General features: G+C 43.1%; 2 protein-coding genes across 2 annotated transcripts; one reads left to right on the top strand and one right to left on the bottom strand.

Annotated features, from left to right (window-relative positions):
* The first annotated feature begins 2,627 nt into the window (after positions 1–2,627).
* On the top strand, positions 2,628–3,873 carry LORICRIN (loricrin cornified envelope precursor protein). Its single transcript, XM_034935805.3, has one exon. The coding sequence runs from the start codon at positions 2,664–2,666 to the stop codon at positions 3,642–3,644; it is 981 nt and encodes a 326-aa protein (XP_034791696.3). The 5' UTR covers positions 2,628–2,663; the 3' UTR covers positions 3,645–3,873.
* A 33,229-nt stretch (positions 3,874–37,102) lies between these two features.
* Positions 37,103–53,376, bottom strand: PGLYRP3 (peptidoglycan recognition protein 3). Its single transcript, XM_003817188.5, has 8 exons — positions 53,067–53,376; positions 51,035–51,130; positions 47,458–47,659; positions 45,340–45,458; positions 44,246–44,398; positions 42,798–42,996; positions 39,493–39,611; positions 37,103–38,505 (listed from the first exon to the last, which is right to left on the bottom strand). The coding sequence occupies exons 2-8, from the start codon at positions 51,087–51,089 to the stop codon at positions 38,327–38,329; spliced, it is 1,026 nt and encodes a 341-aa protein (XP_003817236.1). The 5' UTR covers positions 51,090–51,130; positions 53,067–53,376; the 3' UTR covers positions 37,103–38,326.
* Positions 53,377–71,936: the final 18,560 nt, after the last annotated feature.

Genomic DNA, 71,936 nt, shown 5'->3' with positions numbered 1-71,936 from the left:
CCTGGGTTTATGCTGTCCAAACTGAAACTAGTGCCACAAGTTTCTGATGGCCACAGTCTAATCAGGATCATCTGGATCATTAAAAGTGCACTATAATTAAGAATTTATTATTGGAGCTGTCATTTCAAAACATAACTGGGCAGAACAAAGTTTGACTGTGGTATCTTAAACAATACCAATTGACTTCCGGTTATGAAAGAAGCAGCATCCTGTTCTGCATGCGCAGAGGTGATGCTACTGGTCCAGAGTCAACAAGAAAGTTTTGAGTTATTCTCCTAGGAGAAGAATTGGACTTGCCCAATCCCTCCATGGACTCCTTTCTGGCCTTGGTATCCAAGGGAAGGCCAGGTTGGAAGTAAGGATGTGCTGTTATATGAGAAAACAACAAAAAAGACAGCATCACCTTCTACACTTAACATAACTATTCTCCCTTCACATGCCTGTGAAATAGGTACTACTATTTTTATTTGATAGACAAGGTAACTGAGGGTCAAAAAGCTTGATCATTCCACAGTCAATAAGTACTTACTGAGTGCCTCCCATGTGCAGGCACTGCACTAAGAGCTATGACTCTGCCCAAGGTGACACAGCTGGCAAGTAGCAAAGGGAGCATCCAATCTGTCACCTAATCTCAAGTCTATCCCATTCAATGACTGCCCCTCAGGCTAAGGTCAGTGTTTTGCCACACAACACCACAGGACAACAGAGCCAAAGAGCCTTTGTGGGATCACATGGTCCATCTCTTTAGTTTGCTCTGCTGCAAGGAAAGTCAGTATTGATTACCCTTCTCAGACTGTCTCAAATGCCTGCTGTCTCTGGGGACGAATCAAAGTAGCTTCCCACGTCACATTAGTTACAGCACTGTCTATGGTGTGCAGTCCAGAGCTGGGTGCTGGGGACTCATGCCTCCAGTGGGCAGGACAGAAACACCCCGGCAAAACACACATGAAATCCTGGGAGATAAACTTTTGCAAAGGAGTAACGGGTTCTAAAGTTTTGAGGATTTTTAGAGTAGCAGGACCAGAAGTCAAACAGTAGGATTTAGAAGGTCCTACTCCTTGGATAAAGCACTGAGATCTTCAGTTTGACTCTCTTAGGGCACCTCAAGACTCTGGGACCTATTCCTCAAGCACAGCCCTGTGGTCACCTGGTATGCGTCCTGTGCCAGAGGTTTTGGAAACAATGTCTGCCATCCACTCTGACTGGGTGACCCCACTGATGAGCCTGCCACACTGTTGCATCAGAGAAGGGGCCAGTCACACACCAGGCTGCCCATCTCAAGAATGCCAAAACCTTCATGAATGGGCCATCCTGTGCCTGCAATCACAGGGAGGTGGGGCCGACAGCCACGGGTCACGTAACTGAGGCCAAACACAAGAAGCTGGCCTGGATCAATGAGTCAGGGAGAGCTCTATATATAACCTCAGGAGATCAGTGCTCCTCACATTGCCAGCATCTTCTCTCCTCACTCACCCTTCCTGGTGCTTTGGGTAAGTGTGGGTTCTACTGACTCTCTCATTTTCCCAGCTGGTCTTGCCCAGGCCTGACTAGATTAGATGGACCAGGGCCTCTTTCCCCTTTGGGAGCTATAGGACCTCTGCCTTCCCAAAAGCACTCACATATAGAGGGCGGTCAGGAAAGGAGCAGGGGATGAGCTGCTGCCATGCAGATGGTGTTTCTGGTCTTCTGGCCAGAATGTAAACTCCACAAAGACAAGACTATCTCCTGCCTCTCTGGCACCCGCATAGGGGCAGGCATGGTGCCCCGGGCACAGAAGGACTCTGCAGAGGCTGTCCAAGGCAGCCTGTGCACAGGCTGAGCAGACCTTGTGAACCTGTCAGGAGGAGAGCCTGAGCCACTCTCAAGAGAGTAGGGAGAATGATCCAAAAAAGTTGCAGATGGGAGGGATTTGAGGTGCTACAGAAATCCAATTGCTGCTTTACAGAGTTAGAAGTTCTGAGAGGGAAATACAACTTCCTACTAGTCAAAGTCCCTTCTACCAAACTTGGACTTGAGAAAATCATGGAAGAGATGGCTAATAGCTTCTGGTCGGGGATGTTGGTCCAAAGGACCACCAGGGTCCTTCCCCTGTTTCCAGGCAGGGCCACAGCAGAGCCTGTCTTTTCTAGTGACTAGCCCTTGGTTCATGGCCTAGCTCAGTGGGACAGACCAAGAGTTTGAACTAAGAGCTTCTGCAGAGGATGGAGTGCAACAGCCCTCAATAGAATGAAGTCCAACAAACCTCTCTCTGTTGTGCTGGGAATGGGTAAAATCTCCTATCCTAGGTAGAGGTTTGTGGTAGTTTTCTATTTGCACTCAGAGAATCAGTGTTGAGATTGGAAGAGGCCTGAAAGATGAAGTGTTCAAACCCTTTCATTTAACAGGAAATGAGAAAGAGGTGAGCGTGTGGGTGATCTGCCCTCAAATCACACAACAGTGGTCAGAGGCAGAGCTGGGAGAAAGAATGGGCACTACTAACTGGGCTGTTTAAAGCATAATGAAGGCTTTCTGCAGGGGAATGAGGAACTCAACTTTTCCAAAAGCAGCAATCATAAGAAACCCCGCTGAGGGCTCTCCGGGCACCTGAAGGAGCCCTGGGAGGATGGCGATGTTGCTATGGATGCAGCTGACTCCGTAAGTATCCTCTTGCAGCTGGTCCAGCGATGCTCTCTTCTCCCCTTCCAGGCTCTCCTTCCTTCTCAGACAAGATGTCTTATCAGAAAAAGCAGCCCACCCCTCAACCCCCAGTGGACTGCGTGAAGACCTCTGGCGGCGGTGGCGGTGGCGGCGGCGGCAGCGGCGGTGGTGGCTGCGGCTTCTTCGGCGGCGGTGGTTACTCTGGCGGCGGCTGCGGCGGGGGCTCCTCCGGGGGCGGGGGCGGGGGCGGCATTGGAGGCTGCGGAGGGGGCTCCGGTGGGAGCATCAAGTACTCCGGAGGCGGGGGCTCCTCCGGCGGGGGCTCTGGCTGTTTCTCCAGCGGTGGGGGCGGCTCCGGCTGCTTTTCCTCCGGTGGCGGCGGCTCCGGCTGCGGCGGCGGCTCCTCCGGGGGCGGCTCCGGCTGCTTCTCCAGCGGTGGGGACGGCTCCTCCGGGGGCGGCTCCGGCTGCTTCTCCTCCGGCGGCGGCGGCTTCTCGGGCCAGGCGGTCCAGTGCCAGAGCTACGGAGGCGTCTCTAGCGGCGGCTCCTCCGGGGGCGGCTCCGGCTGCTTCTCCAGCGGCGGGGGCGGCGGCTCTGTCTGCGGCTACTCCGGCGGCGGCTCTGGCGGCGGCTACTCCGGCGGCGGCTCTGGCTGCGGCGGAGGCTCCTCTGGCGGCGGCGGCTCCGGCTACGTCTCCTCGCAGCAGGTCACTCAGACCTCGTGCACGCCCCAGCCGAGTTACGGAGGGGGATCGTCCGGCGGCGGCGGCAGCGGCGGAAGCGGCTGCTTCTCCAGCGGCGGGGGTGGCGGGAGCTCCGGCTGCGGCGGCGGCTCCTCCGGGACTGGCAGCGGCTGCATCATCAGTGGCGGGGACTCCGTCTGCGGAGGTGGTTCCTCTGGAGGCGGCGGCGGCGGCTCCTCCGTGGGTGGCTCCGGGAGTGGCAAGGGCGTCCCGATTTGCCACCAGACCCAGCAGAAGCAGGCGCCTACCTGGCCGTCCAAATAGATCCCCCAGGGTACCACGGAGGCGAAGGAGTTGGAGGTGTTTTCCAGGGGCACCGATGGGCTTAGAGCTCTCATGATGCTACCCGAGGTTTGCAAATCCTTCATGTCTTAACCTACCTGGAAGAAGCCATTGAGCTCTCCGGCTGCATCTAGTTCTGCTGTTTAGCCTCTTTGGTTTCTGTACAACTACCTCCCAACCCCAGTGCCTCAGTCAATAAATTTGCAAATTCATGAGAATCTTTAGGTCTCCAAGAGTATTTGTAGTGTTCAAGTTCATCCATTCCATTCCATTCTTCTCCTTTCCTGCATTCGCTCATTCACACTTACATTCATTTTACAAATACACGGACTCCATTGGCGGAAAGGTGAGTGGATAGATGGGAGTCACCAGGAGAGGGAGGAATGGCTGGCAAACGACGGTCAAACATATGAACATTCTAGTGTACGGCTTAAAATCATGACGTGATCCCAAAACACAAAGATCCTGAGGAGAGACTTCAGTAAACACCTCCCTGTGGATTGAGTAGCTACTGTGGGTCTCCTTACTGAACTCTGTTTTTTAAAGACAGGCTGCCCTGGAAAGACGCTGTTTCTCACAGTCCAGAGCCAATTGTGCAAGGTCTGAAAGCTGGGTGGCTGCACATTAGGAGCACCAGCTCATGCTACTCAGACTCACGGAGAAATAAAAAGCATATCAGATGTTTACGGGCCCCTAGGGTGAGCAAGACCACTTTAGTAGGTACCCGTAGGGAGAGGAGGTAGTAGGGGAGCTGTTTCCTGCTCTCTCACTCTCTCTCTTTTTTTTTTTTTTTTTAATTTCAATCAGCTTTCTCGGGTTGAATGTTTCCTGCTCTCTTGAAGGAACTTTACCTAATTAGGAAGATGCAGCATACATATACGAGATGTAAAAGCTCAGCACCAGAAAGAGGTCATGGAAAACACAAGAGCTTCCAATTAACAAGGAAGAAGCGACAGTTGCTCCAAGGGATGTATTAATTGCAGAGCCCGCAAAAGAGATGTAGAACATCAGCCTGGCCAGGGACTTTCCAGGTTCTGTTTCATATCCTGATTTTACCAGCTCTAGTTAAATGCCAATTTACTGATTTACTCAAGAAAATCTCCTGCTACGTCAAAAAGCCAAAGTACCCTTCCTACTCAATCACTGCTGGGGGAAAAAAAAAAGTCTTCCTCCTCAACTCTTCCATTTAGGATCACTACCATGCATCATTTTACATCGGTAATTCATGGAGATCAGAATAAATAGCAGTCTTAAAGATCCAGGAGCCCAACCACTGCATTACTTTTATGTTTTTTAACAAATGAAAGTCAGACTTTCAGTTCTGGACAAAATGAAGTAGATGTATTTCTTACTATCGCTCTTGTGAAGTAGAACTAAAATCTCTGGGCATAATATATAAAACAAACATAAGAAGACTTTGAAAGCTGGGTGGCTGCACGTTAGCAGCACCAGCTTATGCCGTAAACATCTGATATGCTTATTATTTCTCCGGTGAGTCTGGAGAGGACAAGGCAGAGTAGCTGGAGTCCTCAGAACTAAAGGACTGACAGTGGTAAGTTTCCTGGGTTTTCTTTTTGCCTCCTGTGTTTCCCAGATTGGGCACTAGAAAATCTGCAACCAAGATTCTGGCAGGTGCAGACAAAAAAATTGCACCAAGAAAATTCTCTTGCTTTAAATAAAAGACCAGGAAAGGGGTAGTCTAGTAAAACAGAAACCTTTCTGACAATATTTGCCCTACTTCAACCAAACACCATGGGGAAAAAAATGAACAAGAATCCTGGACTTCCACCATAGTAAGGAGACCACATGGGCTTACTCAGAAGGTGCTACACTCTCCATAACCTCACTAGTGTGGTTTTAGCAGAAGTCTGCTATAATAGAAAATTTAAACAAGATCTGAAGTCTCTTAACATAATGCCCAAAGTGTCCAGCACACAATAAAAATCACTCATCATACCAAGAACCAGAAAAAAATCCCAACTTGAATGATAAAAGAACCATTCGACAGATAACCAACAGTGAAATGACACAGATTTTGAGATTATGTTAGGGATTTTTTTGTTGTTGTTTTGAGACAGTCTCACTCTGTCTCCCAGACTGGAGTGCAGTGGCCCAGTCTCAGCTCACTGCAACCTCCACCTCCAGGGTTCAAGCAATTCTTATGCCTCAGCCTCCTGAGTAGCTGGGACTACAGGCGTGTGCCACCACATCCGGCTAATTTGTGTTGTTTGTTGGTTGGTTTGTTTGTTTCTTTGTTTTCAGTATAGACAGAGTTTCGCCGTATTGGCCAGGCTGCTCTTGAATTCCTGGCCTGAAGTGATCTGCCCGCCTTGGCCTCCCAAAGTGCTGGGATTACAGACGTAATCGCCTCCACTCCTGGCCTTATCTGTTAGGGATTTTAAAGAAGACATTATAAAAATGGTTCAATAAGAAATTACAAACACACTTGAAACAATGAGAAAATAGAAAACCTTGGCAAATAAACAGAAGATATAAAAAGAGCCAAGTGGAAATTTTAGAACTAAAAATATAATAACCCATTATATAGTTAAATTTTAGAACTGGAAAATAAAAAACTCACTAGATAGGCACAATAGCAGAATGGAGATGACAGAGTAAAGAATCAATATCCTTCCACCTTCCACTATTTTACCCCTCCAGAGAATACAGCAACAGGCACTGTCTTAGAAGCAGAGAGCAGCCCTCCACAAATAATTAAACTTGGTGCCTTGATCTTGGCCTCAAAACTATGAGAAATAAATTCCCAGCCTCAAAAACTATGAGAAACAAGTTCTTTCTCAAAAATAGATCAATAGAAATTATTCCATCTCGACAACAGAGAAAATAGACTGAGAAAAAAAAAAACAGAGCCTTAATAAACTTTGGGACAACAAAAGTGTTAGCATTCGTGTCATCAGAGTCCCAGAAGGAGAGGAGAAAGGGTGTGATCCTGAAAAATTGTAGAAATAATGGCTCAGAATTACCCAAATTTGGTGAAAGTAATTAACCTACAAATTCAAGAAGATGAGTGAAACTCAAACAGGATAATCCCAAAGAAATCCACAATAAGAAATATCATAATCAAACATCTGAAAGCTAAAGACAAAAAATCTTGAAGAAGAAAATTTTGAAAGCAAATCTTGAAAGTAGAGAAAACTGACATATCATCTATAGGGGAACTATTATTTGAATGACAGCAGATTTCTTGTCAGAAACCAAGAAGGCCAGGAAAAAGTGTCACCACATCTTTCAAGTGCTAAATAAGAAGAATTCTGTCAACCTAGAATTCCATATCCAGTGAAAATGTCCTTCAGAGATGAAGGTAAAACAAAGATAGTTTCATATGAAAGAAAAATATGGAAATGTGATGCCAGTATACCCATCCTAAAAATGTGGCTAATGGGAGTTTTTCAAACAAAAAAGAAATGATAGAAACCAACGTGAAACATCAGGAATAAAGGAAGAACAGTGTGAAGTCTAAAACTATAGGACAGTATCTTTTTCCTCCTGAGTTTTTTAAAATTATATTTGATAGTTGAAGCAATAACCATAACATTGATATGGTTATTAACATATGTATAGAAAATGTTTAAGACAGTTATATCAGAAATCAAGAAGTAAAGGGACTTAAATGGAAGTAAGGTCTGCAATTCACTTAAAATAATAAAATGTCCATACCAATAGACGATGATAAATTATGCATATACAATGCAATACCCACAGCAGCCACTAAAAAATCTGTATACATACAAACAGATCCACTCAAAAACACTATAGATAAATCAGAATAAAATTTTTCTAATGAGTGTACATTTTTATTATAGTATAGCATACATATATACAAGGGCACAAATTATAAGTGACAGCTCAGTTAACTTTTACCAAGTGAACTCATCCCAATAACTGAACCTCAGAAGCTTTCTTTATTCCCTTCCCAGTCATTAGCTCCCTTGAAGATACCATTAGATTAATTATGCTAGGTTTTGAAGATTATATAAATATAACCTTACATGTGTCATTTTTAGAATTTATTTTCAATTAAAAGATAAAAATTATACATATTTTTGTGTAAAACGTGTTTTAAAATGTATACATTGTGGAATGGCTAAATCGAACTAATTAACATATGAATTACCTCACCCACTTATAATTTTTTATGGTGAGAACACCTAAAATCTACTCTCTCAGCAATTTTCAAGAATACGATTCATTGTCTTTAACCATAATCACTATATTGTAAAATAGGTTTCTTGAACTTATTCTGCCTATCTAACTGAAATTTTGTGTCCTTTGACCAGCATCTCCCCAGTGCTTCCCTTCCCCACCTCCAGCTCCTGGTAACCACCATTCTACTCTCTTTTCCTATGAGTTCAACTTTTTTAGATTCCATATCCAAGTGAGATCATGTGGTATTTGTCTTTCCATACCTGGCTTATTTCCCTTAACATAATATCCTCCAGCTGCATTTGTGTTGTCCCAAATAACAGGATTTTCTTCTTTTTAAGGTATTTTCTTTACTCATTCATCTCTTCATATACACTAGGTTGCTCACATATATTGGCTATTCTGAATAATGCCTCAGTGAACATTAAGAGTGCAGATACCTCCTCAACATACTGGTTTGTTTTCTTTGGATATATACCCAGTAATAGGATACCTGGACCATATGGTACTTGTATTTCTAACTTTTTGAGGAATGTCTATAGTGTTTTCCATATGCTATGCTGTGTTAATGTATACTCTCATCAACAATGTGCAGGGATTCCCTTTTTTCCACATCCTCTCCAACACTTGTGTCTCATCTTTTTTTGATAACTGTTCTAATAGGTGTGAGGTTGCTATGGTTTGAATATGTCCCCTCCAAAATTCTGGTGTTGAAACTTAATGGCAAATGTGATAGTACTAAGTGGTAGGGACTCTAAGAAGTGATTAGGCCATGAGGGCTCCTCCCTGGAATGGGATTAAGGCACTTATAAAAAGGCTTTCCACAGCATTCTCCACACTTACCCTTCCACCTTCCACCATTTTACCCCTCCAGAGAATACAGCAACAGAAACTGTCTTAGAAGCAGGGAGCAGCCCTCACCAAATAATCAAACCTGTTGGTGCTTTGATCTTGGCCTCAAAACTACGATAAATAAATTCCCAGCCTCAAAAACTATGAGAAATAAATTTGTGTTCTTGATAAATTACTCAGTTTCAGGTATTTTGTTATAACAGCACAAATGAACTAAGACAGAGCTGATATGTCATTGTTACTTAAATTTGCATTTCTCTGATGATTAATGAATGATTTTGAACATTTTTGTATACCCGTTGATCATTTGTATGTCTTCTTTTGAGAAATTTATATTCAAATCCTTTGCTCGTTTTTTAATTGGGTTTTTTTTATTCCTATTGGGTTGTTTGAATTCCTTATACATTTTGGATATTAACCACTTACCAGATGTATGGTTTGAAAATATTTTCTCCATTCTTTAGGTTGTCTCTTCACTCTGTTGATTGTTGCCTTGGCTCTACAGAAGTTTTTGGTTTGATATAAGCCCATTTGTCTATTTTGCTTTTGTTGTCTGTGCTTTGGGGTTCAACATCCAAAAAATCATTGCCTAGACCAGTGTCATGGAGCTTTTCTTCTGTTTTCTTCCAGTAGTTTTACAGTTTCATGCCTTACATTTAAGTCTTTCATCAATTTTGAGTTGATTTTTGCATATGATATAAGATAGGGGTCTAATTTCCTTCTTCCACATGTGGATATCCAGCTGTGCCAACAATTATAGAAGAGACTGTCCTTTCCCCATTGCACGTTCTCAGCATATTTGTCAAAAACTGATTGACTGTAAATGTGTGGATTTATTCTCTTTCCTTAATCTATGTGTTTTTTCAATTTTGATGCCTTTTATTTCTTTCTCTTGCATAATTGCACTGGCCAAGACATCTAGTACTATGTTGAATAGAAGTGGCAAAAGTGAGCATCCTTGTCAGAGGCAAAGCTGGTAACTTTTCGCCATTGAGTATAATGTTAGCTGTGGGTTTGTCATCAATAACCTTTATTGTGCTGAGGTACATTCTTTCTATATCTGATCTTCTGAGAGTTTTTATCAGAAAATATGTTGAATTTCATCAAATGTTTTTTCTACATCTATTGGGGGTGATTCATATGGTTTTTGTCCTTCATTCTGTTCATATGGTGCATCACATTTACAGATCTGCATTTTTAAACCACCCTTTCATTCACAAAACAAGTCCCACTTCATCATAGTGAATGATCCTTTCAATGTGCTTTTTTTTTTTTTTTTTTGAGATGGAATCTCACTCCGTTGCCCAGGCTGGAGTGTGGTGGTGTGATCTTGACTCACTGCAACCTCCACCTCCCTGCTTCAAGCAATTCCCCTGCCTCAGCCTCCCTAGTAGCTGGGATTACGGGTGCACGCCACCATGCCCTGCTAATTTTTTTTTCTTTTTTTTTTTTTGTATTTTTAGTAGAGACAGGGTTTCACCATGTTGGCCAGACTGGTCATGAATTCCTGACCTCAGGCAATCCACCCGACTCGGCCTCCCAAAGTGCTGGGATTACAGGCGTGAGCCACCACACTCGGCCCTTTTGAACTCAGTGTACTAATAACTTTGTTGAAGATTTTTACATCTGTGTTCATCAGGGACACTGGGTTCTAATTTTCTTTTCTTGTAGTGTTCTGTCTGACTTTGATTTCAGGGTAATTCTAGCCTCATAAAATGAGTTTGAAAGTATTCCCTTGTCTTTCATTTTTGGAAGAGCTTGGAAAGGATTGATATTAGTTCTTTAAATGTTTGGTAGAATTGAGCAGTGAAGCCATTGGATCCTGGGATTTTCTTTGATGGAAGACTTTTTATTACTAATTTAATCTCCCTACTAGTTATTGATCTGTTCAGATTTTATATTTCTTTGGGATTCAGTTCGATAGCTTGAATATTTCTAGGAATTTGTTCATTTCTTCCAGGCTATCCAATTTATTGGTATGTAATAATTATTCATAGTAGTCTCTTAGGATCCTTTGTATTTCTCTTGTATCAGTTGTAATGTCTCCTCTTTCATTTCTGATTCTATTTATTTGAGTATTCTCTTTTTTTCCTAAGTAGTCCAGCTAAAGGTTTGTTGATTTTATCTTTTCAAAAAACCAACTCAAGGTTTGTTGATCTTTTCCACTGTTTTTTTTCCCTCTACTGCATTTATTTCTGCTATTATCTTTATTATTTCCATTCTTCTGCTAACTTTGGACTTATTTTATTCTTGTTTTCCTAGTTCCCTGAGATGTTATTTTAAGTTGTTTATTCAGGACCTTTATTCCTTTTTGATGTAGGCATTTATTGCTGTAAACTTCACTCAGAGATACTTGTGCTGTTCCCTTTATGTCTGGATATGTTGTGTGTCTATTTTTGCTTGTCTCAAGATATTTTGTAATTTCCCTTTTAAGTTTTTCATTGACCCATTGATTGTTCAGCAGGGTGTTGTATAATTTCCATGTATTTGTAAATTTTCCAAAATTCTTCTTGTTATTGATTCCTTGTTTCATACCATTAAGGTCAGAAAAGATGCTTGATATGATTTTAATCTTCTTATTTGTTAAGACTTGTCTTGTTGTCTAACATATGATCTATCCTGTAGAATGTTCTGTGTGTGCTTAAGAAGAATGTGCATTCTTTGCCATTTGGTGGAATGTTCTGTATATGTCTGTTAGGTTCGTTCAGTCTAGAATGTAGTTTAAGTACAATGTTTTCTTATTGATTTTCTGTGTAGATTATCTGTCCATTACTAGAAGTGGGATATTGAAGTCACCTGCTGTTATTGTATTATAATCTATCTTTCCTTTCAGGTGTATTAATATTTGCCTTATATATTTAGGTGCTCCAATGTTGGTTGCATAAACATTTACAATTGTTATATTCTCTTGATTCATTGACTCCTTTGTCATTATACAATGACCTCCTTTGCCTTGCTTTACAGTTTTTTACTTAGAGCCTATTTTATCTGATGTAAATATAACTACTCCTGCCATCTTTTGTGTTTCATTTGCATGGAATATTTTTTGTTATCCCTTCACTTTCAGTCTATATGTGTTCTTACAGGTGAAATGAGTCTCTTATAGGCAGCAATAGATGGATCTTGATTTTTTAATCCATTCGGTCACTACATGTTTTTTGATTGAGAATTTAATCCCTTTACATTCAAGGAAGCATTGATAGGTAAAGACGACTGTCATTTTTTAAATTGTTTTCTGGTTTTATTGTAGATCCTTTGTTCTTTTCTTCCTCTCTTACTGTCTTCCTTTGTCATTAAGTGATTTTCTCTAGAGGTTTGCATTGATTTCTTACTTTTATCTTTTGTTTATCTACTATAGGTTTTTGTTTTGTGGGTTACCATGAGGCTTACAAAAACATCTTATAGTTATAACTGGTTATTTTAAACAGATAACAACTATGATCACATAAAAATAACTTTATGCTTTTACTTCACCCCTCCCCCATACATTTTAATATTTTTCATTTTAAATTTTTGATGTCACGATTTACATCTTTTTGTACTGTATATCCCTTAACAAATTATTGTAGCTATTATTATTTTTAATAGCTTAGTCTTTTAACTTTCATACTAAAGATATAAGGAATTTACACATCACCATTACAGTATTAAAGCATTTTAAATTTGACTATATAATACTTTTACCCTGTGAGTTTTATATTTTCTATGTTTTTGTGTTGCTAACCAGTGTCCTTTTCTTTCATCTTAAAGAATTCCCTTTAGCATTTCTTGTAATATAGGTCTGGTGGTGATGAACTCTCTTGGCTTTTGTTTGTCTGAGAAAGTCTTTATCTACCCTTCATTTCTGAAGGGCAGATGTGCTGGGTACAGTATTCTACATTGATTGTTTTGTTTTGTTTTGTTTTGTTTTGTTTTTCCTTCAGCACTGTGAATATATTATCCCACTCTCTCCAGGCCTGTAAGGCCTCTGCAGAGAAATCCACTGTTATCCTTACTGGAGCTCCTTTTATGTTACTTTCTTCTATTCTTTTGCTGCTTTCAGGATTCTCTCTTTGTCCTTGATTTTTGACAGTTTGATTACAATATGCCTTAGTTAGTCTTGTTTGGATTGAATCTGACTGGAGACATCTGACTTTCCTGTACTTGGATATTTATATCTCCATCCAAATTTGTAAAGTTTTTTGCTATTTGTTTAAATAAGCTTTCTATGCACTTTGTCTTTCTCTCTCCTTCACAAACTCTTACAACTTGAATATTTTTCTTTAGATACTGCCTCATAAATTCCATACGCTTTCTTCATTCCTTTTCAATCCTTTTTCTCTTTTCACCTCTGAGTAAATATTTTCAAATAACCTGTCTTTGAGTTCACAGATTCTTTCTTCTGCTTGATTGACTATGCTGCTGATGCTATTTCATTTTTCATTTAATTCATCATCTTTCTTCAGCTCCAGAATTTCTGTTTGTTTTTCTTTTTACTTAATTTTAATATCTCTTTTAAATTATTCATTTTTTAATAATGTATAATCTTCCTTGTTTCATCAAATTATTTCTCTCTATTTTCTTGAAGTTTCCTGAGCGTCCTTAAAACAATTATTTTGATTTATTTCTCAGACAGTTTGTATATCTCCATTTCTTTGAGGTCAGCTGGTGGGTAATAACTATGTTTTTTTGGTGGTGTTATGTCTCCTTGGTTTTTCACATATCTTGTCTTATGTTGATGTCTGTGCATTTGAAAAAGCAGAGACTTGTTCAAATCTTTGAAGACTGGTTTTACCTGGGAAATCCCTTCAACAGTCAGTCTATCCACAGATTTTGGGCAGGCCATCTGGTATAGTCTAAAGGCAGGCTTGCTGCTGGAATCCTTGAACAGGTGGCCTGGTGTCTGGGTTCATGAGGTTGGGTCTGTAACTTGGATCCTCTGGAGTGGATTTGTTGATTGGGTCTGTGGTGATGGGCCTGGAGCCTGAATCTGTGGGGGCCAGCCTGAGACCTGAGTCCACAGGGTCTGACCTGGCACTGGAATGGGCCTTGAATCTGAATCTCCAAGGGCTGGCCAAATCTGAGATGGGCCTGGTGCATGGGTCCACTGGGATAGGGCTGTAGCCTGAGTCCCTAGGGGCAAATCTTGGTCTGGGTCCACAGGGGCTGGCCTGGAGTGTGGGTCTGCAGAGGTGGTCTTGGAGCCTCAGTTCATGGGATCCAGCCTGACACCAGGATCTACTAAGTGGGCCTGGACCATGGGTCTGCTAGAGCAGGCCTGGACTTTGAGTCCTCTGGAGCCTGGAACCACAAGGACCAGCCTCGAGCCTGGGGCCAGCCTGGTACTAGGGCCAGCATAGAGCCTGGGTCTGTGGAGGCAGATCTGGAGCCTAGGATTGTGGGTAATGCCCTGGTGCTTAGAGCCACAGGAACTGGCCTGGAGCCTGGGGACTTAGGGGTCAACCTGGGACCTAGGTACACAGGGGAAGTCCTGAAGCTTGGGTGTGTTGGGGTCAGTCCACCACTGTGGTCTAGTGGGACAGGCCTGTACCATGGTCCTTCTGGAACAAGCCTGGACGTTGGTTCTACTGGAGCATAGGGCCATAGGAGCTGGCCTGGAGGGTGAGGCCATGAGGACTGGCCTATCATTGGGCATATCTGGAGCCTGTGTCCATGGATGGCCTCCTGGTGTTTGAGGCAAGGAATGCCAACCTGGTGCTGGGGTGGGCCTAAAGCCTGGGGTCACAGGTACTGGCTGAGTGCCAGGTGAGCCTCGATCCTGTCTGTTATGGCCAGTCTGGAGGCTAGGTCTGCATACGCCAGTCTAATGACTAGGGCTGCAGGGCTGGCCTTACCTAAGGGCAGGCCTGGAGCTTGATTCTGGGAGGGCTGACTTGGTGCTGGGGTGGGGGTCAAAGCCCAGGGATGCTGAGGCCTACCTGGCCCTGGGGTGATATGGAGCCTAGGGCTACTGGGGTCAGCCTGGCACTGGGGCAAGCCCAAAGACTGTGTTTGCTTGGCAGGCCTGGAGCCTGAATGTGCAGTGTCTTGTCTAGCACTGGGACAGGCTTCGAGATTCAGTCCACAATTACCATCCTATAGTCTGGGGCTTCTTTGGTACTGGGTTTTACTGGGGTGGGCCTGGTTTACGGGTCCAGGGAAACGTCTGGCACTCACTTTCCTGGAGTGCAGTGGTGCGATCTCAGCTCACTGCAACTTTTGCCTCCCAGATTCAAGCGATTCTTCTGCCTCAGCCTCCTGAGTAGCTGGGATTACAGGTGCCTGCCACCATGCCCGGCTAATTTTTGTGTTTTTAGTACAGATGGGGTTTCACCATGTTGGCCAGGCCAGTCTCAAACTCCTGACCTCAGGTTATCCGCCCTCCTTGTCCTCTCAAAGTACTAGGATTACAGGCGTGAGCCACTGCACCCAGCCAACATTTTCTTAATAAAATCATTTACACACAAACCTGTGGCTCAAGTCTACTTCTCTATGGGAACAAAAGCTAAGACACTACTTCAGTTTTCTATTGTGTTTGAGTTCAGGCCAATCCTCCCTCTTTTTGGTAGAGGCTTTTTTTTTTTTAATTCAAGACTTGTTTTGGATATAAGGCCACCGTTCATCAAGAACCTCACATCCCTCCTGGGATGATAAAAGACCTTTTGTCTTTTCTAGCAAGTCCTTTCTGGTATAAAGACCACTGTCCTTCTGGTTTGAGTACTCTGGTTTCTACAGAATTTACCTTCTGTCTCTGAGGCATGTCTTTGCTGGTGAATTTACTTTTGTTTTTTCTGCACACCTAATTTAATATTTTGTTTGATCTGCATGTCTGGTTTAAAATTTTTGTGAACACTCTTATCTTAATTTGGTTATGTGCATCTGTAAATGATTCGGCTTTTTTTCCCTTGCTTGTTTCTAAAAATTTTCTAAGAGCAAAAATAAACATTCTAAATGTTGGATACAGAATTATTAACTAAACGCCACTAGAGCCGTCACCACCACTAAAACACTGATCTAAACTCCTGATGTTCTTTGATGGTACTTGTGGGATTTTCTTTGCTGTCTAGAAATTCATGAGAAATGGAATGGGATTTTCAAATATTAAGACATGCCAGGTTTTCTGGGACTCCGGCTGGCTACATATTACTGGCTCAGAGTAAAATGGCCATTATTCAAAATTTCTTTAAAAAAAATTAAACCCTGCAGCTATAGAGTTAACATGTAGAGACTTTTAAATTCTCTATGTCTCTAGGTTTTTTGTTTTGTTTTGTTTTGTTTTCTGCCTACTTGGAATCTGCTGACTTTTCTGCTGGAGTTGAGAGAAAACTTTCTGCTTATGACATTCCAGACAAGATTTTTAAAGTGCTCTTTAGAAGCTTTCAGATGAATAGCTTTACAAATTATAACAGTTTCATGGTAACTAACAATCTAGATCTCTTTTGAAATGTAAATTTATAACAGGGTGATGGTCCCAATGTGACTGACATTGTCAGCCATAATTCTGGTTGTTCTCTTAAAATGCTGTATGGGATAGAAATAACTAAATTTCTTTTTTAATTTTGAACTTCCATCAGATTTTTAACCATGGCTATTTCAAGTTTTTGTTACCCACAGTTATTGCTTTGATTTTTCTCTAAAAGCATTTTCAATTGACTACATTTTAAAATTGCTTTTCATGGAAAAGACTCTAACAGGTAGTCTTGAACACGGATTTCTGATAACTTTAAGATCAATGAAATAAATAAAATGTTTTCAAAACTCAAATGAAGAAACTAATGGGTTTATGAAACTGCTAAATAAGATAAAGCAGAACAAAATTAATTGCATAAGATTGAATAACTGATGAAGATAATGTTTTTATAACTTTTACTTGAAATGTTATTGATTCCTTACTTACATGTTTTGTTTTACGGATTTCAGAAAATTTTCCTTTTAAGCTATCCATATGTTATAACAATTTGGTAAAGTATATTTTGTGAACAAAGGTGAAAATATTCGCTTTTTCTCCCTACTTAATTCCTCCAAAATTTAGAAACTATTCTTACTATGTTTTTAGCAATACGGTTATTTACATAAGCTCAATAAGAATCTGTTCTGTATTTATAACAGGATACAATTGGAAACATTGATTATATTACCAAGGCTTTGACTAAAATATCATCTTTGGGAATGTGCATGAAATGCCTGGCTTCAAAGGTTTATAGCCTTACAGTGAATGAGTAAAAATTGTCACTTCCTAGCAGGCCCAAGAAACTTAAGTCCAGCTCTGTTGCCCAGGCTGGAGTGCAGTGGCATGATCTCAGCTCACTGCAACCTCCACCTCCCAGGCTCAAACAATTCTCCTACCTCAGCCTCCCAAGTAGCTGGGACTACAGATGTGCATGCCACCACACTCGCACCACCATCCCCGGCTAATTTTTGTGTTTTTATTAGAGACGGGATTTCACTACATTGGCCAGGCTGACCTCAAGTGATCCGCCTGCCTCAGCCTCCCAAAGTACTGGGATTACAGGCGTGAGCCATTGCACCTGGCCAAGACTGTAGATAATATTCAAAGTCTGCCTTGATTTCACTTCCTAGCCTCAAAAGATTTTTTTTAATGTGGGATGTTCTATGTGATTAGTGTATAGAGAAAAATTTATATTTCTAAAGAAAAGCTATAATATACCTGTTATTACACTGTAGTTTTGTACATTCTTTTTGTGTTCTTATTATCCATCTAAAGACTAGACTAGATCCTGAATTCTTCTAGATTTCTCCAATCCAACTTTCCTCCACGGAATTACTAAAAATGATAACTTTTCTGTTTCTAAAGCCCTATCAGCGGAAACTAGATGAATTTTAAGAAACAAGTCTTATGCCTGACGTATAAGCCACCCAAAAAGTTCACAAAACCACCCGATGTCATAACTAGAGACATTCAAACTGCAAGCCAGTACGAGAAGTTGATGTTTTCACTCTGTAGATAGCTTTTCCGAGGACATCTGAACAAGACTCTGTATCTTAATGAGACTCTAACCCCTCTTAATGCTACCTTTTTCACTTGGCAAGATAATTATCATTTGATTTATTCTTTCAGTTGATTATATTTAAGCCTAGAATCATGGCTCAAAACCATTATGCAAACTGAGATTGTCATATTAACATTGATTTTATTTGGGTATTTTCCCTTTTTAAACTTTGTGTCTGCTACGTGTTAAATTTTTGCAGAAGTACAACTCTTAACAGAATAATGCTGCTCCAGCCCTTTGAGATGACAGCAAAAGACTACAAAACAGATGAAATTGAACTTAATAATGGATTCCAGGTAGACTTAGCCTGAGGGCCACTCCCTTCAGAACTCCCTTGTTGCTCAAATGTGGCTTAAAAAGTTTTGATACTGACTTCTAGCCACCATTCACTCCTTCCAATATGGGATGATATCAGTAATCCAGGACAGGCTTTTTTGGCACCAATGGACATCAAAAGCTAACTACAGGATGACTAATTAGTGGCGCTTTTGGGGAAAGATCTTGATAAAAATAAAAATTAAAAATCCCTAACAAACAGAGTCAGGGAAGCCCCTAAAGAGAAGGTTCTCATGCATAAATGCCTGATAACAAAAACAATCATGAAAGACTGCAAAAACCAGGACTTGTACAAAGGCCATTGCAACCTTATACAAAAAATACTTCTGCTGAGGACATCTGCCCAGCCTTGGACTGGCATCACCCTTATTATTAATCCCTGAAGCCAAGGATAACGATCTGAAAACAATTATGTAATCATCCTCATTTTTTCTTTGAAAACCTTTGTCTTCCTTTACTTCCCTGAATACACACACATATTTTCATTGCAATGCCCTATTCCCAAATAAATATTATTTTCTTTTAGAAAGCCTCTCTGCAGCTGTTATTTAGGTTGACAGAGGACAATGGCAGCTAGCAAGGCCTATCTTGACTAATTCAACTTCCAACCAACAGCATAGAGGAAGATGTCCAAACTCATATGGGGAAAAAGTTAAAATTTCTACAATAGAGGAAAGTATGGATATATTAACAACCCTATACTAATTGGCATATACACTGCAGTGGACTGAATTATGTCCCCCTCAAGATTCATATGTTGACACCCTAACCACTACTTTGATTGTATTTGGAGATGAAGGCTTTGGGAGGTAATTAGGGTTAGATGAGGTCATGAGGATGGTACCCTGATCTGACGGGATTACTGCTCTGATAAGAAGAAACACCAGAACTTGATCTTGCCTGCTGTCTCTCTCTCTCTCTCTCTTTCTCTCAATACAGTGAGAAGGCAGCCATCTGCAAACCAGAAAGAGGGCCCCTCACCAGAACCCAATCATGCTGGCTCCCTGATCTCGGACTGTCTATCCTCCAGAACTGTAAGAAAATAGATATCTGCTGTTAGAGCAACCTGTCTATGGTATTTTGTTATGGCAAACGAGCAGACTAATACATGGACTTTGTGATTACTTAGCAAATAACTAGCATAAATTTGATAAATGAACAAATAAAAGACTTCCCTGAATTATGTGGCCAGACCTATGAAAAGCAGCACTCAACAGTTCCCTTCAAAGCTGTTCCCTCTGTTGCTAAAGAAAGCATTTGGAGGTGGTGAGTTCCTTGTTAAATAACATGGAAAATCCTTTGGTGGATGGCAGTTAAATAGGAGGTAGAAGTAAGTATGTGGCAATGTCTTTATTAAAAATTTTTTTTAATTGTCAGATCTACCAAAGAGCCAGTGTGATATGCCAGAAACAGCCCAAGACGTGGAGTAAAAGAACTGGGTTGGGGACCCAGGGTCTCCAAGGTTTAACCTTGAACAGATCATCCAACCTATCTGAGCCTCCATAAAATGAAAGTAGTAAAGCCCACATCACACAGCCACTGTGGAGCTCACAGCTACAAATCCCTGTCTAGATGAATGGAAGTCGTTGTTGCTTCATAGTCTCAAACTATCTGAAAGTCTCTGATGCAGTGTTCAGGTGCCACCTGCATACCACACGTGGCCAAAGGCAGACTTCACCTGCTCCCTGCTGGTGAACAGCAGCACTGCACCTCGTGTCTGACACTGGAGCCTCTGCAACCTGAAAGTTTGCTGTTCCCTTCCACTCTAGCTGGTATTTGTCTTACTCAGTTGCAGTGTTGAACTGGTAGCCTTGTGGGTATTCATTATTTTCTGACAGGGGCTCCCTGGGTTTAGTCATAATTTCCACACACAAAAAAGGGATAGAATGTCCCTGTATCCCTCATGGACATTAGCAGCAAATAAATAGCCTGGGCTAGAGGAAAGTGCCCTGGCTTTAAAGTCAGACAGGCTTGAGTTTGCAGACCCTATCCCATGCCCTTAGCAATTAGGCCACCTTGGGCTCCCCGCTGGCATTCATTGAGAGTTGTCACCTTTCTTAAGTTACTTAGTCTTCTAAGAAAATACCAAAATATTAAGAGAAGCAAAACAAACAATTCATATGACTTCAAAGATTGTAACTCCATCACTGTGGAAACAGAGTTTCCTACAGCAACCATCTTATAGATACAGATGAAGAAACTCAGGTTCAGAGAGATTAGCCAGTCTACCCAAGGACACTAAGTTTATGTTTGTTTCTATCTTTATTATTGCTTATTTTAACTGAGGTCATCACCTTAAACTTGACGAAAAGCCCATTATGGTAGAGGAAGAATGGGGAGATGCAGAGAGAAGGGGTGGAGGACAAAACTAGGAAGTCATTTTCCACAGAAAAAGGCAATTCTGCTTCAAGGAGCCCCCAGCAGAGATTCCCAGTTTCCTTCTGGGGTCTAATTCGGCATGAACTGCCCCTCCTCCACCCCACCAGCCCCCAGAATGATCATCCAAGCAGTTTCCATCTGAAGGTATCCTCTTTCCCTTATTCATGATGAAATTCATCTCTCATTTTCTCAAGCTGTTAAGCTACTGACACAAACTATTAAGCAACTACCACATTCAAGAGATGGGCGAGACCCTGAAGACACAGATGAATGGCATGTTAATTTGATTGATCATTGGAGATGTGTTACAAAATCTAGGCTTGCAGATTATACTAAGCTTTCCTTGGCAGAGAAAATCCAAGCCGACAGGAAGCGCTGTGGGGAGAGCATGCTGCGTCTGGTTTGAATCTTGTCTCTGACTGCCCCTCATTACTCTCCTCTTTGGGTTTTTTCCTCCACCTGCTTGGCATGTCAAAATTTTCCAGAACTCTGTCCTTTTCTCTTTTTCCTCTACCTTTCCACAGATTATCTCATCATCATCTTCGTTTTAATTTCCAGTATATTGATAATGCTTAATGTAGCTGAAAGGCCCTGGCCCTTCCAGAGCCTAAGCTCCAGTGGAGAAACAAACAAATAAACCAATAATATCATTAGTTCATTAACCATCTCCCAAAGTGTTTATTGATCACGTAGGGGCTGGGAGAGCATCTCAGAATAAGACAGAATCTCAGCCTCCACAAAGCTTACAACCTCTTGAGTGATGAAGAGAAGTAAGACAAAATTTTAGCACAGCATGAAAAGCAAGAGTTATCAGGGTCTCTCATTAGGGACCTCTGCCTTGGAGGACTGAGAACGAATAAACAGAAGACGTGATGTTTGTGCTGGGGTTTTGGGAACCATTAGGTTATCAGGCAGAGAAGCACATTCAGAGGCACTGATCTAAGAAAAGGTTCTGGTGTATTAGAGAAACAGGTGTTCTGGTTGAGTCCGAGAGAACAACGGGGACAGGGAAAGGAGTGGATGCATCAATGATGCTGGTGAAGGGCCTGGTGCGTCAAAACAAAAAGTTTCTATTTTAACCCACGGTTAATAGGAACACAAGGGCCTGACAAGTCAAATGTGTTTTGTGTTTGATTGATTGTTTTGTTACAGAAATATTACAACATAAGTGGTATGAAAAATGAAAAGCCAATAGTGTGACTAATGAAGCAGCTGGGTGAGAACAATAAGAACATTAACTCAGGCCATGGCATGGAAAGAAAGGGAGGGACTAGAGTCAGGAAACATTTCTGAGCTCAAAATCATAAGGCTGGCAACTAATTGGTTGTAAATAATTGATAATATATATATTAAGGACTATTATGCTCTTGGTTGCTGTTAAGCATTTCATCTATATTATCTCATAATAATCTGCATTGTCTTCACGATGGCCTTATAGGTTATGAACTTATACATCCCATTTTGCAGATCTGGAAACAGAGGCTTTGATTTGGCCCCAATTCCATCCACATCCAAAGTATAAGTGCTGAGGCGGTAACTGCCTCCCACACTGGATGTGAATGAAGAGGAAGGGGGAAAGGTGACATGGAGTTTTCCAGCTTGGAAAAGGCTGTTGGAGAAAGGAGACACATTCACTGCTGGACTTGTGAGAGATGAGATGTCCACTGCAGATCCCATTGCACATATGGGCCTGAAGCTCAGAGAAGGATCTTGGCTGGACTCATAGAATTAAGCATCATCAATATATTGGAAATTAAAACTATGATGATGATGAGATGATCTGTGGAAAGGTAGAGGAAAAAGAGAAAAGGACAGAGTTCCAGAAAATTTTGACATGCCAAGCAGGTGGAGGAAAAAACCTAAAGAGGAGAGTAATAAGGGGCAGTCAGAGATAAGATTCAGTTCTGCTCTGATATTAGTTATTTCTTGCCTTCTGCTAGCTTTTGAATGTGTCTGCTCTTGCTTCTCTAGTTCTTTTAATTGTGATATTAGGGTATCAATTTTAGATCTTTCCTGCTTTCTCTTGTGGGCATTTGGTGCTATAAATTTCCCTCTACACACTGCTTTGAATATGTTCCAGAGATTCTGGTATGTTGTGTCTTTGTTCTCGTTGGTTTCAAAGAACATCTTTATTTCTGCCTTCATTTTGTTATGTACCCAGTAGTCATTCAGGAGCGGGTTGTTCAGTTTCCATGTAGTTGAGCGGTTTTGAGTGAGTTTCTTAATCCTGAGTTCTAGTTTGATTGCACTGTGGTCTGAGAGACAGTTTGTTATAATTTCTGTTCTTTTACATTTGCTGGGGAGTGCTTTACTTCCAACTATGTGGTCAATTTGGAATAGGTATGGTGTGGTGCTGAAAAGAATGTATATTCTGTTGATTTGGGGTGGAGAGTTCTGTAGATGTCTATTAGGTCCACTTGGTGCAGAGCTGAGTTCAGTTCCTGGATATCCTTGTTAACTTTCTGTCCCGTCGGTTTGTCTAATGTTGACAGTGGGGTGTTTAAGTCTCCCATTATTGTTGTGTGGGAGTCTAAGTCTCTTTGTAGGTCTCTAAGGACTTGCTTTATGAATCTGGGTGCTCCTGTATTGGGTGCATGTATATTTAGGATAGTTAGCTCTTCTTGTTGAATTGATCCCTTTATCATTATGTAATGGCCTTCTTTGTCTCTTTTGATCTTTGTTGGTTTAAAGTCTGTTTTATCAGAGACTAGGATTGCAACCCCTGCCTTTTTTTGTTTTCCATTTGCTTGGTAGAGCTTCCTCCGTCCCTTTATTTTGAGCCTATCTGTGCAGAGACAAGATTCAAACCAGAAGCAGCATGCTCTCCCCACAGCGCTTCCTGTTGGCTTGGATTTTCTCTGTCAAGGAAAGCTTAGTATAATCTGCAAGCTTAGATTTTGTAACACAACTGCAATGATCAATCAAATTAACAAAAAACTTATCTGACTTGTCACCCCCTTGATGGGACTCAACTACCCCCAAGACAACATTTTTTTTTTTTTTTTTGAGACATTGTCTCGCTCTGTCGCCCAGGCTGGAGTGCAGTGGGGCAAACTCGGCTCACAGCAACCTCTGCCTCACGGATCCAAGTGATTCTCCTGTCTCAGCCTCCCAAGTAGCTGGGACTACAGGCGCACGCCACCAGGCCCAGCTAATTTTTTTTATTTTTGGTAGAGACAGGGTTTCACCATATTGGTCAGGCTGATCTCAAACTCCTGACCTCAGGTGATCCACCCACCTCGGCCTCCAAAAGTGCTGGGATTACAGGTGGGAGCCACCATGCCTGGCCCCAGGAAAAAATTTTAATGAAAACATTGAAATTCTGCCAGTCTAGGGCTGACCTCTCAGAAATGTCCTTTTTTACACTTCTCTTTGCAGAAGAGCTTTTATTTCTGTACTTAGAACAAACCCCTGCAAATAAGAAAACAGTTTTCCCCAGTGCCATACAGAATGCTGTCAAAATGTGTTTCAAAGTCCCGACAAGTCACATTTGCATATTTACTCCTTCAGAATGCTCAGATAAATGAAGCAGACTGGCTTTTTTTCACAGAAACCCTTTTGCTCTCCACAGCCATGCCAATCACCAATCACACGTCTCAGCTATGGGACTGTCTAGATCAGCCATGCCCAATAAGAGTATAATGTGAGCCACCAATGACAGCCTCAGAAACACAGAGGTACAGATTGGAAAGGAAGAAATAGAACTGCCTCTGTTCACAAATGATAGGATTGTCTATGAAGAAAATCTCAAAGAACTGACCAAAACAATACCTGGAACTAATAAGTACAACAAACAAAAGTCAATTGCTCTCCTATATACCAGTAATGAACAGTTGAAATGTGAAAGTTCGAATAATACAATTTACAATAGTACCAAAAACAATAAAATACTTAGGTATAAATCTAACTAAAGGCTGGGTGTGGTAGCTCACACCTATAATCCCAGCACTTTGGGATGTCAAGGCTGGAGGATCGCTTGAGCCCAGGAGTTTCAGATCAGCCTGGGCAACATAGCGAGACCCCACCTCTACAAAAAAAAAAAGTAAATAAATAAATAAAAATTGAACTAAAGAGGTACAGGATTTATATGCAGAAAACTACAAAAGTCTGATGAAATAAAGAAAATCTAAATAAATGGAGAGATATATTCTGTGTTCAGAGATTAGAAGACACAGTGCTGTTAAGATGTCAACTCACCCAAATTAATCTATAGATTTAACGCAATCCCAATCAAAATCCTAGCAAGGTATTTTATAGATCTTGACAGAATGATACTAAAATTTATATGGAAAGGCAAAAGACCTAGAATAACACAGTACTGCAGGAGACAAACAAAGTTCGAAGACTCACATCACCTGATTTCAAGACTTACTATAAAGCTATAATAATAAATACTGTGTGGTATTGGTGAAAGAATAGACATATATATCAATGGAGAGCCCACTGTGCCTTAGTCAACTTACCTTTAACAAAGGAACAAGGAAAAGGAGTCATTTTAAGAAATTGTGCTAAAATCATTGGGTGACCTATTTGAAAAAACTGAACCTAGACATAGACTTTACGCCTTTCACAAAAATGAACAAAAATGATCATAGACGTAAATGTAAAATGTAAAACTATACAGCGTCTAGAAGAAAACATAGGAAGAAATCTAGGTAACCTTGGGTATGATAATGAGTTCTGAAATACAACACCAAAAGCACAATTCATGAAAGAAAAATTAATAAATTGGACTTCATTAAAATTAATAACTTCTGCTCTGTACGTGGTAACGTTAAGAGAATGAAAAGACAAGCCATAGACTGGGAAAAATATTTGTAAAACACAATCTAATAAAGCACTTATATCCAAAATATGCAAAGATCTTTTAACACTCAACAATAAAAAAACAAACAACTTAATTACAAAACAGACAAAACATTTAAGCAGACATCTCACCAAATAAGAAATGCAGATGGCAAATAAACATATGAAAAGATGCTAAATATAATTTGTCATTAGAGAATTGCAAATTAAAATAACAATGAGATATTATTATACATCTATGAGAATGGTCAGGATCCAGAAAACTGATAATACCAAATGCTGCTAAGGATGCGGAGCAACAGGAACTATCATTTGTTACTAGTGAATACAAAATGGTATAGCTCCTTGGGGAGATAGTTTGGAAGTTTTTTACAAAGTTAAACCTAGTCTTAGCACATGATCCAGTAATCATACTTCTAAGAATCTACCCAACTGATTTGAGAACTTAGGTCCACAAAAATGTGCATGCAAATATTTATAACATTTGTGCCATTGACTAAAGGTGGTGCCATTTTCATCACATCATATCAAAGGGTACACACTATCACCATGACATCACTATTGGGTTGACCTTGATCATCTGGCAATGTAGCATTAGTCAGGTTTCTCCACTGTAAAGTTACTTTTATTCCCCCTTTGCACATGGCACTCTTTGGATGGAAGTCACATGTGCAATCCATACTTAAGGAGTGGGGAGTTATGTTCTACTTTCTTCAGGACAGAGGATCTACATAAATTATTTGCAATACTTTTTTCTCTTCTCTTCCATTTATTTATTTATTCAATTATTTGTTTATATTGGTATGGAGTCATGGATGTTTATTTTATGCTCTAGGTTATAATCCAATACTAATTCATTTATGTTCTTGTTCAAATTGTTTGATTTTGGCTGTTAAGAACTCTTTCAGTTGGCTCCCGTATTTTTTTATTTACCCCACCATTTTACTATTACTATTTTTGAGTAGTGCCTTACTTACTGGTACTATAAGAGGTTCCAAGCTTATATTGTATATTTCTTCCCAATCCTAGAGTCAGCCATTTCTCCAAGAAGCTTTGGTTTATTTCTTAGAGAATGGTATTAGAAACCAAGATCTGGCTACTAGGTGTGCTCATTGCTATCTCTGCACTCTTTCTCCCAAAAGCCCATAACCCCATTCTCATCATGAGAAAAATTAGACAAATCCCAATTGAGGGACATTTTACAAAATGCCTGACCAGTAATCCTCAACATTGTCAAAGTCATCAAAAACAAAGGATGTCCCAGAAGCTGTCACAGCCAGGAGGAGCCTAAGAAGACATGACGACAAAATACCTGGTGACATCACTCAGGGAAAGCAAATGGAGAGGATCCTCATGATGGGGGAGGGAAAGGAGTCCTTAAGGAAAACAATGAAAAGACAAGAAGAAAGAAATCTGGAGGGTGTATTGCCACCAGAGCCACAGAAAATGAAAGGTTTCAAAAATATGTAAGAAAATAATCAGGTGTGTCAGATACAGTTAAGACTGTAAGAAGAGGAGTGAGTGACAACTGCCCCCTTGGACTTGGCTTTACGACGTCCTTAGGAAACCAAGTAAGAGCAATTTCAGTGGAGCAGCGCCAAGTGGGGGTAAGGGCATAAGTGTGGTGCAGAGTAAATGAGACGTGAGAAAGAGAATCATCTTTCTAGAGATGTGAGTGAGAAGAATAAAGAAGAGATTAGAAAGTAACTAGAGAGAGCAGTGGAGTTAAAACAGATTTATTTTTGTTGTTGTTTTGTCCAAATTGTTTCAGGATGAAAGAATCTTGAGTATCTTTATAAACTGTGAGTATGAAGAGAGAGAGTATGTGAAGATGCATTCAATATATTCATTCTACAAATTTTTTTTGATTCTTACTATGTACAAGAACTAGAAAACAAAACAGCTGAAAATCCCTACCCTCCACAGAGCTGACATTCTAGTTGGGGGAGATAAACAAGATAAATGGGTAAATACATTGTATGAAAGAGGGTGCAATAAAGCAAAGAAAGGAGACAGTGCTGGCAGGAAGGGGTGTTGCAGTTGTGGGGGGGGTGACCAGGAAAATCCTCATTGAGAAAGTGGCACTTGAGTAAAAGCCTGAAGGATATGAGAGAGAGGGCTATGTGAGTATCTGAGGGAAAAGCACTGCAGGCAGAGGGAACAGCAAAGCTAAGACCCTGAGGCAGAAGCCTGCCTGGGATGGTCAAGGAACACCAAAGAGGCCAGTGAGGCTGGAGCAGTGTGAGAAAGAAGAGTAGAATGTGTGGTCAGAGGCAAAATGAGAAGCTGGATCATGTAGGACCTTTTAGGTCTTGGTAACAACCTTGGCTCTTACTGCGAGTGACATGGGGAGCCATCAGAGGGTCTTGAGCAGAGGAAAGACAGGATCTGACATGGATTTTAACCAGATCTCTCTGTCTTATGTGTTGAGAATAGACTTAAGGGCTGAAGGACATCAGAATCAGAGGGACCGATTAAGAGGCTATTGCAGCACTTCAGGTAAAGGTGACTTGAACCAGAGTGGTAGCAAGAGAGGGGCTGAGAAGTGGCTGAAATAATATATTTTTAAGGCAGAGCCAGCCAGATGAGGAGAATGGGAGGAAAGAAGAAGTCAGTGGTGACCCAAGGTTTTTGTCATTTGGCTACAGATCATGAAGCTCCATGCAGGCTCCATAGCATGAATCAAGCATAAGAGTCCTTCCATGTGTCACCCTTGGCTTACTATATGAACACCACACTGTTACCAACATGCCTGGTTCAGTATTAGGGTGGTGTGCCCAAAGTTCACTTGGAGAGCTAAGGGCAGGCTCAGGGTCAGTTGGCCACAATACCAGGCCTGAGAGTGGAAGTGCCATTTACTGAGTTGTCCTGAGAGTGGAAGTGCCGCTTACTGAGCTGAGGAAGACTGTGGTAGGAGAGCTTTTGAGGCAAGATCAAGAGTTTGGCTTTGGCCATGAATTAGATGTTCTATGACACACACACATTGAGAGATAAGTACATGGCAGAATTTGAACCTGTATTAAAGAAAAATGTGGTCGGGTGCAGTGGCTCACGCCTATAATCGCAGCACTTTGGGAGGCCGAGGTGGGCAGTTCACCTGAGCTCAGGAGATCGAGACCAGCCTGATCAACAATGTGAAACCCCATCTCTACTAAAAATACAAAAATTAGCCAGGCGTGGTGGTGGGCACCTGTAATCCCAGCTATTCAGGAGGCTGAGGCAGGAGAATCGCTTGAACCTGGGAGACAGAGGTTGCAGTGAGCTAAGATTGCACCACTGCACTCCAGCCTGGGAGACAGAGAGAGACTCTGTCTCAAAAAAAAAAAAAAAAAAAAGTTTCCACTGTAAATATAAATTTAGGAGGTAAAAGTGATGAGTTTAAAAAGAGAGCTCAAGGAATGTGAACAGGATGGGATGGAAGGAAGGAGTGAAAAGTTGACCCTCTGAAGCTGATGTCAAGGAAGCTTTGGGAATGTGGTTGCAAGAACATTTGCAAGGTTGCAAGAAGTGGACAGAGATCCTGCCAGATGGCCTCAATTTTCTCTGCTGAGTGGTAGGGGGTTGGGAAGGAAGCTTGGGGAAAGAGGTAAAATGTGGGCATGAATATACATGAGGACAGTGCTAGCAGGAGACTAGACAGGTAGGAGACTAGTCCCAAGGCAGTGCTGGGGCCCCAGCCTGGAGGCAGGGGAGGCTTAGTTCCTCTGACCTCCAACTCTTGGGACAGACAGCCTCACCACTCTGGCCCCTGGTGTGCCAAGAGCAGTTTTGTGGCCAGAAGTACCAGGGTGCCAACCACCCCCACCCCCTACCCGTGTAGCAAGCAACTGTCCCAGCAGGTTTGTATCTCCAGCCATTCTCTCTCCCTTTCTGTGCCTGTACCTGCTGGGTCCCCTGCCTCCTCATTAGGCGGGTCTGGGCAATGGCTCAGCTAAGGGCGCTCCCACTCCACACCCACCAGGGCTGGCCCAGCCCCAGCCCTGACCATGGAGCCAGCTCACCTGCACCACCTACTGGCGAGGCAGGGCAGGACTCCAGCGCCCTTCTGCTGCTATTCCCTAAACCCCCTTCCACACCAACAGCTGCTGGGACTTAGGGCTCACACTAGGACTCTTAGACTCCAAAGCATTTCAGACGTGGAAAATGCCCAGGTCACCAGTTGCAACCCCAGTTTTACAAAAGAAGATACTGAAGCTATTAGTTCATTCCACAAATATTTATGGAGCTACCACTACGTGCTGGTGTATCTGGCATCACTCAGGAGCTAGGGACGCACTGGGGAGGTCCTGCCCTCATAAATGGAACAGGCCAGTGAGGAAGACAGATATAAAATAAATAGCCACAGAATTAAAGATAAGCTTTAAATCGCGCAACGTTGGAAAGGGAGAAGTTTATGAATGAATTTATGGCTGGCAGAAGGCGGGCTCCTCTCTGAAGACATGACCTTAAGACTGGAAACTGAAGGTTGAATATAAATTGGCCAGAAAAAGAAATGAAGGTGGGAGAAACATTCTAGACAGAGGAAACAGTATATGAGAAGGCCCTGATGTCCACAGCCTATGAACAGAAGGCCCTGTCAACAATGGGGCTCCGGAGCTCTGGGGCTCCGACTCACCTCATGAGGAGAAGAGCCCGTGAGGCACACATCTGTTGTCTGGTGGGTCCCTCCCTCCCTCATCCCCCTCATCTCTAAATGAAAGCCCTCCTAAGGGAAGGCAATATTGCTTGCTCTTACTTTAGTCAGTTTGAACATATGTATTTTATCCTTCAACTTCATAATATTGTGAGTTCTTCCTCTCTTTCCTTTAGATAGCAACCCAGAGAATTTCATTGTTGCCCAAATTTGACAGAATAGCAAACCAAGAAGGTTGATCAAGTATCCTTGGCTTCATTGAAACTAGCATCTAAACCAAGACTCCCTGTGCTTTTAAACAGCAACACACCTTTAACTTCCTTAAACACCAGAAGGCTATGCATCATGAAGCTCCATGCAGGCTCCACAGCACGAATCAAGCATTAGAGTCCTTCCACGTGTCACCCTTGGCTTACTATATGAATACCACACTGTTACCAACATGCCTGGTTCAGTATTAGGGTGGTGTGCCCAAAGTTCACTTGGAGGGCTAAGGGCCAGCTCATGGTCACTTGGCCACAATACCATAAAATGCACCCCTGAAATATGAACCTCATCACATGTGTGTAAAAAGACTAAGAGAAGAAAGGCAAGTAAGAATGGAGTTAAGGGATATTCTTGCCTTTCAGGGAAAGTCAATAATGAAAATTCCAGATTTGGGATCCATAAGAATATTGGTGATAAATGAAATGATTGTGGGCGTTCAATAAGGAAAATGGACTAATGAATAATAATGAGCACTGGTGTTGGTACCCCACACACACACAAACACATACATCAGCCATGATTCCTCTTTCCCTCAGCAGTCACAGAATTACCACGATTGGATGATAGATAGTACCTGTCAGTGCTCTTGTGGGTGACAATGAACAGAAGCAGAGACTTGTGGCTAATGGATTACCATCGGCCTGGAGGTAGATCTCTGCAAAACCTACACGAGGCTATGGTGGTGCGGAGAAACAGACACTACCTAAGTTGAGTCTGTTATTCATGTATAAAGTGGGGGGGATAATAGTGCCCTCCTCACAAGGTTCTCGTGAAGGTCAAATGGAGTGATCTATGCAAAAGTTCCTGATACTCATTGCCCAATACATGTGGATACTTGGGGCATGGGTGATAACGAAGGATTTGAATAAAAATGCTGGGCCGGGGTAATCCCAACACTTTGGGAGGCCAAGGTGGGTGGAGCCCTTGAGCCCAGGAGACCAAGGAGCACTTCAAGACCTGCCTGGGCAACATGGTGAAACCTTGTCTTTACGAAAAATACAAAAATTAGCCAAGCATGGTGGTGCACACCTATAGTCCCAGCTAATCAGGAGGCTGAGGTGGGAGAATGGCTCAAGCCCTGGAGGTCAAGGCTGCAGTGAGCTGAGACCGTGCCACTGCACTCCAGCCTGGGTGACAGAGTGAGACCCTGTCTCAAAAAAAAAAAAAAAAAACCTGAAGATAAAGACGTGAGCAATGACACATAGAGGATGACAACATCAAAATTCAAAAAGATTTCAACAGATTTGAACAAAAGGGAACACCACTAATACGACACTAAATCAAGACAAACCAGAGTCCTGCAGTTAGGTTGAAAAACAGGCCTGGTGAAGGCAGGAAGGGATGAGAGGTGGGTTAATAGCAATCATCATGAAGTGGAGGCTGATGGCATGATGCGGTGGCCAGAGAGGTAAAGCAATCTTGGGCTGCATTGCTATGGCCAGGGTTGTTATTACCACATGAATTCAGAGCTACAGCATTTACAGAGGGTTTCACATGTACCACCTATTAATTGAAGAATGTTGTTAGATCAAGGGAAGTGATTGCTCCAATGAACCCTGAGTCAGAGGATCCCTGGAATTTTGTCTTCTGCCAGTCACCAAATGTAAAAGGAATATAAGTAACCAAACAGCCAGTGTGATATGGGCAAAGGAACAAAAACTCAGCTCAGCATTGACATGCACTAGCTATGTGACCTTAAGGAAATGACTTAATCTCTCCAAGCTGAGCCTCAGTTTTCTCAATAGAACGGCAGTTCCTGCCCTGTAGAACTGTCTTGAGGATTAGATGAAATCCCATATACCATGTGCCTACCACAGAGTCTGCAAGCAGAAAAGACAATCAATTGCCATTAGGCCCGCAGCCCCCTCAGTTATCCACTTATGGGTATCTGCTCTGTAGTTCTGCTGGAACCTGGTTTCATTTCAAGTCAGTTTCCTTCTCACCCCTTAGTCATTACACACTGGGCCCTTCCCCCATCCTCACCCCAGTCAGAGCTGAGTGGGGACAGACCCAGACAAAGCCACTCTACTTGCCCCCTTCCCCGAGACATGCCACTGGACCATCACAGCACATGTTCCCCAGACCTGAGGCTCAGCATGTCCAAAATGCTGACGGAGCACCTGCTACACACCAGGACTAGGTACGTAGTATGAGTGTGCTAAATGGGTTCCTGCTTTCACAGAGCTTATAATCTAGTGGGAAATTCAGATGATTAAAACATGTATACAGACAGAGAGAGAAAAACACATAAATAAGTAATTATAAGTGAACATAGTAGAGGGAAATCCTAATTTGGGGACCTCAAGAGCTAGGCTCTTAGATGAAGTGGCACATGAGCTGAGCACTGGAGAGAGAGGAGGAAACTCCCCAGCTCCCCTCCCAGGCAGGCAGCTGCTTAACTTTTGGGTACCAGAGGGCTCTCAGCCACTCTGAGAGGGAGCCCCAGCTCCCCACCCATGGGGTGACATTTCTTACTCCAGCCGACCATGGAAAGTTCCCAAGAGGTCCCTGCCACACGTCCTGGGAGCTCCACCCCTGCCCACCAGTCCTTCCACCTAATAACACCTTCCCCTCTTGCAGGGCCAGGCTCTAATTAACGCCCCGCCTGACGGAACCTGCTGGGCCAGAAACACACTGGGTGTGCTCAGTCTGGCTCCCAAATGCATACCTTCCCCAGAGCCACCCTGCCCCTGGCCTTCTGACCCTCTCCTCCCACTCCCAGCACCCCCGCAGCCCTGGGGCAGGGTGTGGAGATGATTTTCAGGGCGCAGCGAGGAGATAATTTGTGGGTGTCTACTGTACTGAGACTCAGACCCACTTCCCCCACTAATCCTTTCACACTGCCATATTCTAGATGTTGGTGAAAGAGAAGAGAAAGAATAAAGACAGGCACGAACAGGAGCAGAAGGGCAGACAGACAGAAAATGAGGAGCATGAAGAAACAGGCAGGGGGGCAGCGTGAGAGAAAAGAAGAGGCCGAGAGGGAGGGGAGGGAGGCACAGACACACACAAGACACAATGTTGGAAAGAAAAAAGCCCACAACGTGAAGAGGAAGAGCCCAGAAGCATGGGGAAGGGTGGCAGGAAGCTCAGGAAGAAAGGTTTTCCTAAGTCAGCCAGTCGGAAGAAAGCCACCGCCAGGGGAGCAGCTGCAGTCGCGTTTCCCGCCCACCACACCCCACCACACCCACCACCCACAGCCCCAGAGGCTGCATCCACGACAGTGAGGGGTCACAGGAGCCTCCACAGGGGCGGGGTTGGAGGGCATTGGTGCTGGAGAAGATAGGATGTCTCCCCCAAATCTCACCAGCAGAGGGGAAGCCGCCAGAGGGTAAGGGGGAAGGATGGCCGGGCATTAAGAGGGAGTTCCCTGTGAGAAATCTGCGGAGGCTCAGCAGTGGAGACACTGGGATTTTCCGCTCTGCGACAAGAGTCTGAGACCAGCTGAGGGAGACACTGCCTCTGCCCAACCCATCCTGGCTTTCCTCCTACAGACGCTTAGGTGGCCCCAGCAGTGTGCCAGGCCCTGTACTGGCCCAGGAGACGGAGCGAGGGGAGCAGGTGCAGCCCTCGGGGAGTCCAAGCCGGCAGGGAGAAGGCACGCGGGCAGCAAAGAGGCACTACGAGGCCGGGGCCGAGTCCATGGGTGCTTGCGGTGGGAGACGCCATTTCTAGTTTGGAGAAGCAGGTTCTGGAAGAGCAAGCCTTTGAAAAGCAGCTAAAAAAAAAAAAAAGTGGGATTGGAGAGGTCAAGAGAGGGGAAGTTGTGCAGGCAAAGGCAGGAACATGTGAAAGCCCAGCGTGTGAGACTGCAAGTGACCCGCACGGGCTTGTTCTGTGGGAAAGAGATTATGGAGGCCCTAACCGACATACTCGTGTGTTGTTAGTTGACTCAGTGGGGAAGGAGAGGCCACACCATGATTTTAGCAGAGGGGTGATAGGAATCATGCCGTGCCTCAACCTCAGAACCTGGGTGCTCCTTCCTCTACTTAACTCATGGGGCGACTTGAACAGGTCATCTACCTCCTTCCGGTTCAGTGTTCCGTGAAACAGGAGGCTTTAACCAGATTGATATTCACTATGCTGGAACCAAAGAAAACTTTGGAGTCTTTTTTTCCCAGCTTATAATCATGGACAACCACTGAGTCGATGAGCTCTGGGCCCTTCCCACCCTGACAATGCCGGGGGCCATGAAGGGGCTGTGCCCCCTCCTTCACCGTGGGCTGCTTCAAACCTGCCCCACCCACTTGCAGGCCTGCCTGGCTCCTCCCTGCTCATCACCAGGTCTGGGAACAATCTGCACCAATTTTCCCCAGGCAGCTGCGGTTGATGCCCACAAAGGCACATCCTTCCTGCCACAGTCAAACAGGAGTAACAGATAGCAACAATCACACGCCTCACCCGATGCCAGTGGAATGGTTCTTCAATGCTGAGCACGAGTTCTCAGACCCTTACACCTGATCATTCATTTAACCCTCGCGATAATCCTCTGAGGGGGGTGTTAGTATTGCCCCTCACTCTAAATGATTAAGGGGAAGCTGGGAAGAATTTCTCTATAAAAGAACACAGGAGAAGCAAACTGCCTGGAATAAGCTGCCTTGAATTTGCCTTGAAAGAGCGTTTGCTGGCTGGGCACAGTGGCTCACGCTGTAACCCCAGCACTTTGGGAGGCCGAGGCAGGTGGATCACAAGGTCAAGAGATCAAGACCATCCTGGCCAACATAGTGAAACCTCGTCTCTACTAGAAATACAAAAATTAGCCAGGCGTGGTGGCAGGCGCCTATAGTCCCAGCTACTCAGGAGGCTCAGACAGGAGAATTGCTTGAACCCAGGAGGTGGAGGTTGCAGTGAGCCGAGATAGTGCCACTGCACTACAGCCTGGGCAACAGAGCAAGACTGTGTCTCAAGAAAACAGGAAGGAAGGAAGGAAGGAAGGAAGGAAGGAAGGAAGGAAGGAAGGAAGGAAGGAAGGAAGGAAGGAAGGAAGGGGCATTTGCCGGTTGAGTGCTCTGATTTTACTTAGTATGTTTAAGATCAATAAAAGTTGATAATTTGGGAAAAACAATAATCCAGACCATGCAGTATTTTTTCTTGAGACAGAGTCTTGCTCTGCCACCCAGGCTGGAGTGCAGTGGCACTATCTCGGTTCACTGCAACCTCCACCTCCCGGGTTCAAGCAATTCTCCTGTCTCAGCCCCACGAGTAGCTGGGACTACAAGCACCTGCCACCACACCTGGCTAATTTTTGTTTTTTTAGTAGAGACGGAGTTTCACCTTGTTGGTCAGGCTGGTCTTGAATTCCTAACTTCAGGTGATCCACCCGCCTTGGCTTCCCACAGTGCTGGCACTGCAGGCATGAGCCACCGCGCCCAGCCAATATTGTTGTTTTGAGGCCTTCATGAGTGCTGATGGAGTTGGGGAGTCTACAGTCTCTTCCAAAGTTCATAAGGGATGGGGGTTGGGGAGGGAGGTCAATGAGTCCCTAAGGCCTGGGAATGGTGTTTAAATCAAAAAGAGGAGACCCTCTATTTTGGAGGATTATAAGGAAGGCCAAGAATTATAAGGATACCTTCTTCATGAAACCATTTCTCAGCATCTCAGTCTACCCCTTTGGCTACTTCCTGCATGAGGGGATGTTAAACTCACCCCTGCTGGGGAAGGTTCCTCTGGGAAGCCTGTGCCCACACCCCACCCCTCCACCAGAAGGGGGCTAGCAGGAGTGTCACTTCTTACTGCAGGAGGAAGACCTTTCACTACAGGAGTTCTACTGGAGCCACCTTCCTCTGATTGTATAAATGGAGCAAGAGTTCTGAGTCTCCCTGGGCTTATGTGACCCTCTAGACAAACCATTCTTCCCCTGCTTACATAACCAGGATGCCATAGGGCAAATGACAAATGGACAGAATCAATCTAATGAGATCGGAGGGACCGTTTTGAAAGCACAGAGCTGTATACGGATTAGGCTGTTAAAGCCTGCTTTGTAAGAGACATGAAACACTGGAAGCAAAGACACAGCATCAGTACTCAAAACATGTACAGGGGGAAGAAAGCCCATGTTTCTGGCACCCCTTCTTCCTCCTTCCCTCTTTAAACCAAAAATAAAGCTCTAATCCCCACAACTGACTGACGAACCTCCATCTTGGCCAAGGGTATTCCAAAGGAAACCTGAAAATCTAGTTCAGGCCATGTTGGGAAGTGGGGTCAGACATGGCTCATTATACCCTTCTCCCTTAGGGATTCAGGCACAACTGACCAGCATTAACCTTAAAACAGAGATCTTAAGACTGACCAAACAGACTGTTGCTATAAGATATCAACATGACAATTAGCAGACCCTGAAAGAAATTGAAGTATTTTACCCCAAACTATATTTATTTGACATATTTTGAAATGGCCCTGTAAAGCTGTCTCTTGTGGGGAAAATTCCCATTCTGTAGAGAATTCCCTTCCCTCTCCAGGTCTTTTCCCTGATCCAGGAGAGAATTGACTAAGAGTCTGGCTCCTTTTAGGTCTGGTAAGAGCTCTGCAGCCTGCTACCTGGAGGTTTCATATGCATGATAAACCGTGGTCTCCACAATCCCCATCTTAACCCAGACATTCCTTTCTATTGGTTGGAGGTCTTTAGATAATAACTCTTTCAACCAATTGCCAATCAGAAAATCTTTGAATTCACTTATGACTTGGACGCCCTCCCCGCCACCCACCCACCTCCTGCTTGGAGTTGTCCCACCTTTCCAGCGAAACCAATATACATCTTACATGTATCGATTGATGTCTCATGTCTCCCTAAAATATATAAAACCAAACTGTAGCCTGACCACGTTGGGTACATGTTCTCAGGATCTACTGGGGCTGTGCCACAGGCCGTGATCACTAATATTTGGCTTAGAATAAATCTCTTCAAATATTTTACACAGTTTGACTCTTTGTCAACACCTTCCCTTGTTTCCAGATCAAAACCCGTGAAAACAAGAGCCAGCTCACGTGCCTCCAGTAAACAGCAGTACGTCATCATGCCCCCATCTGAAGAAAAGGAGCTTCCCTCTGGGCAAGAGGAGCCCAGGTAGGGAGGGCTACAGAGCACCAGGGCTCTGGGCTCTCTCTCAGCCCAACACCCAGTGGGACCCAGACAGGCAAGGGCAAGTGGCAGGCATTGGGCAGCTTGTGTGGACACAGCCCTGGCCTGACCCAGAGAAGCACATGCTCCCTGCCTTCAGGGTGCTCTTGGGGGACATGGACGCGAGACCCTAACAATACAGCCACCATTACAGACAGACGACCAGAGCCAGCTCTGAGCCTTGGACTGGGAGGGAACAGGAACAGAGAGAATGCTGGTGGGATGGGGACACTATCCAGGAAGGCTGCCTCAGAGGGGAAGTTCCGAAGCAAACTGGCAAGGTGAACAGGGACCTGAGTCCACTCATTCATTTATTCATCCATTTCTTTAACAAACATCTGTAGAACCTATTAAACTCCAAACACTGCTGAGGAACTGAGGATAGAGATGAATAAAATAGAATTCCTCCCTTGGAGAAACTTACAACCCAGAGGAGAGGACAGACATATCTATAAATCATATCTATAAATAATTACAGCCCTTAAGTAAGGGCTGCATCCAAATATGTACCAGTCCATGTGTGAGCAGAGAGGAGGGGTGGGCACACTGACCTAGGTCATGGGTGAGGGATGAAGGGTGGGGGCTTCCAGGCAGAAAACAGGGAAGTCTCACCAGGCAGAGGGGGGGAGAGGGAGAGAGAGAGAGAGAGAGAGAGTGAGAAAGCAAGAAAGAAGGTGAAAGGAAGGAAGGAAGGAAGGAAGGAAGGAAAGAAAGAAAGAAAGAAAGAAAGAAAGAAAGAAAGAAAGAAAGAAAGAAAGAAAGAAAGAAAGAGAAAGGAAGCAAAGAAAGAAAGAAGAGGAGACAGGGGTTGGGGGGAGAGAGAGAGAAATGCCACAAGGACCAGCCCATTGTCTCGCCTGACTGAGGAGGTAGGTGCCCAGGGGAGAGGTAGGTAAAGAGAGGGGAAGTCTAAACTCAGACCAATAGGGCTGTGAATGCCCAGCTGTGAGGTTTGGGGGCTCCTGGAGGATGTTGGCAGGAAAGGACATGACCATTCAAACCTGAGAAAGGATGGGCTGGCAGGGGAGGGGGACACAAGGTGCTGAGCCAGCTTGGCTGGTGAGGGTTGGAGAGACCCGGCAGGGGAGGGAGGGCAGTCTCAAAGGGAGTGGGGCCTCCTTCAGTGCTTGAAATGAGGCCAGGTGCTGATGATGTTATACAAAGCCTGCCCAGGGGACAGGATGTTGACCACGTCACTGTGGCCCATCAGCAGGTAGTTTGGAGTCAGGTACCCCTCAACCACGGCACACTGGATCAGGTCCTGGGCCGCCTCCAGCGCTGCAGCATTTGGAGGCTTTTCTGCAAAACACATTTTCCCGATCAGTCATTAGGGGCTCAAAGTTTCTTGATTAGGGAAGGGACAAGCACCTAGATTCCAGTTTCTTTCTTCCTCCACCACGCCCCATTCCGCCATCACCATAGCCAACACATTTACGTAAATTGTGGCAATCAGGCACAAAAAGAAAACAAGGTCATTGCTTTCTCTGATTCCTCCGTGCCAAAGTTTCTTCCAGAAGGTTAAAAACTGCTGTGGAGGGGGCCAGGCGCAGTAGCTCACGCCTGTAATCCCAGCACTTTGGGAGGCCAAGCAGGCGGATCACGAGATTAAGAGATCGAGATCACCCTGGCTAACACGGTGAAACCCCATCTCTACTAAAAATACAAAAAAAATTAGCCGGGCGCCTGTAGTCCCAGCTACTCGAGAGGCTGAGGCAGGAGAATGGCGTGAACCCGGGAGGTGGAGCTTGCAGTGAGCCGACATCACGCCGCTGCACTCCAGACTGGGATACAGAGCGAGACTCCATCTCAAAAATAAATAAATAAATAAATAAATATAAAAAACTGTTCTGGAGGAGAACTGCAGCACAACACACCACTTCTGAGCAGGTATAAAGCAGATACAGCACCACTGGGCCGCCCACTGGTTTTCCATAACAGGCAGTGGTGCTCCCCAAATTGTTGCCATGGCTAACAAGAAAGGGGACGCATTTGCCAACTGAGCGATAAAAGCACTGAAGTTTGCAAAAGACGTTTCCCCCCTTGCTCCATGTTTGCCTTGGATATAAAGCAAGGTGGAGCTGGGCATGGGGATGGGTGGATTTGGGGGTAAATGCTCTGTCTGAAAGGGGATCCTGGTGACATCCTGTATTAAGAGTCCACTTTAAAGCTAAAATGTTCCATTCACACTGCCAGGCACTACACGGCTGCCTTTCCCGCCATGCTTCCCAGACATGCTGCATGGTCCTTCAACCCCCAGCACCCCTCTACCCCATGCTCACCCCTTACCTACAAAGTAGCCGATGAAGGCAATTCCTAGGGCAATATCGTTGAATCCATAAGTGTGAGAGCCTTGGATGTGCCATCCAACCCCTTCATACACGCCACCATCCTGGCCCACCAGGAAGCTTAGGTCAGGAAAAGAAAATGAAGACAGTCACTCTGGGAAACAGAATTTAAGTACTTCATTCACTCCTTCAACCACTCATTCATTCTTTCATCCATTCATCCAATATTGACTGGAGATCTCTTATGTGCCAATGTGGACAAGGACAGAAAACAAAACAAAACAAAAAAATACCACAATCCACTTCAACCTGGCCTTTGTTCCCATCACACCACTAAATCTGACCCCTCCAAGGTGAGCAGTGGCTTCCTGGCACTAAGTACAATGGACACTTACTTTACTTCTAGACTACACTGACCCTGTTGACCACTCTCTTAAAATGTTCCCTTCCCCGGGCTTCCACAACCACACCCCTCCTTGTTCTCCTCCTCCTGCTGCTCCCTCAGGCCCCTCTGCCACCCCACCTTACCTTCCTCAAACATGGTGCTCCTCTGCACTCTAGTCTAGGCCATTCTCTCACTCAACGTATTCGCCCTGGACAATCATTGCCACAGCTTCAAGTACTACCTGTAAAAACAGTCCAAGCAAACCCAACTTCTTCTAAAATTTATCCAGCTAGAAAACTGGACAACACCCTGAATGCCTTCTACCCCCTCACTCAGCCCACCTGGTCACCAATCATGGCTTGTCAATTGTATTTCCTACACAGCTTCTAAATTCCTCCACTTCTTTCTAGACCAACTGCCACGATCCCACTGCAAGTCACTGGATCACTGCAATAGCTTCCTGCCCAGAGTTTTGCCTCCTTCCAACCCATTCTTAAAGTAGCACCCAGAGTGATTTTTCTAAAATACAAATCCTATCATAGAGCATGACCTCCCAAATAGTCTGCAGCTGCCTTTCAAATTGAGTCAGTCTCTCTGAGTCTGCTATGAGGCCCTCCGCGATGTGGCCCCTCCCAGGCTTTCCCACCCTTACTACTCACCACTCCTCTCTTTCAAATCTATTTGTAATGCTCTGTCTGAACCCCGGGCCCTGGCAAATACTGTTCCTCCTCACCCAGACACTCTTCCTCCTTCTTTGCCTGAATAAACCCCACTGCTTATCCATGTCCCAATGAGGATACTCCTCCCTCTAGAAGCCATTCTCAGACCCCAATCACCCCCCACAAAGCCTTGATTAGAGACTCATCATATACATTATCCTGTTCTGCATCCATCACAGTGCTCAAACACTTTGACTTGTAGTTACTTGTTAGCCCTCCTTCTCTCATATCTATCAGTGAAAGTTGTCAGAATCAAAATGGAGTCACTTGTGTCAAACTCTAACAAAAATAAATAAAGCCAGGAGGTTGAGAAGGGTGGACCCTCATGCACACAAGCCTACAATAAGAACTAGCACAAAGACTCTCTGAAGGACTCTTACGCACACAAGCCTGTAACAAGAACTTTTGCCAAAAACTTTCAAAACTGCAGCTTGTTACTAGTCACAAGGACATCTGGCTGATGAAGAACACTTGCCCAGCACACTGTCTCCACTAATGAACTGGTGTCACCTCCTGCGATAAGTTCCAATGTTCTCCAGTGTTCCCTTTATTTCAAAACAAACGATGTACACTTTTCCCTTTTGCCTTTAAAAGCTTCCCCTAGCCTGAACCTCTTTGGATATGCCTATGGTTCCTGTAGCATGCATATCCCAGATTTGCAAATTCCCTTTACACTCCCAAATAAAATACTTATCTTTATTCTCTTGCTTTTGTTTTTGTCTTTTTCAAACAGGGTCTCACTCTGTTGCTCAGGCTGAAGGGCAGTGGCACAATCATGACTCACTGCAGCCTCAAACTACTAGGCTCAAGCGATCCTCCGTTTCAGCCTTCCAAGTAGTTGGGACTGACTACAGGTATACATGTCACCACACCCAGCTAATTATTTTATTTTTTTGAAGAGATGGGGTCTCCCTATGTTGCCCAGGCTGATCTCAAACTCCTGACCTCAAGCAATCCTTCCGCCTCGGCCTCCTAAAATGCTGAGATTATAGGCATGAGCCACCGTGCCTGGCCAAATTAATCATCTTTGGAGAATCTCTCTCTGTTTGTTGTTAGATTGATATATCTCGTCTAGCATCAGGCATATAGTAGCTATCCAATAACTATTGATTAAAAAACTAGAAAATAATGTGTGAGTGGGTGCTTTGTCCTGATTACAGTCCATATCAGGGTTACAGGTGACATATCATGAGGCTGGAGCAGAAGGATATTGCAACAGGTTTTGAAAAGTCAAGGAACGGGGATGGAGTCTCTAAAGACTGAGTGAAAGAGGAAAACAAACATTCCCTCACCTTCTGGCATTTTCCATGTGGAATTTCCAGATTTTTAGTCAATTTCTTGTTACCTGTGCTAAATAACCATAGAAAGCCTATGGAAAATCCTGCAAAGTGAAGCAAGAATTCCCTCCTGTTTGCAAAGGCTGCTTTTAAAACAGGAGTTAAAAGGAGAGATAGTAGGCCCAGAACAACACATGTGCAAAAGCACATCTACCTGAGACTTTGTAAGATTTGTTGTGATTAAGTCACAGATGAATAATTGAAATACATTATACTCTAGCCCTAAATCCTTCCTTTGAAAATTCCAAGACATCTTCCAAGCAGCTTCTTCTACTCCATTAGTTTAATGTGTTTCTTTATTACAGACCTGGCATTAAAGGTACCAAAAGAAAATGTTTTGATCTTGCTCCCTGTCTTCAAACAGACAAAGCATTGTCCCTATTGTAGAGATGAGACAAAAGAGGCCCAGAGAGGTTAAAAGTTCCTACATCTATAAAATGAGGTAAGTAACACCAGAGGAATAGCAGGATTCTAACATTGGAGAGAGCAAGTTTGGAGCTGGGCAGACTGAGATAGGAGTGAGCAAGGCCTTTGTCTCTGACAGGTTAGAAGGGATTGCATTAAAAAGGTACAACCCTTCATGGCCTTCCCTGAGGGTATCACAGTCTTGCTTTATCACTAGGCTTCTAATGCCTTCTTTTCAGAATCTTCCCAACCACTAGTGGAGATAAGTCCAAGCAAGGTAACTGACCATTAGCTATGCTCTGAATGATCCTCAGCCCAATCTTGCAAAAATAAAATATGATGCCTTATGGAAAGCACCCAGCCCAAAGGAGAGGCTCAGGAAACATCAGTTCCCTCCCACAGCCTTCCTTCCTACAATCCTGAAGAAAAAGAGGGTTCTTTTGGCATTGATCCCACTTACTGATATCCAATGTCACAAAAGTTCCGTGTGTCCATGTGAAAGGACTGTATGTTTCGGACGACAGTCTGGCAGTCTGTGGATACAGTGCAGCTTGTGCCAGCGGTGTGGATGATGATGACATATTTGGCTGGGAGGTTCATTTTAGGGCAGTGTGTCTCTCTGGCTTCCCAAGCAGATCGTTTGATGATGTTGGGGCAAACTGTGGTAAAATGAAAAGCCAAGGAAGTAGGAATTTTTTTTGCCTCTCTGTAAGCAATCACTCAACTCCAGGCTGGATTTTTCCTCAGCCTCTCCCAGGCCTCCAGCACCCACGGGCACATCCTAATGTAATATCAGCTTTGGGATTCTGGGGAAGTCCAGTTGGGAGGTTTCTGATTCAGATGGCTGGAGCCAAGGGGCTGAGGCAAAAATCTACAGGCCTGATACCAATAGAAATCAGTGTATAAGCAGAAGGGAAAGGGCTGTGGGTTATACAGAGGCATGGTCATTGTCTTCAAAAGACCATGCATTGCAAATATATATGCAGGTATGTGCGCTTATGTAACAGGGCTACTACGCAGAAGTCAGTGGACTCTCCGAACTGATCACACATATTTGGAAACAACTTGAAATCTAGAGAGAACTGTACAAATATTAAGAAATTATCATTATTGAAGATAGTGCCTGTCCAAAAGCAAGAAACATTTTATTTGAGATTTACAGTTTTAAAAAGCTAATTCTAAAAATATCATTGATCCCAAGAAAAGGTCCACTAGCAGGAGTGCTTATTAATTTGACTGGTTTTAGGTTGCTGCTTATTCACTTCAAAATAGTGCATTATTTTCATTACTCAGCTTTTTGTTATATGCACTCTGATGTCAGCATCATCTGTGAGCACAAGCTTTTCTCTGAGCTGTGGCTGTGCTGTGGCCATGGCTGGTTTTTGCATTTAGAAAGGTATGTAAGCTTATGTATGTCCTTCGTGTCCCCACATAATAGACACAACTATGTATACATGTTAATCCCACTCCATTCCCACTCTATTTTTCTCCATAGCTTTTATGCCGTCTAACATCATATACATTTCTTTGTTATTTTGTTCATTTTCTGTCTTTTCTCACTGAAGTGCAAGCTTCCTGAAGGTGAAGAGTTTCATCTGTTTTGTTCACAGCTGTATGCTCAGTACTTAGAACAGTGCCTGCTATGCAGTAAGTATTTGTTGACTGACTGAAAATCTCTGTACATATGTATTTGTTTTAAGAAGAAGTCTATGGCTATCTCATTCTGATGGGATGGAGAGGAGGCCAGGAAGATGCCCTCTCAGAATTTTCCAGATCTCAAAGTAGGCATGAGATGTTCTTAGTCCCAGAATCCCATGGGGTCTAACAGGAAAAAGCACTCCCAAACGTGACTCCAAACATAGCTAGGTGGTGACGAGGAGGAGGGTGAGGTGACATGGAGGGTCTTACCCTTCCTGGGCATCACTGGATGTTGAGGGTCCAGGCAGGTCTCTTCTTTCAGAAGAAGTGGCTGAATATACCTGGGCGACAGGTGACCCTTCTGGATGGCATAGGAGATCAGACCCTCTGCAGCTGATAAGGCAGCAGGGCTGGGACTGCTGCCTTAAAGAGGAGGACAGGGAGCACAGAAATGTCAGTAAGAAACTCCACCTAGACCAGACACCTGCAGGAAGGATGATATGACCACTTGAGCCTGAATAACTGGATTGGAAGAGAGGAAACTGGTCCAGTTGCCCGAACAGAGTGCCTAAGAGGCAAGAAGCTACCTAGATCTCTTAGCAGCCAAGGTTGAAAACTTCTTCCAAGAGCCAAGCTAAGACTTTATCCACTCCATCTCTAGGCAGAAGAGCTGGAAGGCAGTGAAGGATACATGCAAAGGGAGGCCCACCTGACCAAGTCAGGTGTGCACTAGCACAGGAGAAAAGGCAACCAGAATTTACTCATAGCTCCCCTGATCAGGTGTGCAGCAGGCTCTTTATATCTGTTAACTCATAACTCTCACAGAAAACCTCTGAGAGAAATGCTGTTACCTAGCCCCAGCTGTCAAATGAGGATGCTGGCAGGTGCTGGTTTCATATGTATTATTTCTCAGCTCCATCCCTGTTCTGTGCTTTTCTCTATTTTTCTAGGGGCTAGAAGCCTGCAAATTATACCTCCAGATTTCCTTGCCTGCTGCCTTCTGGTCAGTTTCTACCAGTGGAAGAAACTGGAATAAGAGATGAGCCATGCTTCTCTGCCTCTGGCAGTCACAGCATCTATGTCAGACAACCTCAGACTTTAGAAGTGACAGCAATAACCGTGAGCTCAAGCAATGCCCATGCAAGCTTCAGCAATATCACAGGAGTACAGACCAGTAAAGAGAGGCAGAGGACAAAAAGTATGCATGTCACAGGATCCAAAGGAGAAAAGAACTTCAAGAGAAGGGTGATCATCAGAGAAGGTAAGTATGATGTAGGGTGAAAAGATGAGTGTTGACCCTTGGGAGTGGAGGAAGAGAGTGTACACAACTCTCCAGCACAGGGTCCGCAGGGAGTGACCCTTACCTATCTTATTGCCAAAGAAGGCGATGCCCAGGGAAATGTTGTTGTAGCCCTGGGTGTGCAAGCCTTGGATGTTCCAGCCAACACCTTCATACACCCTGCCATCATCCCCAACCAGGAAGCTGACAAGAAGGAAATAATGATTTTACTGCAAATCCCCATAAATGAAAACCTCTCACTGATCCTCAAAAGGAAAAGGGGTTCTGGAGGCTCATAAGTAAGTACTATGTTCCAATAACATAACAATGGGAGGTGCGGAATAACCAGTTTTAGACCTCCAAGAGACATGGGAATATATTTTAATTTTTGTTGGGATTTAGCTTGCATGTGTTTTCCAGAACCTCACTTTAAAAATACTCATTTGGTTCAAAGTGGAATTTGACTGCATGACACTCAAGGACCTGAGGACATTAGTCCAATGCTTTTCAAGAGCTTAAAAATTACTACATCATGTTTTTAAATTATAGGACCAAACACTTGAACATTCTCTAAAACAATTACGCCAGATTCAATAGTTCCTTTTGTATTGATGTTTTTCTTCAGATTCTCTTTAGGAATTTCCTTAAGCTCTTCTTTATCATAGAAATTTGTTTAGAATGTTCCTTTTTCACATTTACTTTTTAAATCAATTTTTTATTCTACTTCTTTTATTCCTGCCTCTTTATAATTTCTCTCCTCCACTTTCCAATCAGTCTTCAGAATTGATGTTTTCACAACTTTGCCGTATTCATCTTTTAATAGAACATGAGTTTCCGCAGCAAACTGAACACAGAAAGGACACCTCCCTTAGGTCAAGGAAAGACCCTGAACTGAGTCAGGCCGACTTTCCACCCTACACCGATGTCGACCTGAGGAATGGGTGTGGAGCCTGGTGTGTCCACCCCTTCCCTGGCTTTGCTGCCAGTACTTTCACAGGTTCCTTGGTCACTCCTGCAGCAGCCTGTGGTTAGTACAGTGTGAACAGTCCCTTACAGCTACTGTCAGCTGCATTGCAAAAACTGGAGATGGTCAAGTTGTCACTGTAGAAACCTGACTTAGAGATGCAGAGGCTGAAATAACTTAGGAATACGGTGACCAAACCAGACAACACAGCAGCGACAACAGCAGGATGGTGGAGGTGCTGGTGGCAGGGGCAGCAGGTGAGTCGTGGTTGACACGGCATGCCCCATGGGCAGACAGGGAAGACCCAGCCATCCCAGGGGTGCTGGGGGCCAAAACCAGGGCCTGCAGCTGCTCTTATTTATTTGTGTTTAAAAATAATAAATAAATAAGTAAGACTTAGATTTTCCTTTCCAAAATGGATAATTCAGAAATTATTTATGTTTGTCTTTAGAGTTCCATGCGGGACAGCCCCATTCCCACTCTCTCTTTCCCTCTCCTTCTACATGTGTCTCCTCATTCTTGAGGCTAAGGGAGAAAAGGTTCTGGGCTTCCACTGATGATCCCCACAGCAGAAACTCAATGCACAGTGCACAGCTCCTTCATGCCCTCCCTTGTTTCTTGCGGGTCTCTCCTCCCCGCCATTCCCAAAGCCCACTCTCCCCGGTGGGGTCCCCGGACTTGCTGTCAGAGTGGTCTTTCAGGGTAACAAGTGGGACACTGCTTCCCAGGTGCGAGTCCCTGTGAGGTGGGGAGGAGCAAGGGCTACACTGGCAGGTACTCTCACACAGCTCTGGGTACATGCTTCCTCTCTCTGAGCAGAGCTTTTAATTCCCCCAAACCATGGCTTTCCCGCCTGTGAAATAAGGGTAGGAATATGGGTAGGAACCCATTTCTCAGAGTAGCTGGGAGGGCCAAATTGGGTGATATTTGTGAAGACCTCTGTAAACTGTAACGTTTCATGAGTTCCAAGGGCTCAGTTAAAACTGCAGTTGTTACGTAACCTTCCTTGCTTTTTCACAGGAGCACCGGAATCGAAAGCCACTTAAATAAGTGACTTTGACTCATCCCTCTTACAATCCCCGAAGGATTCGGATTTTGTTTGATTCCCCTTTTACCATTTCTATTCATTACAAAAGCAATGTAAATGAAGCGCAGAAAATAAGAGCCACAGAGAAGGGGAAGTGGGAGGCACCCCCGTGACTTTGGATGTGGGCCTCAGGGACTTGGCTAGCCTCTTACTTGTATGCCACGTCGCACCAGCCTATGGTGTAGACGGAATGGGACTGCAACCCCCGCAGCATCTGGCTGCAAACGCTCTGCTGCTGGCACTGCATCCCTGGGAGCTGGTCTGTGATGATGTAGGCCACAGGCAGGGTCAGCAGGGCCCTGCAGGCAAGCGGTCTTGCCCCCCACTCCTTGCGGGAGACGATGGTGGGAGTATCTGTAGGGAAGACCACAGAATGGCACATAGCAGGCCCTGCCCATCTTCCCCCAACAGGTCGACCATGTGCCCTGACCTCTCATGCTCAGGCCCGGCCTGCCCCATGCATGGGAGACACCCTGGGGGAGCCCTTCACCCCCAAAGCCCCCTCCTTCTCTCCACTGTGGCTGAACCACTGCCCAGACACACGCTGCACTCAGCCTGGGAAGTCGTGCCGCCTTGTTCCCAGACAATCTCTCCTTGTCTTTCCCTGAAGGGCAAATCCCATCCCCTACTGCCCCCTGGCCTACATGCTCCCCTCCTTCAGAAAGCACCCCAGCCAACCCCGCCGCCCACCCTGAGGCTCTGAGCTGCCTCCTTAGCCCAGAAGCCTGAGAATGCATTTTCCTCACTGCCATTTGCCCTGGTCTCAACTGTGTCTCTTGTCTTCCCCTCCCCTAAGAACCGTGACTCTCTGAAGGAAGCTCTATCAGTCTGCTCAACTAGGGACTCCAGAGCCCACAGGAGGCTCCATAAACACGGGGTCTGCACCTCTTTCTTCCGGGCGAACACTCCCTAGCGGCAGGGCTGTGAGATCCCACCCACTGCGGCAGGCTACCTGAGGGCTCCCTTTCTCCATTCTCATCACGGGAGCCCCAGGAGCACTCTGAGGGACAATGGAGACACTGTCATGCTGGAGCTGGGAGTGGAGGACATGTCTTTTCTCTCTGGGTTTTTTCTCCTTCTCTCTCTCTCTCTCTTTTTTTTTTTTTTTTTTTTTTTTTTGAAATGGAGTCTCGCTCTGTCACCCAGGCTGCAGTGCAGTGGCGCGATCTCAGCTCACTGCAGCCTTCACCTCCCGGATTCAAGCAATTCTCTTGCTTCAGCCTCCCAAGTAACTGGAATTACAGGTGCGTGCCACTATGCCAAACTAATTTTTTGTATTTTTAGTAGAGACAGGGTTTCACCGTGTTAACCAGAATGGTCTCGATCTCGTGACCTCGTGATCCACCCTCCTAGGCCTCCCAAAGTGCTGGGATTATAGGCGTGAGCCACTGCGCCCAACCTCCTTCTCTTTCTTCATTTGAGTCTCTCTTCTTTTTCTCTCCTTAGGCTGAGGAACTCCCCTTTGCCTAAGGACTCAGGATGATCCCTGGGAGTGGTTGGAGACAAACCTCTTGGGATTCCTCTTCACCCCTTTGACTTTCAGCCCAGACATTATCAAGTCCTGAGAAACATTTCTGACCACTTAAGAAGCCCCAGCCAATCTCCAAACCGCCTCACCATTGCGACCCTTGTGAATGAACTGTGAGATGCTGACAAACAGGTCCATAAGCCTCTGGGACAAGCCTCTGGCTTGGGTCTCACTCCAGGAGAACTGTGGAAAATCCCCTGCAAGAGAGCACTGGTGCATTGGTGCACTCCTTGGAGTGCACATGGCCAGCAAGCTCAGAGGCTGGGCCAGACATCCCACTCCGCAGTGCACAGCCTCTCCTCCTCCCCAGGTCACCTAACATCTTCTAGCAAGCACACAGAGGAGAACCACAGAAGTCTCTGGCCTTGGCCTGCCTCTGCCTTCCATATCTGCCCAGAGAGGCCTTTGTTCTCCCACCTCCCCCAGCCTCCCTCCATTCCAGGAGCACTGCAGTCTCGCCTGCTACCTTATCTGGGCAGTGCCACGTTTCCTGGTTCACCGGCAGACCTACTAATCAAATTGTCGGTACCCAGCAGAGTGTCACATACCAAGACAGTTGTGACATGTTGAGCTAACACACGTCTTAATCACCTATTGGTGCCAGACAAGGTTCTTGAAATAGAAATATACAGATCATTGTGACCACCTTCAAAAACTAGACGTTTTAGAGACGTTTTACTGTGGATTAGCCACTGCCAGCCTGTCCTTATCCCCCATTGCTCCCATTCAGTACCAGGGGTCCTGGGAGCAGTAGCCAATGGCAGCAGTGACATTGTCAGCAACCCCACCTCCCACAGACCAGCCCTGTGGTTACAAAGCACATCCAAGGATGCTATCAGAATTGTGGCTTAAAACAACTTCATGAGTTAAGCAAAGCAACTATGCTGTCTATACAGAAGGGAAACCAAGTCTTAGGGAAGTTAGGTTACTTGTCTAACATAACAGAGGTTTTAAGCATAGATTTAGATTCCAATCAGAATCTCTGACCCCGAAGCCCCTGTTCATAACAACTGTACTCTGCAGCCTCCCCAAAGTTGTCAGATGAACTTGGGTTAGTCACTGCCACAATGTGACCTGTTTCTCTTCCTACAAGACAAAGTCACTGAGGGTCTCCACCATGATTCTGAGGTTCTGTCCTTCTGTGAAATCAAGAGCAAATACATGACCAGGACACCAAGTCCAAGGTGTGCTGGAGAGACTGCTGAGGACAGGAGCCCACCTCAGAGGCAGAAGGCCTAAGCTGGGCTGTGAAGGGGACACAGAGGACTGGGGAGGGGGAGGGAGGAGCCTGGAGAGGACACTTTACAAATGAAACCCACAGGACTCTCAGAGTGGAAGAGCAGCCCGCAGGCCAACACTGACACCTGGCAGGCAGGACAGGGGCAGGGCAGGAACCAGGAGGCAGGGATGAGGACCACACAAAACTCCCTGCTTTGCTTGGGCAAGTTAATTTCCCCATCAGGGCCTCAGCTTCTCCATTCATACAATGAAAGGCCTGTGAGTTTCTCTAACACTAACTCCAGGTAATCCCATTAAATTTGCTGTCTGAGTAGCAGAGGACAGAGAGAAAGCTATATTACATTTTTCCTTCAGAAGGGGGTCTGTGTATGTAAGACAAACTGAAAAACATGTCATATTTAAGAATCACCAAGCTCACTTTCATTTTAATTCAACAGCATTTGTTTAATGAACATTGGTATGTGTCTACTCCTATGTATATAACGATAAGAAATCTTCTTAATCTAGAGAAAGGGCATTGCTACTCTTGGGGAATTTGCTTTTATTTACAAATGTAGACCCAAGTGCTGGGTTTAACTATGACTGGTATAATAATGATGGTGATAATAATTAAATCATAGCTACAAATTACCCAGCACTTACTGCTTGGGCATTGTGCTAAATGGCGCACACTTGTGATCTAATTTAATCCTCAAAAACAACTCTAAGAAATGAGCAATATTATCCTTTCATCATGGGAGCAAATAAGATTCCAAGAAATTGAATAACTTGTTGAAGACCATAACAAAGGGCAGGCAAGGATTTGAAAAAAATCTGTAAACTCTAGAACAGGGCTCCAAATTGCAAAGCTACACTATCCACTAACAAAGTGAAAGCACTTGGATGGGTTTCTATTATTAAACTTGAGAACAGTCTTCTCTTGCTCATCAAAAGCACTTCTGATACAAGTAAATAAAACTTACCCCAAGCCTGGACACCCAGAATGAAGAAGGCAAGAAGCCATGGCAGCTTGCCCATGTGGTCCCAGGACTCTGACCGGGAGAGTGTGGACGGCGGCCCTGGAAGAGAGGCTAACAGTTAACACAACCATGCTAACTCTGCAAGTGGAGCACCCACCTACTATGTGGCACCACTGTCTGCCTCCCCTACCATCCTGTGGCTTCCTGAGGGCCAGCACCTGGCTCAGGCTTCTCAGGGCCCCTTAAACACATCAGGTGCCCAATAAATGTGAGGGCACTAATGGCTATGTCTAGCCACCGACTCCCCACCCACCTCCTCTTGCCCTGGGCAACTCCTGGTTCCTCATAGAAGCACAGTGCCTGATCTTAGGCCTTTCAGGGTAGAAAATAACAATTTCTAAAATCCTCGAGGTAGCTGTTATGAAAAAACACTGTGTATGTATTTTCATATCTAGTGGTGCAATTTCATATTTGATTCAATTTTTATAGGTAAGAACATTGAGGCTCAGATGGAGTGAACTACAAGCAGAAGCAGGCTTGACTTTGTCCCCTGCACCATTTGAGAGTCCCAGGTATGTAAAGTCATTCAATTCAGTCATCTACTCTGCAAAGATCCCTGACAGTTGTTCGACTAACCTCTTCTTTAGTGAGAATCATAATAACAGCTACCACTTACTGACTGCATTCTGTGTTCCGAGGTTTTTGCTGAGGACTCCATGGATATTCACTAAGTAGTCTCACAATGACCTATGAGACCCGCACTTATCATCAGAACACTGGGCCTCAGAGAGTTTGAGTCACTTATCCTAAGTTTCCCAGATAATAGGGTCAGAGCCAGATTCATACCCAGGTCTGTCTGACTCCAGAGCCTCTGCCTGAAACTTCACAACCTGTTTGAGTTTCTGATGGACGTTCTCAACGTGGGCCCAAGAGGTTGAACTATAGGATCACTATAGCCTTTTCCAGCTCCAGGAATCTTTCCTGCTCTTTCAGGTAGAAGTAAATTGCTTACTCATACTCAGTCAGACTGAAACTTTAGCTCTATGAGCTACCACCCAAAACATCAACTTTCCCCCCAGTTTTCCTACTGAGAGAATATAAAGTGGAGTTTGAAACCAAATGGGATAGATCATTGTCCTCCAGGGTTTTTAAACTGCAATCAGCAGTCCCCAAATGGAAAATTTTTAAAACCATGTCTTAAGAGTAGAGCATGTGGAAGCCTCCTGGGTCAGGACAAGCAACCACTTAGCAGATAACAGCCAGGATTCCATTCATTCAGGAAAACTGCAGTGAAGACAAAATGAGCCAATTACAAATGAGGCAGGCACCTAATAAATATAAAGAAAAATGTTCAGCCTCCCTCATTAGTTAAATGAGAGGTAAGGATTCACTTTCCCAAGATTGAAGCCCTGTTAGGAGCTGGCCTCCTGCAAAGCTACTGGAAGCCACTATCAATTCTGGTTTGCACCCTGGTCACTTAATCATTGTGCTTCCACAACCATGAAACGTCAGTATGGCAAATCCTGCCCCAAGCTGGTCATATCATACATCCAAAATATCAAGGCTTCAGCCCAGTCCCTGACCTTGCCAGAGACAGAACTGATAGTGTCTCCAACCCACACCATGAACTGCAAACACTAAGCTGGTAGGATAAGCTGGAGCCAAGGATTTACCACCTTGGCTCACATTGCTGTGCATCCTGTATACTGAAAGAAACATTAGACCAGGAGACAAGTGAAACATAATAGATAAGAATTTAGGGCTCTACAGAAAAGGAAGAAATTGGGTAGAGGTAACCTCAGAACCCACAGCCTTGCCAAGAAAGATCCAGCAGTGGTGAAACCAAACTCATTTAGAAGAATTTAGAATGAAGAAAATTTTCTTATTTGGAGAAAGAGTTCCAAAAAAGGAGATCAGGGGAGCTTTCCCTACCATGTACACATTTTAACCCTATAGACTTCAGTCCCATTGCTGAATGAAGGTTTCTAAAGAAACACACACACACACACACACACACACTCAAACTCACAGATACCTGTGGGTTCTGTGCTGTTCCAGCCCAGCAGGTCAGGGTGCAGTCGGCTTGCCCCTGATTGGCCAGCAGCTCCTTCCCTTCCAGACTTGGCCTCCAGGCCCTGCCCTTCTTCTCCAGCTGGTGCCTCCTCAGGCCTTCACTCCCCCTGGCCCTAGAGGGCACTCCCTCCCTGGGAATGGAGCACTTGGGCTCTGGCTTCCCAGAGAGAAGAGGAGAGCCCAGGATCCCTAACAAAAGATGGAAGAGAAGAGAAAGGCAGAGGGCTGAGGCTCCAAGCCAGCTCTGTTTACAGCACCCAGAGAAACTTAAGTGGGAACAGACCCAGGCTGAGAGCACCTGGGGACCCGCCCTGTGAATAAGCCCAGGTAGCTCCTCCCTGGGAAAGGGCGTGATTGCCCAACACTCCCTGAGTTCCTTCCTCATCCCCAGCCCTTATGTCTTGTAGACTGGGGTCCCGGGGGTCCTGTCCCTGACATCTGGGAACTTCCTACCAATGAAGATCTATCTGTTCCAGGTTCCACTGGAGTCACCAGCAGGGGCAGGAGGAAGGGACAGAAATTGAAAAGCACATTCCCAGGAGGCAGCTAGCAATGTGTCATCACTAGAACTTATTCTGACCCTGTAGCTATCATGCCCATTCATCCACCACTTCATCTCAACTTCAAACTCTTCCCTTGAAACAAACCAAGGCTCTCCCCTCCTCACGCATTCCTGACAGTGGCCCTCAATCCTCAACTCTGGTCTCCAAGAATCCCTGTCTCTTCTCTGAAGAGGTTGATGCATAAGACTTTACAGTCAGGCTCAGCCAAGGGTACCTGAGCTGCAGCCCCCTGGATGGGGAATGCTCAGGCGAGAGGTCTTGGAAAGTACCATGCACCCTTTAGAAGATACTTGGATACCCACTCTGTTCTATACACTGATCAGCCCAAACCACACTTCAGGGACAAAAGCTGAGGAGACCTCTCCTAGACCCCACAGCCTCACATGGCTGCCAGCATCTGAGGGAGACATGCTGAGTGACCTCCATTTTCCATAGGGTGGGGAATCTTGGGTGAGGACCTCAGAGACAGACATCTAGGAAGGGGACCAGGAATTATAGTTGGTGACAATGACGGACACTATGAGTCTGAAATTTTTATTTATGATTTTGGATCTTTTGCAATCATGATTAAGTCCTTAAAATGAAAATGGTTTATAAGCTCATCTTTAGAACAGCAAGTTAGGGAGAACTGAGAGACTGTCTCACTCTAAGACCAGACATGGAAGAGAAGAAACCCAAGTGATAAAGGGGGCAGTGACAGCCCACAAAAGGAAAGGAAAATGGGTAGGATCCTGCAGTCCCCAACTGGAGATCGAAGGACACCAAGGGATTAGCTGGCAGAAAGTCTGAAGCAAGACCACTGTTACCCAAATGGTATTTTCATTAAAATTAGAGAAAGTGTTCCTTCCACAGGTAAAAGTTATAGCTAATATGTTAATGCTAATGAAAGCAATTAGGATAAACAGCTACTTTGTATAAATTATGTAAATTGAAGTATTAAACAAAATAGCACTTTGAATTTTTAATTACAATAATTAGGAACTCAAAGTCACTCACATATAATTTTTTTTAGTTATATTTTAAGTTCTGGGTTACATGTGCACAACATGCGGGTTTGTTACATAGGTATACATGTGCCATGTTGGTTTGCTGCACCCATCAACTCGTCATTATATTAGGTATTTCTCCTAATGCTATCCCTCCCCCAGCCCCCAACCCCCTGACAGGCCCCAATATGTGATGTTCTCCTCGCTGTGTCCATGTGTTCTCATTGTTCAACTCCCACTTATGAGTGAGAACATGCAGTGTTTCGTTTTCTGTCCTAGTGATAGTTTGCTGAGAATGATGGCTTCCTTCATCCATCATTGGATGAATGATGGATGGACCTTCATCCATGTCCCCACAAAGGACATGAACTCTTCCTTTTTTATGGCTGCATCGTATTCCTTGGTGTATATGTGCCACATTTTCTTTATCCAGTCTATTATTGATGGACATTTGGGTTGGTTCCAAGTCTTTGCTATTGTGAATAGTGCTGCAATAAACATATGTGTGCATGTGTCTTTATAGCAGCATGATTTATAATCCTTTGGGTATATACCCAGTAATGTGATGGCTCAGTCAAATGGTATTTCTAGTTCTAGATCCTTGAGGAATTGCCACACTGTCTTCCACAATGGTTGAACTAATTTACACTCCCACCAACAGTGTAAAAGCGTTCCTATTTCTCCACATCCTCTCCAGCATCTGTTGTTTCCTGACTTTTTAATGATCACTATTCTAATTGGCGTGAGATGGTATCTAATTGTAGTTTTGATTTGCATTTCTCTAATGACCAGTGATGATGAGGATTTTTTCATGTGTCTTTTGGCTGCATAAATGTCGTCTTTTGAGAAGTGTCTGTTCATATCCTTTGCCCACTTTATGATGGGGTTGTTTTTTCTTGTAAATTTGTTTAAGTTCTTTGTAGATTCTGGATATTAGCCCTTTGTCAGATGGATAGATTGTAAAAATTTTCTCCCATTCTGTAGGTTGCCTGTTCACTCTGCTGATAGTTTATTTTGCTGTGCAGAAGCTCTTTAGTTTAATTAGATCCCATTTGTCGATTTTGGCTTTTGTTGCCATTGCTTTTGGTATTTTAGTCATAAAGTATTTGCCCATGCCTATGTCCTGAATGGTATTGCCTAGGTTTTCCTCTAGAGTTTTTATGGTTTTAGGTCTTACATTTAAGTCTTTAATCCATCTTGATTTAATTTTTGTATAAGGTGTAAGGAAGGGATCCAGTTTCCGCTTTCTATATGGCTAGCCAGTTCTCCCAGCACCATTTATTAAATAGGGAATCCTTTCCCCATTTCTTGTTTTTGTCAGGTTTGTCAAAAATCAGATGGTTGTAGATGTGTGGTGTTATTTCTGAAGGCTCTGTTCTGTTCCATTGGTCTATATCTCTGTTTTGGTACCAGTACCATGCTGTTTTGGTTACTGTAGCCTTGTAGTATAGTTTGAAGTCAGCTAGCATGATGCCTCCGGCTTTGTTCGTTTTGCTTAGGATTGTCTTGGCTATGAGGGCTCTTTTTTGGTTCCATATGAACTTTAAAGTAGTTTTTTCCAATTCTGTGAAGAAAGTCAGTGGTAGCTTGATAGCATTGAATCTATAAATTACTTTGTGCAGTATGGCCATTTTCATGATATTGATTCCTTCTATCCATGAGCATGGAATGTTCTTCCATTTGTTTGTGTCCTCTTTTATTTCATTGAGCAGTGGTTTGTAGTTCTCCTTGAAGAGGTCCTTCACATCCCTTATAAGTTGGATTCCTAGGTATTTTATTCCCTTTGTAGCAATAGTGAATGGGAGTTCACTCATGATTTGGCTCTCTGTCTTTTATTGGTGTATAGGAATGCTTGTGATTTTTTCACATTGATTTTGTCTCCTGAGACTTTGCTGAAGTTGCTTATCAGCTTAAGGAGATTTTGGGCTGAGACAAGGGGTTTTCTAAATGTACAATCATGTCGTCTGCAAACAGGGACAATTTGACTTCCTCTTTTCCTAATTGAGTACACTTTATTTCTTTCTCTTGCATGATTGCCCTGGCCAGAACTTCCAGTACTATGTAGAATAGGAGTGGTGAGAGAGGGCATCCTTGTCTTGTGCTGGTTTTCAAGGGGAATGCTTCCAGCTTTTGCCCATTCAGTATGATATTGGCTGTGGGTTTGTCATAAACAGCTCTTATTATTTTGAGATACGTTCCATCAATACCTAGTTTATTGAGAGTTTTTAGCATGAAGGGCTGTTGAATTTTATTGAAGGCCTTTTCTGCGTCTATTGAGATAATCATGTGGTTTTTGTCATTGGTTCTGTTTACGTGATGGATTACATTTATTGATTTGCATATGTTGAACCAGCCTTGCATCCCAGGGATGAAGCCGACTTCGTTGTGGTGGATAAGCTTTTTGATGTGCTGCTGGATTTGGTTTGCCAGTATTTCATTGAGGATTTTCGCATTGATGTTCATCAAAGACATTGGCCTAAAATTCTCTTTTTTGTTGTGTCTCTGCCAGGCATTGATGTCAGGATGGTGCTGGCCTCATAGAATGAGTTATGGAGGATTCCCTCTTTTTCTATTGATTGGAATAGTTTCAGAAGGAATGGTACCAGCTCCTCTTTGTACCTCTGGTAGAATTTGACTGTGAATCTGTCTGGTTCTGGACTTTTTTTGGTTGGTAGGCTATTAATTATTGCCTCAATTTCAGAACCTGTTATTGGTCTATTCAGAGATTCAATTTTTTCCTGGTTTAGTCTTGGGAGGGTGTATGTGTCGAGGAATTTATCCATTTCTTCTAGATTTTCTAATTTATTTGCGTAGAGGTGTTTGTAGTATTCTCTGATGGTAGTTTGTATTTCTGTGGGATCGGTGGGGATATCCCCTTTATTATTTTTTAGTGCACCTATTTGATTCTTCTCTCTTTTCTTCTTTGTCTTGCTAGCAGTCTATCAATTTTGTTGATCTTTTCAAAAAACCAGTTCCTGGATTCATTGATTTTTTGAAGGGTTTTTTGTGTCCCTATCTCCTTCAGTTCTGCTCTGATCTTAGTTATTCTTGTCTTCTGCTAGCTTTTAAATGTGTTTGCTCTTGCTTCTCTAGTTCTTTTAATTGTGATGTTAGGGTGTCGATTTTAGATCTTTCCTGCTTTCTCTTGTGGGCATTTAGTGCTATAAATTTCCCTCTGCACACTGCTTTAAATGTGTCCCAGACATTCTGGTACATTGTGTCTTTGTTCTCATTGGTTTCAAAGAACATCTTTATTTCTGCCTTCATTTCGTTGTTGACCCAGTAGTCATTCAGGAGCAGGTTGTTCGGTTTGCATGTAGTTGTGCGGTTTTGAGTGAGTTTTTTAATCCTGAGTTCTAGTTTGATTGCACTGTGGTCTGAGAGACAGTTTGTTGTGATTTCTGTTCTTTTGCATTTGCTGAAGAGTGTTTTCCTTCCAATTATGTGGTCAATTTTAGAATAAGTGCATTGTGATGCTGAGAAGAATGTATATTCTGTTGCAACATTTGGGGTGGAGAGCTCTGTAGATGCCTATTAGGTCCACTTGGTGCAGAGCTGAGTTCAATTCCTGGATATCCTTGTTAATTTTCTGTCTCAATGATCTGTCTAATATTGACAGTGGGGTGTTAAAGTCTCCCATTATTATTGTGTGGGAGTCTAAGTCTCTTTGTAGGTCTCTAAGGACTTGCTTTATGAATCTGGGTGCTCCTGTATTGGGTGCACAGATATTTAGTATAGTTAGCTCTTCTTGTTGAATTGATCCCTTTACCATTATGTAATGGCCTTCTTTGTCTCTTTTGATCTTTGTTCATTTAAAGTCTGTTTTATCAGAGACGAGGATTGCAACTCCTGCTTCTTTTTTGCTTTCCATTTGCTTAGTAGATCTTCCTCCATCCCTTTTTTTGAGCCTATGTGTGTCTTTGCATGTGAGATCGTTCTCCTGAATATAGCACATTGATGGGTCTTGACTCTTTATCCAATTTCCCAGTCTGTGTCTTTTAATTGGGGCATTTAGCCCATTTACATTTAAGGTTAATATTGTTATGTGTGAATTTGATCCTGTCATTATGATGCTAGCTTGTTGTTTTGCACGCTAGTTGATGCGAACAACTAACGTTTATGCATGATGACGTTATGATGACGTTTCTTCATAACGTCAATGGTCTTTACAATTTGGCATGCTTTTGCCGTGGCTGGTACCAGTTGTTCCTTTCCATGTTTAGTGCTTCCTTCAGGAGCTCTTGTAAGGCAGGCCTGGTGGTGACAAAATCACTCAGTATTTGCTTGTCTGTAAAGGATTTTATTTCTCCTTCATTTATGAAGCTTAGTTTGGTTGGATATAAAATTCTGGGTTAAAAATTCTTTAAGAATGTTGAATATTGGCCCCCACTCTCTTCTGACTTGTAGAGTTTCTGCCGAGAGATCTGCTGTTAGTCTGATGGGCTTCCCTTTGTGGGACCTTTCTCTCTGGCTGCCCTTAACATTTTTTTCTTCATTTCAGCCTTGGTGAATCTGACGATTATGTGTCTTGGGGTGGCTCTTCTAGAGGAATATCTTTGTGGCATTCTCTGTATTTCCTGAATTTGAATGTTGGCCTGCCTTGTTAGGTTGGGGAAGTTCTCTTGGATAATATCCTGAAGAGTGTTTTCTAACTTGGTTCCATTCTCCCTGTCACTTTCAGGTACACCAATCAAACGTAGATTTGGTCTTTTCACATAGTCCCATATTCCTTGGAGGCTTTGTTCATTTCTTTTCACTCTTTTTTCTCTAATCTTGTCTTCTTACTTTATTTCATTAATTTGATCTTCAATCACTGATATCCTTTCTTCCCTTGATCAAATCGGCTATTGAAGCTTTTGTATGCTCCATGAAGTTCTCATGCTGTGTTTTTCAGCTCCATCAGGTCATTTATGTTCTTCTCTACACTGGTTATTCTAGTTAGCCATTACTCTAACCTTTTTTCAAGGTTTTCAGCTTGCTTGCGATGGGTTAGAACATGCTTCTTTAGCTCAGAGAAGTTTGTTATTACCCACCTTCTGAAGCCTACTTCTGTCAACTCATCAAACTCATTCTCCATCCAGTTTTGTTCCCTTGCTGGTGAGGAGTTGTGGTCCTTTGGAGAAGAAATCTTCTGATTTTTGGAATTTTCAGCCTTTCTGCTCTGGTTTCTCCCCATCTTTGTGGTTTTATCTACCTTTGGTCTTTGATGTTGGTGACCTACAGATGGGGTTTTGGTGTGGATGTCCTTTTTGTTGATGTTGATGCTATTCCTTTCTGTTTGTTAGTCTTCCTTCTAACAGTCAGGCCCCTCAGCTGCAGGTCTGTTGGAGTTTGCTGGAGGTCCAGACGCTGATTGCCTAGGCATCACCAGCAGAGGCTGCAGAACAGCAAATATTGCTTCCTGATCCTTCCTCTGGAAGCTTCATCCCAGAGGGGCACCAACAAGATGCCAGCCAGAGCTCTCCTGTATGAGGTGTCTCTCTGTCCCTACTGGGAGGTGTCTCCCAGTCAGGCTACACAGGGGTCAGGGACCCACTTAAGGAGGCAGTCTGTCCATTATCAGAGCACAAATGCCATACTGGGAGAACCACTGTTCTCTTCAGAGCTGTCAGGCAGGGATGTTTAAGTCTGGAAAAGCTTTGCCCACAGCTGCCCCTTTCCCCAGGTGCTCTGTCCCAGGGAGATGAGGGTTTTATCTATAAGTCCCTGGCTGGGGCTGCTGCCTTTTGTTCAGATATGCACTGCCCACAGAGGTGGAATCTAGAGAGGCAGTCAACCTTGCTGAGCTGCAGTGGGCTCTGACCAGTTCAAGCTTCCCGGCAGCTTTATTTACACTATGAGCATAAAATCGCCTACTCAAGCCTCAGCAATGGTGGATGCCCCTCCCCCCAGCAAGCTCCAGCATTCCAGGTCAATTTCAGACTGCTGCTCTAGCAGTGAGAATTTCAAGCCAATGGATATTAGCTTGCTGGGCTCCATGGGCGTGGGACCCACCGAGCCAGGCACCAGAGGAAATCTCCTGGTCTGCCAGTTGCAAAGACCATGGCAAAAGTACAGTATTTGGGCAGGAGTGTACCGTTCTTCCTGGTACAGTCTCTCACATCTTCCCTTGGCTGGAAAAGGGAAATTCCCTGACTCCTTGCACTTCCCAGGTGAGGTGATGCCCCACCCTGCTTCAGCTCACCCTCCGTGGACTGCACCCACAGTCCAACCAGTCTTGATGAGATGAACCGATAAACCAGGTACCTCAGTTGGAAATGCAGAAATCACCCATCTTCTGCGTCAATCTCACTGGGAGCTACAGACCGAAGCTGTTCCTATTCGGCCATCTTGAAAGAGCACTCTCTTGGCATACTCAATATGTTTAGTTGCCTTACTTTCTTTTCCTTCTTTTTTCTCTTTTTGTTGAGATAGGGTCTTGCTTTGTCACCCAGGCTGTAATGAAGTGGTGCAATCTTGGCTCACTGCACCCTCGACCTCCCAGCCTTCTGTACACCCACCTCAGCTTCCCAAATAGCTGAGATTCCAGGTGCACCACTACACCTGGCTGATTTTTGAATTTGTGTAGAGATGGAGTTTCACCATATTGCCCAGGCTGGTCTTGAACTCCTGAGCTCAAAAGATCCACCTGCCTTGGCCTCCCAGAGTGCTGGGATTATAGGTGTGAGCCACTGTGCCCAACCTAGTTGTCTTACTTCCTGAAGAGAAATGATCCTGCTTGAAAGAGTAACCTGTCATGTTGTGAGAAGGCCTATGAAGGGGGCCCCAGAGTGGATCTGAGAGAGGCCTCTGGGAGCTAAGAATGATTCCAGGCCAGCATCTAACAAGAAAACAGGGGCCTCAGTCACACAGCCATAAGGAAATGAATGATGCCAACAAACTGAATGAGCTTGGGAGCAGATTTTTCCTCATTCAAGCCTCCAGATGAGAATGCAGCCCGTCAGACCTTAACTTAGCCCTGTAAGGACTTTAGCAGAGGACCTACATAAGTCGTGCCCAGATTTCTGACCCATGGAAACTATGAAATAATAAATGTTGTTGTCTTAAGCTGCTAAGTTTGTGGCCATTTGTTATGGAGCAATAGAAAACAAATACAGTATCTAAGATAATCAGGTAGCCTCCTGGCCATATAAGAGCATGTCAACAGCTTAGAATGGAATCTTTGATGTATCTTTCTCATAACCATACAAAGACACAAGAAGAATTAATATGTTAGAATCCTACACCTTTAGAAAAATTAGCAGATTTAAAAAATCCAATTTTAGTTACAAAGGATGAATATGTTTGGGAGATCCATAGTACTGCAAGGTGATCATAGTTAATACTAATATATTGTATACTTGAAAATTGCTAAGAGTAGATCTTAAATCTTCTCACCACAAAGAAAAACAAGTATGCATGGTGATAGATATGTTAATTAGCTTGATTTAACCATTTCACAATGTATACATGTACCAAAACATCATGTAGTATGCTGTAAATATATATAATTTAAGAAAACAAAAATGGCCACAAACTTTTTGGTATATGAAAGTAAGTGTGGAGAGGGGAGAGAGCAAGTCAGGAAACTAATACTAGAAGCCGTAACAATGAATGGTGAGGTAATGGAATGGTGAGTGCTATGAGGAAACGTGGAGATGGAAAAAGAGACCATTATAATCTGGAATCCACAGCAGATATTCATCACCAGAATGTGAGGGACCACCTAGAGGGGCACTGCTCTGGACAGTTCTAAGAATGAAAAGGGTATTGCATGAGAACTGGTGGAGATCAACAGAAATGACTGGGAGTGCAAGGAGAACAAATGTAGTATCACAATATATCCAATAAACTACCAATTGAGTGCAACAGATGGAGGAGCCAATGAGCTGAGAAACAGGAGAAGCTATATTAATTTTCTCCCACCTCCAAACACAACTGTCACAGGATACTCCTGTAGCAACCGGACCAGAAAAAACCAACTCATTCAAATACAAATAATAAAAAGGCAAACTGTCACATCCAAACAAAGCCTCCATTTAAACATATGGCATAAGATCATATTTTATTAACAAAAAACTCATCATTAAAAAAGGTTCCAATAGGCAGAGGGAAAACATATTTCAACATAATTTTCCTAATTGTCTACCTATAAAAAAATTCACAAAACAGAAGTAAAAGGCCTCAAAGAAGAATTTAACTAGGCAATAGGAGGATGTGAAAGAGAAATGACATAATCATCTCAGGAATTAAGACTAAAATACAAGGAGTACAAAGGGGAGCATGTGCCCCAGAAAACACATGTCAGATGTCTAGAGAAAAGAAATTTAAAAGTCCAAAGAAACTAAAATTTTTTTAAAAGACAGAGATAAAAAAGAATTAGAGAGAGTTTGTACACAATATGATGCACTTATTATCTCAGAACTGTACACTTAATACTTATGATGGTAAACTGTATGTGTATTTCACCACAATAAAAAATTGGAGGAAAAAAGAATTAAAGCAAAAGTGATCAATGTAGAAGACAGGCAAAGGAGATCCAACATACATATAATTCATGTACCAAAAGAAGAAAACCAGTGTAAAAGAGTAAATACCTTAAATAATAATTCAAGAAAAAATGTTTTGAAATCAAAGATACAACTCTACATATTGAAAGGCCACACTTTTACCTGTGAGAATTAACTTGCAATAGTAATTGCTAAACCATGTTATGGTACTTAAAATATGAAGAAATAAACTTTTTAGTCAGTCATGTGAAGAGACCAAGCCATTTATAAGAGAAAAAATTAGATTGCCATCAGGCTTCTCAACAACAACATTCACACGCAGATTGTGAAGAAGAACCTACAAGAGACTCATCAAAGAAAAGATAGCATGAGCCAAGGATTTTATGTCCAGCCAATCTGTCCTTCAAAGTATAAAGGCTACAGATAAAAACTGTTTTGAATATGTAGTAACTAGGTAAATCTTTTTGCTCCATGAGCCCTGCTATGGTTTGAATGTGTTCCCCAGAATCTATGTGTTGGAAATGTAATTCCCAATGTGATAATTCTGAAAGGTAGGGCCTAATGGGGGGCATTTAAGTCATAAGAGCTCATGCCTATCTGCCTTCCACTATGTGAGGATGTAACAGAAAGGCCTTCACCAGGTGCTTGTGCCGTAGTCTCAGACTTGCAAGCCTCCAGAACGGTAAGCCAATAAATTCCTGTTTATTATAAATTACCCAATGTCAGGTATACTGTTATAGCAGCACAAAATGGACTAAGGCAAGCTCTTTATTAAGTACTTTACTAGATAATAATCTTTATCCAGTCAACAAGTTATTGGAGAAATTTCGGCCAAAAAAACTAAAAACTTGGGGTGAGCATCGAATATGTTTAACTGTAGAACTAGGGCTAAAACAAGTCTGAAGGACACAAAAGTAGATCCAACAAGTGAATGGGCATTTTTAATAAATATTATTGAAACAAGTAGATAGTCATATGGAAAGAAATAAATTTTTTATCCATACCATACACAACACAAAAATAAACTCTAAATGAATCAAAAAATACATACAAAAATTAAAACATTGAATTACTTGAGAAAACATGAATTAATTTTATTATAACATGGGAGTGGTAGGCCTTTCTAAATATGACTCAGAAATCATCAAAGATGATAAATTGGCTACTTAAAGTAAAAAACTCTTGCATACTCCAAAAACTAAAAATGTATCATAAGCAAAAGCAAAAAGCAGATAACAAGCCTGGGAAAAATATTTGCAATTAGTTTCACAAAAAAAGCTAATTTCTCTAATGTATATATTTTTGCATGAAAGCACTTAGAAGCAGAAGACCAACAATCAAATAGAAAAATGGGCAAAGGACAAGAAGAACGGATGGAAAGAGAGATACAAATCTCCTTTACACACATGAAAAGATACTCAAGGTCACTTATAAGAGAAATATATATTAAAATTTCACGTAAATGCCATTTTTAACCAATCAAATTTGTTAGACTTACTTCTATGAATCTCACCTCTTTATAAATTCCAGATCTTTAAAATATTCTGTATATTATCTTTTTGTCATCTGTGCTTTGCAGATGCTTTCTCTAACTTGGCGGCTTACCTGTGCACTTTCTTAATAGTGTCATTTGATGAACAGTAGTTATTAATTTTAACATAATCCAACTTATAATCTTTTCTTTTAGGGTTAACGTTTTTTCCGTCATTTTTAAGAAGTCTTTTCCTACACCATAAAAAATGAAGATGGATATATTATCTTCTACATCGCTTATGTTTAGCCCATTGTATGCAAATCTACAATTCACCTGGAATTGATATTTGTGCATCATGTGAAGGATAGGTTTTATTTTTTCTATAGGAAAATCCAATTATTCTAGCAGCATTTGTTGTATAGGCAATTCCACAAATATTCTCTCCCCTCTCCTCCTACTAGTAACAAAGTGTCAGCCCAGCCAACATGGTGAAACCCTATCTCTACTAAAAATACAAAAATTAGCTGGACGTGGTGGCACACACCAGTAGTCCCAGCTACTCAGGAAGCTGAGGCAGGAGAATCGCTTGAACCTGGGAGGAGGAGGTTGCAGTGAGCCGAGATCGCACCACTGCACTCCACCCTGGGCAACAGAGTGAGACTTTGTCTTCAAAAAAAAAAAAAAAAGAAGAAAAGGGTACTTTTCTGTCTTAGTAGTATTGATCTGGCCATGTGATTTACTTTGGCCAATAAGTAGATCATGGAAGTGAGGTGCAAAAGCTTGAAATTTACATATGCATTTGGGCCCCAGAATAAATATGCATGGGGCTGTTCTGTGTCTAGTCTGGAGCAAGAAGCCAAACCCAGACAGAGCCACAGCTTGAAGCAAAGCCTGTCAGTCAACTCTAAATCAGCTCATTCACACTTGTTTCTCAGTGTGAGAATAAATGCTTATTGTTGTATTCTGCTAAGTTTTGAGGTGATTTGTAGGCAACATTATTGTGGCCAGTGCTACACTGGGGAACCAATATATTATTTTAAAGAATCAAGCTTTTGTTTGAGGGGTGTGTGTGTGTGTGTGTGTGTGTCTGTACATATTGTTTTTTATTTTTTCTGTATAAACTCTATCTCATGGTATTCAAATGGTTGGTAAATGGAAGTTTCCCTTTATAAAAGTATTCCAGCTAATAAATGAAGCTGGAATTATTGAATTATAATATCAGCATTTTATCATCCCTAATAAATTTCTGAACATAATTATCAGTGACTGCTAACATCAAAAAGAAGAGCTAAATAGGCCATCAGGCATTATGTGACTTCTGATGGAAGAATCTAACCCCATCATTAAGTATTCTTGCCCTCAAAAAAATTGAACCAAAAACCTCTAGATCTACCAACTTACAGGAAATTTCAGAGCAGAGAGATGTGTTAAAATGTACCATGGATACAAAATTGCAAAATCTTTGCTGTGGAAAACTGTAGCAAACCAAACTAGTTTCTTCAACAAATAAATAGCAAGGAAAAAAAGAGATGCTAGGAGCCTACAGGTTAGAGGAATTATAAAAGACATATCAAACACAATGTATGGGCTGGGTGCGCTGGCTCACATCTGTAATCCCAGCACTTTGGGAGTCCGGAGTGGGTGGATCACTTGAGGCCAGGAGTTCAAGACCAGCCTGACCAAAATGGTGAAACCCTGTCTCTACTAAAAACACAAAAATTAGCCAGGAGTGGTGGCAGGCACCTGTAATCCCAGCCATTCAGGAGGCTGAGGCCTTAGAATCGCTTGAGCCCTGGAGGCAGAGGTTGCAGTGAGCCAAGACCACACCACTGCACTCCAGCCTGGGTGACAGAGTGAGATTCTGTCTCAAAAAAAAATAAAAAATAAAAAATAAAATTAAAAAACCACAATGTATGGACCTTATTTGGATGCCAATTCTAACAAACAGGAAAAAAGCAAGACAAATTCGTGCACAAACTCAGCATTTTATGATATTGAGAAATTATTATTGATTGTTGATTCTTTTAGGCATGATAATGATATTGACTATTTCTTACTGTCATTTTATTTCAGCAACATATAATGAAATGTTTATAGGTGACATTGTATGATACATATGAATTTCTTTTGCGGAAATGTGTGGGGAGTATGGTTTAAATGTAATTAGCGATGAATTAATCATTTAAGCTAGATTTTGGGTACGTATGAGTTAAATATATTAGTCTCTATAGGTTTGTAAAAATTTAAAATATTCCATAAGGGGGTATTTTTATTATGCTGCCTCATACAACAAGTTGGAGAGTGTTCCTCTTTTCCTACTATAAAAAGGTTGTTTAAAATGGATGTTATTTCTAACTTCTTCTCTTGTAGAATTCATTAGTGAAGATACCTCAGACTAACTTTTTTAATTGTTGTTTTATGTTGTTTTGTTATTATAAGAAGGTATTAATTACAGATGCCATTTCTTTTTTTTTTTTCTTTTTTTTAGAAATTTTTAATTGTACTTTAAGTTTTAGGGTACATGTGCACATTGTGCAGGTTAGTTACATATGTATACATGTGCCATGCTGGTTTGCTGCACCCACTAACTCGTCGTCTAGCATTAGGTATATCTCCCTATGCTATCCCTCCCCCTCCCCGCTCCCCACCACAGTCCCCAGAGTGTGATATTCCCCTTCCTGTGTCCATGTGATCTCATTGTTCAATTCCCACCTATGAGTGAGAATATGCGGTGTTTGTTTTTTTGTTCTTGCGATAGTTTACTGAGAATGATGGTTTCCAATTTCATCCATGTCCCTACAAAGGACATGAACTCATCATTTTTTATGGCTGCATAGTATTCCATGGTGTATGTGTGCCACATTTTCTTAATCCAGTCTATCATTGTTGGACATTTGGGTTGGTTCCAAGTCTTTGCTATTGTGAATAATGCCGCAATAAACATACGTGTGCATGTGTCTTTATAGCAGCATGATTTATAGTCATTTGGGTATATACCCAGTAATGGGATGGCTGGGTCAAATGGGATTTCTAGTTCTAGATCCCTGAGGAATCGCCACACTAACTTCCACAATGGTTGAACTAGTTTACAGTCCCACCAACAGTGTAAAAGTGTTCCTATTTCTCCACATCCTCTCCAGCACCTGTTGTTTCCTGACTTTTTAATGATTGCCATTCTAACTGGTGTGAGATGATATCTCATAGTGGTTTTGATTTGCATTTCTCTGATGGCCAGTGATGATGAGCATTTTTTCATGTGTCTTTTGGCTGCATAAATGTCTTCTTTTGAGAAGTGTCTGTTCATGTCCTTCGCCCACTTTTTGATGGGGTTGTTTGTTTTTTTCTTGTAAATTTGTTGGAGTTCATTGTAGATTCTGGATATTAGCCCTTTGTCAGATGAGTAGGTTGCGAAAATTTTCTCCCATGTTGTGGGTTGCCTGTTCACTCTGATGGTAGTTTCTTTTGCTGTGCAGAAGCTCTTTAGTTTAATTAGATCCCATTTGTCAATTTTGTCTTTTGTTGCCATTGCTTTTGGTGTTTTGGACATGAAGTCCTTGCCCATGCCTATGTCCTGAATGGTAATGCCTAGGTTTTCTTCTAGGGTTTTTACGGTTTTAGGTCTAATGTTTAAATCTTTAATCCATCTTGAATTGATTTTTGTATAAGGTGTAAGGAAGGGATCCAGTTTCAGCTTTCTACATATGGCTAGCCAGTTTTCCCAGCACCATTTATTAAATAGGGAATCCTTTCCCCATTGCTTGTTTCTCTCAGGTTTGTCAAAGATCAGATAGTTGTAGGTAAGCGGCGTTATTTCTGAGGGCTCTGTTCTGTTCCATTGATCTATATCTCTGTTTTGGTACCAGTACCATGCTGTTTTGGTTACTGTAGCCTTGTAGTATAGTTTGAAGTCAGGTAGTGTGATGCCTCCCGCTTTGTTCTTTTGGCTTAGGATTGACTTGGCGATGTGGGCTCTTTTTTGGTTCCATATGAACTTTAAAGTAGTTTTTTCCAATTCTGTGAAGAAAGTCATTGGTAGCTTGATGGGGATGGCATTGAATCTGTAAATTACCTTGGGCAGTATGACCATTTTCACGATATTCATTCTTCCTACCCATGAGCATGGAATGTTCTTCCATTTGTTTGTATCCTCTTTTATTTCCTTGAGCAGTGGTTTGTAGTTCTCCTTGAAGAGGTCCTTCACATCCCTTGTAAGTTGGGTTCCTAGGTATTTTATTCTCTTGGAAGCAATTGTGAATGGGAGTTCACTCATGATTTGGCTCTCTGTTTGTCTGTTGTTGGTGAATAGGAATGCTTGTGATTTTTGTACATTGATTTTGTATCCTGAGACTTTGCTGAAGTTGCTTATCAGCTTAAGGAGATTTTGGGCTGAGACGATGGGGTTTTCTAGATAAACAATCATGTCGTCTGCAAACAGGGACAATTTGACTTCCTCTTTTCCTAATTGAATACCCTTTATTTCCTTCTCCTGCCTGATTGCCCTGGCCAGAACTTCCAACACTATGTTGAATAGGAGCGGTGAGAGAGGGCATCCCTGTCTTGTGCCAGTTTTCAAAGGGAATGCTTCCAGTTTTTGCCCATTCAGTATGATATTGGCTGTGGGTTTGTCATAGATAGCTCTTATTATTTTGAAATACGTCCCATCAATACCTAATTTATTGAGAGTTTTTAGCATGAAGGGTTGTTGAATTTTGTCAAAGGCTTTTTCTGCATCTATTGAGATAATCATGTGGTTTTTGTCTTTGGCTCTGTTTATATGCTGGATTACATTTATTGATTTGCGTATATTGAACCAGCCTTGCATCCCAGGGATGAAGCCCACTTGATCATGGTGGATAAGCTTTTTGATGTGCTGCTGGATTCGGTTTGCCAGTATTTTATTGAGGATTTTTGCATCAATGTTCATCAAGGATATTGGTCTAAAATTCTCTTTTTTGGTTGTGTCTCTGCCCGGCTTTGGTATCAGAATGATGCTGGCCTCATAAAATGAGTTAGGGAGGATTCCCTCGTTTTCTATTGATTGGAATAGTTTCAGAAGGAATGGTACCAGTTCCTCCTTGTACCTCTGGTAGAATTCAGCTGTGAATCCATCTGGTCCTGGACTCTTTTTGGTTGGTAAACTATTGATTATTGCCACAATTTCAGCTCCTGTTATTGGTCTATTCAGAGATTCAACTTCTTCCTGGTTTAGTCTTGGGAGAGTGTATGTGTCGAGGAATGTATCCATTTCTTCTAGATTTTCTAGTTTATTTGCGTAGAGGTGTTTGTAGTATTCTCTGATGGTAGTTTGTATTTCTGTGGGATCGGTAGTGATATCCCCTTTATCATTTTTTATTGTGTCTATTTGATTCTTCTCTCTCTTTTTCTTTATTAGTCTTGCTAGCGGTCTATCAATTTTGTTGATCCTTTCGAAAAACCAGCTCCTGGATTCATTGATTTTTTGAAGGGTTTTTTGTGTCTCTATTTCCTTCAGTTCTGCTCTGATTTTAGTTATTTCTTGCCTTCTGCTAGCTTTTGAATGTGTTTGCTCTTGCTTTTCTAGTTCTTTTAATTGTGATGTTAGGGTGTCAATTTTGGATCTTTCCTGCTTTCTCTTGTGGGCATTTAGTGCTATAAATTTCCCTCTACACACTGCTTTGAATGCGTCCCAGAGATTCTGGTATGTTGTGTCTTTGTTCTCGTTGTTTTCAAAGAACATCTTTATTTCTGCCTTCATTTCGTTATGTACCCAGTAGTCATTCAGGAGCAGGTTGTTCAGTTTCCATGTAGTTGAGCGGCTTTGAGTGAGATTCTTAATCCTGAGTTCTAGTTTGATTGCACTGTGGTCTGAGAGATAGTTAGTTATAATTTCTGTTCTTTTACATTTGCTGAGGAGAGCTTTACTTCCAAGTATGTGGTCAATTTTGGAATAGGTGTGGTGTGGTGCTGAAAAAAATGTATATTCTGTTGATTTGGGGTGGAGAGTTCTGTAGATGTCTATTAGGTCCGCTTGGTGCAGAGCTGAGTTCAATTCCTGGGTATCCTTGTTGACTTTCTGTCTCATTGATCTGTCTAATGTTGACAGTGGGGTGTTAAAGTCTCCCATTATTAATGTGTGGGAGTCTAAGTCTCTTTGTAGGTCACTCAGGACTTGCTTTATGAATCTGGGTGCTCCTGTATTGGGTGCATATATATTTAGGATAGTTAGCTCCTCTTGTTGAATTGATCCCTTTACCATTATGTAATGGCCTTCTTTGTCTCTTTTGATCTTTGTTGGTTTAAAGTCTGTTTTATCAGAGACTAGGATTGCAACACCTGCCTTTTTTTGTTTTCCATTTGCTTGGTAGATCTTCCTCCATCCTTTTATTTTGAGCCTATGTGTGTCTCTGCACGTGAGATGGGTTTCCTGAATACAGCACACTGATGGGTCTTGACTCTTTATCCAACTTGCCAGTCTGTGTCTTTTAATTGGAGAATTTAGTCCATTTACATTTAAAGTTAATATTGTTATGTGTGAATTTGATCCTGTCATTATGATGTTAGCTGGTGATTTTGCTCGTTAGTTGATGCAGTTTCTTCCTAGTCTCGATGGTCTTTACATTTTGGCATGATTTTGCAGCGGCTGGTACTGGTTGTTCCTTTCCATGTTTAGTGCTTCCTTCAGGAGCTCTTTTAGGGCAGGCCTGGTGGTGACAAAATCGGTCAGCATTTGCTTGTCTGTAAAGTATTTTATTTCTCCTTCACTTATGAAGCTTAGTTTGGCTGGATATGAAATTCTGGGTTGAAAATTCTTTTCTTGAAGAATGTTGAATATTGGCCCCCACTCTCTTCTGGCTTGTAGGGTTTCTGCCGAGAGATCCGCTGTTAGTCTGATGGGCTTCCCTTTGAGGGTAACCCGACCTTTCTCTCTGGCTGCCCTTAACATTTTTTCCTTCATTTCAACTTTGGTGAATCTGACAATTATGTGTCTTGGAGTTGCTCTTCTGGAGGAGTATCTTTGTGGCGTTCTCTGTATTTCCTGAATCTGAATGTTGGCCTGCCTTGCTAGATTGGGGAAGTTCTCCTGGATAATATCCTGCAGAGTGTTTTCCAACTTGGTTCCATTCTCCGCATCACTTTCAGGTACACCAATCAGACGTAGATTTGGTCTTTTCACATAGTCCCATATTTCTTGGAGGCTTTGCTCATTTCTTTTTATTCTTTTTTCTCTAAACTTCCCTTCTCGCTTCATTTCATTCATTTCATCTTCCATTGCTGATACCCTTTCTTCCAGTTGATCGCATCAGCTCCTGAGGCTTCTGCATTCTTCACGTAGTTCTCGAG

This window comes from Pan paniscus, chromosome 1 (genome assembly GCF_029289425.2).
Source record: "Pan paniscus chromosome 1, NHGRI_mPanPan1-v2.0_pri, whole genome shotgun sequence".
Lineage (NCBI taxonomy): Eukaryota > Metazoa > Chordata > Mammalia > Primates > Hominidae > Pan > Pan paniscus.
Note: the sequence above shows the minus strand (reverse complement) of the source record. Positions and strands in the feature narration are given on the sequence as shown.

Coding starts and splice junctions, on each gene's coding strand:
- LORICRIN (XM_034935805.3), top strand. CDS start 2,664: ATGCTCTCTTCTCCCCTTCCAGGCTCTCCTTCCTTCTCAGACAAGATG.
- PGLYRP3 (XM_003817188.5), bottom strand. CDS start 51,089: ATGGGCAAGCTGCCATGGCTTCTTGCCTTCTTCATTCTGGGTGTCCAG. Junction 42,997..44,245: donor TCCAGTGATGCCCAGGAAGG/GTAAGACCCTCC, acceptor ATTTTACCACAG/TTTGCCCCAACATCATCAAA. Junction 38,506..39,492: donor CTTCATCGGCTACTTTGTAG/GTAAGGGGTGAG, acceptor TGTGTTTTGCAG/AAAAGCCTCCAAATGCTGCA.